The sequence below is a fragment of the Conger conger genome, chromosome 8 (genome assembly GCF_963514075.1).
Source record: "Conger conger chromosome 8, fConCon1.1, whole genome shotgun sequence".
NCBI classification, from domain to species: domain Eukaryota; kingdom Metazoa; phylum Chordata; class Actinopteri; order Anguilliformes; family Congridae; genus Conger; species Conger conger.
Genome location: NC_083767.1, coordinates 7,639,886 through 7,711,974, shown reverse-complemented (window position 1 = coordinate 7,711,974; position 72,089 = coordinate 7,639,886). Strand labels below are relative to the sequence as shown.

The 72,089-nt window shown below is 45.1% G+C and overlaps 2 protein-coding genes across 2 annotated transcripts; both read right to left on the bottom strand.

The window, feature by feature from the left end:
• Nucleotides 1-56,746: 56,746 nt before the first annotated feature.
• Nucleotides 56,747-61,001, bottom strand: LOC133135386 (probable G protein-coupled receptor 85). Its single transcript, XM_061252348.1, has 2 exons — nt 60,886-61,001; nt 56,747-59,588 (listed from the first exon to the last, which is right to left on the bottom strand). Exon 2 carries the CDS (start codon nt 59,434-59,436, stop codon nt 58,300-58,302), a length of 1,137 nt encoding a protein of 378 aa, XP_061108332.1. The 5' UTR covers nt 59,437-59,588; nt 60,886-61,001; the 3' UTR covers nt 56,747-58,299.
• A 2,137-nt stretch (nt 61,002-63,138) lies between these two features.
• Nucleotides 63,139-63,886, bottom strand: LOC133135763 (small integral membrane protein 30-like). The gene has a single exon (XM_061253025.1). The coding sequence runs from the start codon at nt 63,848-63,850 to the stop codon at nt 63,662-63,664; it is 189 nt and encodes a 62-aa protein (XP_061109009.1). The 5' UTR covers nt 63,851-63,886; the 3' UTR covers nt 63,139-63,661.
• Between the last annotated feature and the right edge of the window lie 8,203 nt (nt 63,887-72,089).

The following is a 72,089-nucleotide window of genomic DNA, read 5'->3' as shown; positions in this document are numbered from 1 at the left end:
GTAATGCACACGCGTGTTGTAAGTAGCATGGTCAGCGGGGTCTAATCGAGCTACTGACAGGCATCTGATGAATGCTAGGTCATAATGTACGCTTCTCACTTTCTCTCCATATAACACTGACGTGGTAAAACTGTGAAGGAAAAGAGAAAGCTAAGAGCTTCTCTCCAGAGCCATCAAACTGTCTGGCATTTTGGAATCAAAGATCTAAAACTCAAGCAATCATCTCATCGTTCTCCTTCTCAGAAAATATAATTTCTTCAGGTAAAAAAAAAATGTTTTTACTCAAAGTAAGTCAATCTTCTGAGAACATACAGTACCTCAACCAGAGACACAACGTCGATACCAACAGTGATTAATTCATCAAGAGCCAGGAAAGGGTTAAAAACTGCTACCCACGCTGAGGGCGAATTTCTCCCCACTTGACAACTAAATCTTTAGTGCAGAAAGGCAGAGGCTCAACCTGCAATGCAAAGTGAACACCACATTCTCTCTACACTGCACTGAACAGCACAGTCTAACCAATACTGTAATGAACAGCACCGTCTATCACATTGCATTGAACAACACAGTCTCTCTTGTACTGCAATGAACAGCAAAGTCTATCGCACTGAATGCAACAACACAGTTAATCACACACTGCACTGGACAGCACAGTCTACAGTGAACAGCACAGTTGATCACACACTGCACTGAACAGCACAATATATACACACTGCACTGAACAGCACAGTCTATGCACACTGCACTGAACAGCACAGTCTACAGTGAACAGCACAATCTATCACACTGCACTGAACAGCACAGTTGATCACACACTGCACTGAACAGCACAGTCTATGCACACTGCACTGAACAGCACAGTCTACAGTGAACAGCACAATCTATCACACTGCACTGAACAGCACAGTTGATCACACACTGCACTGAACAGCACAGTCTCTGCACACTGCACTGAACAGCAGTTTCTCTCATACTGTAATGAACAGCACAATTTATCACACTGCGCTGAACAGCACAGTCTATACACACTGCACTGAACAGCACAGTTTATGCACACCGCACTGAGCAGCAGTTTCTCTCATACTGTAATGAACAGCACAGTCTATCACACTGCACTGAACAGCACAGTCTATGCACACCGCACTGAGTAGCAGTTTCTCTCATACTGTAATGAACAGCACAGCCTATCACACTGCACTGAACAGCACAGTCTCTGCACACTGCACTGCACAGCACAGTCTATCACACTGCACTGAACAGCACAGACTATCACACTGCACTGAACAGCACAGTCTATCACATTGCACTGAACAGCACAGTCTATCACACTGCACTGAACAGCACAGTCTATCACACTGCACTGAACAGCACAGTCTCTGCGCACTGCACTGAACAGCACAGTGTCTCTGGCTCATATCCAGGGCTCGCTGCACGGTGCAGCACACAGGAATGACTCCCTGCAAAGTGAATCACCCCCCCAGGCCATTTCCCGCCGTTACAGACGGGGCTTCACTTCCATAACAATCACGCGAAGCGAGGAAGGATGCGGAATGATGATATAAAGGTTCATTTACAGTTACTCAGCAACCATCTTCCCTGGCCATCCATAATCCCAGGGCCCAGAATGCAGACACGCTGATACAAATGAAGGACGGTATGGCGGCGTGTTTGTCTTGTCGTCTGCATGTTGTTTTTAATGCCCATCATATAACACTTCAGCACACCAGCCTTCCCGCCATTAAGCAATTTGTCATCAGGTGCAGCTAATGCAAACAAGCCCGAAACACTCATCCCGTTCCCCTCGCATGCTTTCAAACCCGGGCATCTATCTTACTTTTGAGTGGCGTGGAAAAGCGCCGGCCTGATAATTAAGCCGAGGAACCTTTTTAACTTCGCTGAACGACTCTCTCAGCTCTGCATTCTATTTTTCTAGTTTTCTAGTTTCTAGTTTTCAGAGGAAGAAAAAAAAAAAATCCCACCGTGCTTTTAATGAACATCTCAAGGACGCTAGTGACCACAGCAATAATGAACATCTCAAGGACGCCGGTGACCACTGCAATCATAGCGGCATTGTCTGTGTGCCACACACTCTTTGGCAGCGTCACGGAACAAAAGGGCCGGATACACAGCGGAAGGAGCGCGCTGGAACTTTCTTCATTAGCCGCGGTTCTTCCGTGACCGCGCGCGGTGAAAAGGTGACCTCATTGGAGGGGGCCCGTTCAGGCTCGGCTAACCGCACAAGATGGCGGTAATGAAGAGGAGGAGGAGACGTCTCGGGCAGACGGAGTTAAAAATAAAGCGCTCAGTCCTGGAGGGCTGACTCTCCCCCTGCCTGCTCTGGTGCTGCAGTGTTCTCGCCCACAGGGACACTCATCCTCTCCAGTCATCTCACAGGAGATCTACACGCGAGCATCCTGCGTTTGATAACCTCCCTGAGGTTACACACACACACACACATACACACATACACACACACACACACACACATACACACACACACACATACACACACACATACACACACACACACATGCACTCACATTGTGCATTTAATAACCTCCTTTAGGTTAAACAAATAACTGAAATACACATACACACACATACACACGCATACACAAACACACACACATACACACACATACACACACACACACACACATACACATACACACACACACACACACACACATACATACACACACACACACACATACACACACACACACACGCATACACACACACACACACACACACACACACTCACATTGTGCATTTAATAACCTCCTTTCGGTTAAACAAATAACTGAAATACAGATACACACGCATACACAAACACACACACACACACACACACACACACTCACTTTGTGCATTTGATAACCTCCCTTATGTTAAACACATACAGATACACACATATACACACACTCACATTCTGAGTTTGATAACCTCCTTTAGGTTAAACACATAACTGAAATACAGATACACACACACACACATACACACGCACTCACATTTTGCATTTGACAACCTCCATTTGGTTAAACACAAAAATTAAATACAGATACATATACACACACACACACACACACACACACACATGCATACACACACATGCACTCATATTGTGTGTTTGATTACCCAGCTCAGTGTGGGTAATATACACCCACAGAGCACTTTTTTAGGAACACCTACTTATTCATGCGATTGTCTAATCAACCAATCGTGTGGCAGCAGTGCAATGCATATAATCATGTAGATACGGGTCAGGAGGTTAAGTTACTGTAATGTTCACATCAACCATCACAGGAAATGTCATCTAACTGACTTTAACCATGAGATGATTTTTGGTACCAGACAGGGTGGTTCGATTATCTCAGAAAAAGTCTATAAAATAAGTCCAATAAATACCTAATAAAGTGCTCACATGGTGTATACCCTGCATGTTTTTATTTATCTAGAATAAAGAACACTAGTTCTAGAGTTACTGCCACCGCTGCTATTTGAAGGCTTTCGGGAATCATACTCTATTATGACGATTCTCACACCGCTGCAAATTTTAGTGCAGTCATAAAATGCATTCTTCTTTTGGACGCACAATCAAATCAGGAGATGGCAGCTTCTTTGTTTAATTTACCACATATGACCCTGGAGAAGATGGAGGACAGTCAGGCACAAATTCATTCTCCATTTAAGAAAATGATTCAAAGGGAGAAATTGTGCACTCAGACTCGAAAATGCATTTTTTTTCCATTTGAGATGGGTTTCTTTTCAATCAAATGGACTTAGGAAAATTTCCATACCATTATCGGCCTGAACTGCCAAGAAAATATTATGTATTGCATTTCCAAGGACATCAGTTGTTTTGTTAGAACAATAAGGCACAAAACACTCACCCTGTCAAATCAACTCCACCAGAGTGCATTACACACCGAGTACATTTTTATCAATTTTGGATTCATATACTCGATCCATCGACCCATATTTAATTCTCTGAGACACACTGGGTTTACAGTTTACAGAGAAATCACCAAAAACACATATGATATTTACAAAACCCAAAATGAAAAGAATCAAGAGAAAAATCATGATGAGGAGGGCAGTGCAGCATTCATGAAAACATTTAGATCAGACGTCATGAGATGCATCAGAATCCTGAAAAGACCAATAGGTATGAAAGCATTGAGTTTTGGTGCCTGTTGCTGTTTATTCCAGGATCACAGTATCTAAAGCCAAGGGGCCCAGAATTCCCAGAAACACTCCTGACCAGCACACGGAACCTCCAATTACCACATCTCCAGGTTACCCCAAAACGCATGTCCCCACAGGGACGCGGGGAGAACATGCAACAGAACTCCACGCAGAAATCCCCCTCGGCCGGTATTTGAACCCAGAACCGTCCAGCAGTGAGACAGTGCTATCCACCGCACCACCATGCCACTGCGTTGTCCACTGTGCCTTTAAAGATAACGCAGGGTGTTCATTTCTCTCCCGAAGCCTGGTCTCTGTGGCTAATTACGCCCGTAATCAGCCCTCTCGCAGGTCGCTGAGGAACGCTCACTCCCCTGTCCGCCCAGCGCCCACAAACCCACCCCCGTGAACCCGCCTCTCAGCGCCATCATCTGACTAACGGCGCCAACACCGCGGCTCTCAGGCCGGGCCTTTCTGCGCCCACACCGCTACGCTTTCGTCCAAGGATATCCGCAGCCCTGATTGCTCAAGCAGCAGCGAGCTACTCCACTCCCACGCCGACGGGCGACTCAGCCCGGGAGCGTTCATCCCCCGAGTGTCTTCAGTGCCGCCGTACAGAGTCCTTCAGCGGCAAACTAAATATATAATTAACCCGTCTGACCCATTTTAAACATTCCATAGAAGAGGATTGATACTTTTGAGTGATGAGTTTCATAAGCAGAGAGCGTTGATTTGGTTCTTGTTTTGTGTTTCTAGTTGTTGTTCAATATAATATTTGTTTCTGCCTTTCATACGATCTGCATTTGTTTTTTTTGCCTATATGGCTTTTTTATATGAGATGAAGAAAAAAAAATTGAGAATGTCAGTTCAAACCAATAAATATCAATAATCTACTGCATCAAAACCTTGTTTCATTATAATTTTTCACAGATAAACATGATTTATTCCCCCCATGCCTTCATTATAGTGGATTTACATAAATCACATCTTTATCACCAAAAATGAATGACAGTTTTCACTGTTAAATGTGATCTAGCTGAGGCAAATGCATTAAATTAAATCCATTAATCATGAACTGTATATCGTTTACAGTATATTACTTGGAACTGAGATATGTGGATGCTTATGAACGAGTTATATAGCTCTTAAGAAAAGGCCATTCATACATAGTGTTGCCAGAAACGCTCACTTACATGTACTTTTAAATGGTAGTTGAGGACAATGTTGGTTGAATCTGGGCCAGCGTGTGTTTTTGAGTTTATTCTGTGCTTGTGCTTGTGCTTTCATGTGCAGGAGGCTCGCAGACAGACGTTCGGAGCTGCTGAGAGCATTCTAACAGCCCCAGGACTGTGTTTCTTTACGCGGCCGTTCACTCATTGGGGACCTCGCTACGTATCATTTCCTGTCTGCCGCCTGAAACCGAAAGTTCCCCTCACGCAGGTCTATTAATACACCGTAGTATCTTCACTCAATTGGCATGAAATTAAAGCAGATGATAACAATGATTATTAGGTTGAGTATTATTACCTCTTCACAGCCTATGGAGTGGCGGGGGAAGGGAACCCCTCCATTTTGTACAACACGAAATGTGTTACGTTATTTTTTTGAATTTTAAGTTTCATGTTCAGAAACTCGTGTTACTTTGCTGGTAAGTAGCTCTTCTTAAACAGAGATTACTGTCGAGCGATTCCGAATGTTCTCCTGAAATTTGACATCCAGCACAGGGCTCCGTCTCTCGGGCTTATCCTTAGCTACTCCGGAAATGGCTTAGGCGTATTTGTTTTCCATTCTGGGTGCTCATAAGAAATCAAACAGACGTCTTAAAAGATTGTCAGGAACGCTAGCGTACTGTCATCGCTGAGCCTTGCCTTTTCCTTGGCGTTCCGTGGAGAGAGCTTTGGGAAGTACGTACTTTCTAGGAAAAAGGTGTTTGGGAATTGTAAAAGTATGATGCAGGTGCGCCTTGTGTTTATTTGTGAGAGAGGAGGGCTTTGCAGCAAGCCCAGGTTATTACTGACCTGAAAAAAACATTCAAAAAGAAACAATGTAACAGATGAGTCACGCTGACAGAACATCAGATCGAAGCACAGAGGCCTCGATTCAAGCAACGTTCGCCCTTGGTTTCCACTCGAATATAAGTAAGATCCTTGTGATTCACTCTTTTTGCAATGAAAATGTGATGAGTGATGCATGAAGTGCGCAGAGCACTCAACCAATCACAAACACACCTCACTACCTGTCCTTATACTCAACCAATCACAAACACACCTCACTACCTGTCCTTATACTCAACCAATCACAAACACACCTCACTACTTGTCCTTATACTCAACCAATCACAAACACGCCTCACTACATGTTCCCATACTCAACCAATCACAAACACACCTCCCTACCTGTCCTTATACTCAACCAATCACAAACACACCTCACTACTTGTCCTTATACTCAACCAATCACAAACACACCTCACTACCTGTCCTTATACTCAACCAATCACAAACACACCTCACTACTTGTCCTTATACTCAACCAATCACAAACACACCTCACTACATGTTCCCATACTCAACCAATCACATTACACACATCACTACATATTCCCATACTCAACTAATCACACATATGCATCACTAACAGGGTTCTTCAGTCAGCCAGTTCTCTCCATCCTGCTCTTTGGATGCTTTGGTTGCTGCAGCTCACAGAATCGTGCTCACCCTCCACCACCCCAGCATCCAGCTGTTGTTTGGATCTGCTTCAAGGTACTGGGGGTTTGCGCATTTCTCCTGTTCAGTATGGGAGATGTGTAGTGTGCTCCCTGTTCAATAGGTACCTAAAGCTTAAGTACCTAAAGCAGATCCATTCAACGCCAAACCGAAACAATTACATTGCATATTCATTAATATGTTTAATCTAAATACTTTTCTTTAAGATAGAGAATAAGGAGTGCCTGAATTGAATTGAGATTCAGCGTTGATGCGCGAGGTCTCGATGAAATCCCAGCGGAGGGATAGACACGGCGCTGTCATGTCGCGTAGCTGTCCCCGCTAACACATTAGCCACACCGCGGCTCACCGTGACCTTTTCACGCTTTTTCATTAGCCTTTATTTGTCCACTCGCATCAGTGCGATCCCCTGTCAAGTGCATCACACATTAGCACAGAAATGCCCCCAGCCAGATTACAGTACAGAGGGTAATTAGACAAGACTGGGGCAACACAGAAACTAACGTGGTTACTGGTCACCATGACAACCTACACGCGCGCAATCGCCTGTTAGGTCCCCGCGTGATTAAGCGTGTCGTTACTCGTTTATGCTTTGTCAGGAGAAATTATGTCACTCACGACGTACATGAAGAGACGCTGCATTAAGCGATGCTGTATGAGGAGCACTGTGCTGTGCGTGAGGAGGTGCTGTATGAGGAGCTCTGTGCTGTGTGTGAGGAGGTGCTGCATGAGGAGCACTGTGCTTTGTGTGAGGAGGTGCTGTATGAGGAGCTCTGTGCTGTGTGTGAGGAGGTGCTGTATGAGGAGCTCTGTACTGTGTGTGAGGAGGTGCTGTATGAGGAGCTCTGTGCCGTGTGTGAGGAGGTGCTGTATGAGGAGCACTGTGCTGTGTGTGAGGAGGTGCTGTATGAGGAGCTCTGTGCTGTGTGTGAGGAGGTGCTGTATGAGGAGCACTGTGCTGTGTGTGAGGAGGTGCTGCATGAGGAGCTCTGTGCTGTGTGTGAGGAGGTGCTGCATGAGGAGCTCTGTGCTGTGTGTGAGGAGGTGCTGCATGAGGAGCTCTATGCTGTGTGTGAGGAGGTGCTGCATGAGGAGCTCTGTGCTGTGTGTGAGGAGGTGCTGTATGAGGAGCTCTGTGCTGTGTGTGAGGAGGTGCTGTATGAGGAGCTCTGTGCTGTGTGAGGTGATGTTGTATGTGGTGATGTTGTGTGAGGTGATGTTGTGTGAGGTGATGTTGTATGAGGTGATTTTGTATGAGGTGATGCTGTATGAGGTGATGTTGTGTGAGGAGCTCTGTGCTGTATGAGGTGATGTTGTATGAGGTGATGTTGTGTGAGGAGCTCTGTGTTGTATGAGGTGATGTTGTATGAGGAGCTCTGTGCTGTATGAGGTGATGTTGTATGAGGAGATGTTGTATGAGGTGATGTTGTATGTGGTGATGTTGTATGTGGTGATGTTGTATGAGGTGATGCTGTATGAGGTGATGTTGTATAAGGTGATGTTGTATGTGGTGATGTTGTATGAGGTGATGCTGTATGAGGTGATGTTGTATAAGGTGATGTTGTATGTGGTGATGTTGTATGAGGTGATGCTGTACGAGGTGATGTTGTATGAGGTGATGTTGTATGTGGTGATGTTGTATGAGGTGATGCTGTACGAGGTGATGCTGTATGAGGTGATGTTGTATGAGGTGATGTTGTATGAGGTGATGTTGTATGTGGTGATGTTGTATGAGGTGATGCTGTACGAGGTGATGCTGTATGAGGTGATGTTGTATGAGGTGATGTTGTATGAGGTGATGTTGTATGAGGAGCTCTGTGCTGTATGAGGAGATGTTGTATGAGGTGATGTTGTATGTGGTGATGTTGTATGAGGTGATGTTGTATGAGGTGATGCTGTATGAGGTGATGTTGTATGTGGTGATGTTGTATGAGGTGATGTTGTATGTGGTGATGTTGTATGAGGTGATGCTGTACGAGGTGATGTTGTATGAGGTGATGTTGTATGTGGTGATGCTGTATGAGGTGATGTTGTATGTGGTGATGCTGTATGAGGTGATGTTGTATGTGGTTATGCTGTATGAGGTGATGCTGTACGAGGTGATGTTGTATGAGGTGATGTTGTATGTGGTGATGCTGTATGAGGTGATGTTGTATGAGGTGATGCTGTACGAGGTGATGTTGTATGAGGTGATGTTGTATGAGGTGATGTTGTATGTGGTGATGCTGTATGAGGTGATGTTGTATGAGGTGATGCTGCACTATGGAGGGGTCGTGCAGAGCTGCCAGGCCTCTCCAGGTGACGGTGAGAATTCACAGGATTGCCTCGCTAACAAACCTGCCAATGGGTACTGTAGGTGACATGCAGTTGCATGAGATCTACTGTACTGCTAAAGGGCTAACCACTCTACAGCCCTTATGCGATCCAAACGCAAGGCTGCAGAATGTGATGATCATATTGTTTTTGTTTCTCAGTAAGAAGAAAAAATTAATTATGGAATTCTATTAACATTTGAATCGATACCATTAACCTTACAATGAGGGTTAATAAAACACCTGGCAAAATGGCTCATCTGCTTCAAAAACAAAAATATTATAAGACACATGCATGCGCGCACATACACACACACATACACACACACACATACACTCACAGACTTGCACATAGGCACACATGCACACACACACACACACACGCATACACACTCACACACACACACATGCACACACATATGCATGCACACATACACAAACACACACACATACACACATACACTCACAGACTTGCACATAGGCACACCTGCACACACACACACACACACACATTCACACACTCACACACACACACATGCACACACATATGCATGCACACATACACAAACACACACACACACACACACACACACACACACAGCCTGCTGTAATCCCTTCCAGAGAGCCTGGGGGAGCAGTGTGTTTGATATGCCATCCTTGTCTGGAGTGTTTAGTCTGTTTAGTGTGTGGAGTCTCTACAAAACACAAGCAATGAGTCACGTTCACCAGGAAGCAGACATCTATTTTTTCACCCCATCTCCAGTAAAACAACAACCCCTGGACCTCCACAACATGCTCACACTTTGGTGGTATTTGTTGCTCCTGTTGTCATTTTGCATTGAATTATTCTATAGATTTAGCTTGCAGAAAAAGACATATTTAAAGGGGACAAATTCATATCACTTTATCTTTATGCTAACTCAATAAAAATTAAATACAGGCACTGATCATGATCCAGACATCCGCTGTGGGAAAATGCAAGAGTACCCATTCTCCTCTCATAGTGTCCTCTCTCATCCTCTGGTGGGCCCTCCCAGCAGGATTACTGTTCATGTACTTGAGAACATGTGTGTACTGGAATGACACGACCCCGACACAGGCTCATCCCTGGCGGAAGAGCTATCATGTCGAGTATTACCCGGTTGTCGACGGCGATTAAAGGAAGCTTCCAGAATGACGGGAGAGCAGATGGAATGATCACCGCTGTCTTATGGGCCTCGCTTAAGCCCAGACAGAGTGTGTCATTCAGGGAGACACAAAAGAAACTCCTGCTACGACACACATATCAAACTCCGACCCGCCCTATTTTTCCCCTCAAGTCAAGGGAACTCACCCAGCACCATAAACAACCGAATCAATACGCGTCTCGGGCACAAATCTGAGCATAAATCACGGGCAAAGCTCCCGCTCTTTATTTGCCACAATGGAGACTTTTTTTTGATTGATTTTTTGTCTCTACCCCAACACTGTACCCAGGAGGGGAGTGCGCGATCTCTGAGCAGAGAATTAGACGGTTCTATCCGTGTTTTGAGATATCAAGCTTCAAAGGTTCCAAAGTGAATGGGCCCCCAGCGAATACAACCCTTTAAATTTTTCCTTTTTTCATACTTTTAAATAGCATTTTTGCATAAAACTTCGCACATATATTTAGTGTCCCATAAACAACATGAAACTCATTTTTACTACTTACTATTGGTATTTGCTCACTCACCGTGCATCTGTATGAGCAGTAGTTTATTTCAGTTTTTGGTATGCCATGCATATTTTGTAAACTCAATTTGCCCCCATTAAAGTTATTATCATTATTTTGTCTTGCATAATGAACCATCATATGACAGACACTACTTGCCACTCTTGAATACTGTGTTGAGATTCTGCTTTGGGCTCAGCTAATGACTCGGGTACAGAATGAAAGAATATTGCTCTGTTCAGAAATCTGAAAGACACATGAAATGTGATCAATGAGCCAAGCGCATGCCAGAAGTGCACGGTCGTACAGAGGAAACAGTCGGTTTCAGCAAAGTGGGGCAAAATAACACATGGATAACACAAAATAACACATGGATAACACAAAATAACACATGGATAACACAAAATAACACATGGATAACACAAAATAACTCATGGATAACACAAAATAACACATGGATAACACAAAATAACACATGGATAACACAAAATAACACATGGGAAACACAAAACAACACATGGATAACACAAAATAACACATGGGAAACACAAAATAACACATGGATAACACAAAATAACACATGGATAACACAAAATAACACATGGGAAACACAAAATAACACATGGATAACACGAAATAACACATGGATAACACAAAACAACACATGGATAACACAAAATAACACATGGGAAACACAAAATAACACATGGATAACACAAAACAACACATGGGAAACACAAAATAACACATGGATAACACAAAATAACACATGGGAAACAAAATAACACATGGATAACACAAAATAACACATGGATAACACAAAATAACACATGGGAAACACAAAATAACACATGGATAACACAAAATAACACATGGATAACACAAAATAACACATGGGAAACACAAAATAACACATGGGAAACACAAAATAACACATGGATAACACAAAATAACACATGGATAACACAAAATAACACATGGATAACACAAAATAACACATGGATAACACAAAATAACAAATGGGAAACACAAAATAACACATGGATAACACAAAATAACACAAAATAACACATGGGAAACACAAAATAACACAAAATAACCCAAAATAACACCAGGGCTCGTTAGACATACTGTACTCATTTGACTGTGTAAAGACAAAAGAACTCATGGTGCACAGAATGCAGTCATGTTTGTCAGGAATTCTCCGTAAAGGGTTTACATTATTTTGAAATGTGGATGATTTACATAAAGCTACATCTGCTGTCTTTGTAAATAATTCAATGTGCTCCCAATGAATGCCTTCGCAATAAGACTAAGGCAATAGACAACAACACATGCAAATGCTTTCCTGGTAACCCAATTTCAACCTGCGGGAGGGGCGGAAAAGGTTCAGCATGCCAACAGCTGATTACAGCCGCGGGAGAACATGCTTGTAGCGGTGTTACACACATCAAAATAAAATGAAAATTCCCAGCACACCAAGGGGAAATATGTTAAATGCAAGCAGGCCTGGTGCAGTATCGCATCGGCGCCGTAAAACATACACGTAAACGATCCGCACTGGCAGCGTAATAGCTCGCACAAACGGCTTAGATAAGAATGCGTCCCGTTAATCACCGTTCTCTCTTTCCGGAAGCTTCTGCGGCTCCCTTCGGGGCCAAAGGGGAGGTGAGACGTGGGTAAAGAGCAGCCTGAAGGGCGGCACCTCAGCGGGCGTGGGCCGGGACAAAAGCACACGTCACTCCGTCAGCTGCCTGTGGAGCGAGATAAGCTCGACAGCGTGTGTGTGTGAGGGGGGGGCTCTGTAGACCAGTGTGTGTGTGTGTGTGTGTGTGTGAGGGGGGGGCTCTGTAGACCAGTGTGTGTGTGTGTGTGTGTGTGTGTGAGGGGGGGGCTCTGTAGACCAGTGTGTGTGTGTGTGTGTGTGTGTGAGGGGGGGGGCTCTGTAGACCAGTGTGTGTGTGTGTGTGTGTGAGGGGGGGGGCTCTGTAGACCAGTGTGTGTGTGTGTGTGTGTGTGTGTGTGTGAGGGGGGGGCTCTGTAGACCAGTGTGTGTGTGTGTGTGTGTGAGGGGGGGGCTCTGTAGACCAGTGTGTGTGTGTGTGTGTGTGTGTGAGGGGGGGGGGCTCTGTAGACCAGTGTGTGTGTGTGTGTGTGTGTGTGAGGGGGGGGCTCTGTAGACCAGTGTGTGTGTGTGTGTGTGTGTGTGTGAGGGGGGGGCTCTGTAGACCAGTGTGTGTGTGTGTGTGTGTGAGGGGGGGCTCTGTAGACCAGTGTGTGTGTGTGTCTGTGTGTGTGAGGGGGGGGCTCTGTAGACCTGTGTGTGTGTGTGTGTGTGTGAGGAGGGGGGCTCTGTAGACCAGTGTGTGTGTGTGTCTGTGTGTGTGAGGGGGGGGCTCTGTAGACCAGTGTGTGTGTGTGTCTGTGTGTGTGAGGGGGGGGCTCTGTAGACCTGTGTGTGTGTGTGTGTGTGTGAGGAGGGGGGCTCTGTAGACCAGTGTGAGAGGAGGACTCTGGCACTAGAGAGAGCGGAAGAAAGGCGGAGGACCATAGATAAAGCCATTGGCTCAGGCTACCTTTAATTTATCGTCACGATTGTATGTTTATTTTGTTATCCTACTTTTGTTTCGGGCTCTTTTTTGGCCTGTTGGGATGGAAGTGGAGTTATGGGCCCGTCTCAGTTCCAACAGGAAGACAGGCCCGGTGAAATTGATTCCCCTCCACGGCGCGTTCTGCACCTGTGTCTGGGGCTACTGCATTAGTCACAGGTGATCCTTTTTCCCTGGAAAGGAGAGCAGGACACTCTGCCCTCCTTTCATCTGATACGGTTTACTGAGACAGGTGAACGTGTCTTCAGGTGTGTCCTCAGACTGCTGGGGTCTGAAGTCACGTCTCTTCAGACAGTGTGCTCACCGCCTCTTCACACTACTCCTCTGCAGAAGTACCCCAAATACAGTATCACTCATGCATCACTTGTGTCTTGATCCTCTGGAGTTTTCATGTTGTATTTTTGTCTCCGTTTTGCACTTGTATATCCATCTTGAGCTCTGCCCCTCGTCTCACCAGCTGGCCTATTTTTGATGGACGACAGAACCAATGTAAACACACACTACTGAAATTTCATCTCATTCATTTGTGGAGAGGACTGAGAAACACCCTTATCCCATACCGCCATGGTGCTTCGTCCAAAAATTTTGCCACGCTTTGTCAAGCCATCCAAAACTTCAAATGAGCTTCAGACAAAAAATTAAGACTGTAAGTGTCATTGTAAGACTAGAAAATACTTGTTTTAAAAGCTGGCAGAAAGACCATCACTGCATTTTACTCCATTGCGAATAAGAAAGCATAACCACAGCCAAAAAAGATGATGTTTGTACATACTACTGGCTAAGGTACATGACTGGGACCCAGGAAGGTTGAGGGTTCAAGCCCTGGTGTAGCCATGATAAGATCCGCACAGCTGTTGGGCCGTTGAGCAAGGCCCTTAACCGCATATTGCTCCAGGAGGAATTGTTTCCAGCTTAGTCTAATGTACTGTAAGTCGCTTTGGATTAAAGTATCAGCTAAATAACAAATTAATTACATTGAAAAAATATTGAAATTGTTCAGATGATTCATGGAGTGTCTTGCGGGGTTAAATGCCTCCCTGCCTTCTCCTCCCCTCATAACATAATTTCACAACTCACATTACAAAAAAGGAAACTAATAAACGGAAACTGACATGATTCAGACATACCGTAGGAGCTCCTCGGCCGATTTGTCATCGTCTGAGAACTCGTTACCCTCACGTTCCGTTTGTTTGGCAAGGCACACTGGCGTGGACAGGGCTGCTGAATTTTAAATTAAATAAAATTAGGCAGATAAGGTGCTGGAGACACACCAGAGCAGTGCACGCCAAAGAGGCGTTCCGTTTCATTTCTGCTCCACTCATTACGGAGCGGGTGCCGGGAGCCCGGACCGAGCGACCGCACAGACCGAGCGACCGCACAGACCGAGCGACCGCACAGACCGAGTGACCGCACAGACTGAGCTGAATCAGACCGAGCTGAAAGCACAGACCGAGCTGAAAGCACAGACCGAGTGACCGCACAGACTGAGCTGAATCAGACCGAGCTGAAAGCACAGACCGAGCTGAAAGCACAGACCGAGCGACCGCACAGACCGAGCGACCGCACAGACCGAGCTGAAAGCACAGACCGAGCGACCGCACAGACCGAGCTGAAAGCACAGACCGAGCGACCGCACAGACCGAGCGACCGCACAGACCGAGCTGAAAGCACAGACCGAGCGACCGCACAGACCGAGCTGAAAGCACAGACCGAGCGACCGCACAGACCGAGCTGAAAGCACAGACCGAGCGACCGCACAGACCGAGCTGAAAGCACAGACCGAGCGACCGCACAGACCGAGCTGAATCAGACCGAGCTGAAAGCACAGACCGAGCTGAAAGCACAGACCGAGCGACCGCACAGACCGAGCTGAAAGCACAGACCGAGCGACCGCACAGACCGAGCTGAATCAGACCGAGCTGAAAGCACAGACCGAGCTGAAAGCACAGACCGAGCATAGACCGAGCTGAATCAGACCGAGCTGAAAGCACAGACCGAGCTGAAAGCACAGACCGAGCATAGACCAAGCTGAATCAGACCGAGCTGAATCAGACCTGGCACAGACCGAGCTGAATCAGACCGAGCTGAAAGCACAGACCGAGCTGAAAGCACAGACTGAGCTGAATCAGACCTGGCACAGACCGAGCTGAATCAGACCGAGCTGAAAGCACAGACCGAGCTGGAAGCACAGACAGAGCACAGACCGAGCCGAATCAGACCGAGCTGAATCAGACCTGGCAGAGACCGAGCTGAATCAGACCGAGCTGAAAGCACAGATCGAGCACAGACCGAGCTGAAAGCACAGATCGAGCACAGACCGAGCTGAAAGCACAGATCGAGCACAGACCGAGCCGAATCAGACCGAGCTGAATCAGACCTGGCACAGACCGAGCCGAATCAGACCGAGCTGAAAGCACAGACCGAGCTGAATCAGCCCAAGCTGAATCAGACCTGGCACAGACCGAGCTGAATCAGACCGAGCTGTACAGTGAATACAGTCATGGCTACCAGGGATTGCTGGCCCTTCACTTCATGCCAAACAACTCCCCCCAACTCCAGCCATGCCTGTATTCATCATACTGCATCCCCCTGTAGCCATGCCTGTATTCATAACACCGCAGGGCCTCCAGCACCGCATTGCTGAAGTGTGCTTCTCAATGAACCTAGTGAAGCTAAGCTTGGTTAGTACCACAGACCCCCACGCCCCTGCACAGTGATGGGGACACTGTGCTGATGGAGTTGGAACCCAAGGTCCTGACACACTGCGCTCATTAAAAATCCCTCCTGGTGAAATTCCAAAAGAAGCAGGCTGTACATCTGTACCCCTAAAAACCACCTGCTCTGTCCCCTGCATCTGAGTAGAGTTATGTTTCATAATTGTGGTGCGTCCTGATATCTCCTCCTGAGCTGGAGCCGGCACGTTCAGCCTGGGACAAAAGGAGCGGGCAGATACCTCCGCCTCTTACGTGACCATTCTGAGCAATTTTACCTTCATAATAAACCTCTATTTTTACTTTTTTGGATTTCTTCCATGTTCCTGCTAGCATGGGGGTCTACTGTTTTATTTTATGATGTCCCAGATTTGGTTTTTAATGCAATTTACCAACAAAAGTATGAACCACCCTGCCCTCAGTACACCACAGAAATCAATTCAATCGGTAAAACATTTTTTATATCGGTTATTGAACCAATGCAAAAATGTGTGGAGAGTAATGTCTTGTACCTTCCACAAGGTGATTTCCATTTCATTATTACAACCAAATATAAAGCATGTAATTGATTGAGCAATATGTAATTGGCAGAGATGTGATAGATATGACTCACTCGCTTATAAACGGCATTGAGCTGTCAGCTCGTCACCAAGACAATTTTACGCACTCCCTCTTTCTTCAGCAGTTAATGTTTAATGAAGAAGAAAATGTACAGACAGCTACGGATTGTGATCATCGTGTTAGATATGTTATTTCATGAACCTGCTCGATTGTGACAGCTTTTCAACAGGGAGAGAAATTACAGGATCACGCCTGATTGGACTGGATTGCTTGAATTCCTGCTGATTTAAATTGCATTTGAATTAGGTATAAATTATATATTGCAACCATAAAATGACGTGTAATCACACCATGAGAAATCGATGTGTGCAATTTTCGGTTCTGTGTGCTGTCCCTGTGTACTACAGGATTATGGGTGAAATGTATTTTTTGTATCCTTCTGAAAGGTTAAACCGCAGTCGCTCATCAGAAGTTTGATTCATATGCTAATTAGTACGCTCACCCTTTTTGCTCGTCTAATTGATTTTTCTAAGGATCTCATCCTAAAATACCTGCAAGCAATTGATACCATATCATTATCCAGAAACAGAATGTTTTCCGTGATGATAGCTCAAACAGTAAAAGTACTTGAACCCAAAATAAGGAGCGTTAAAAAAGAAAAATATACCCATTCATCCTCACGGTTTCTCTGAAGCTATTTCAGCTGGCTCTAGCGTGAAAGGAGTATCATTCGATGGGATGTTTGGCTTGACCAATTGGAACATAAACTCAGTAGTCGAGCAAATTCACCCGGTATAAAACCATAGAATGGCCTGGGCATTTTTCTCTCTTGCTTGACTGGAGACTACCATAGAAGACACAGAGGGAGATAGATTGGCCATAATGCTTGAGGCAGGCCGACTGGTGCTGACATGAGGAGGAGGAAGATTTGGCTCATAGATTTATAGGGGGAAGAAATCTCCAGTAACCAGATACAACTCCGGTGGATACCGGCTGTTCATAATGAGTCCCGCCGTCTTTCGGAACATTCCAGAATGTTCGCATTCACAAAAAAGGGAGAGGAAACGGACTCTCTGTCTCTCTGGCGAATAAAAAGTCATTTTCACGCAGGTGAGATCCCAGGGCACAGAAGGCTAAATGTTATCTCGCTCACAGCCGCACAACAGTGCAGTGATCGTCACAGAGGGACCCACCACCCCGTCCCTCCTGAAACGGCTCTCTAAGATTCTGGCCGTGTCCTGTTCCATCGCATCTCTGAATTGTGCATGAAGACACTTGAGTGGTTGCCAGCTTGGCACTCAGTGGCTTTCAGCCTGTTTCATGCTACACTGGAAACAGAAATCTGGCAACCTTCCAGGCCTGCGTTACTTCCAGCGAACAAGCAAATTCTGGTCAGCTAAATATAACATTCCCTTTCATGCACAGCAACAAATGCACGCAAACACACGCATGCATGCATGTACACATACACGCGCAGACACACTCACACACATACACTCACACACGCACACAAACACATTAATGGATTGCTAGCCCCACAGAGCTGTGTTTACTCCCCTAAGTATAAAAAAATGTGCTATCAGTTCATTATGTGCACATTGTACATTGTTTAGACAAACCACTTTCTCACTCTTACCTGTTAGTTTAATTATGATTTGTTTTGTTGTTAACAAGAAGCTTTTGCTAAAGATTTCTTTCTCACATCATGGACACGTAGGTGGCCAGGTGGATGAAAACAGCCCGTTGGGTTGCACACAGGCCCGAACGATCTCCTGCACGCCCACAGATTTCACATTCACTAACGACATATTGCACTCCAATTAGACCATTACATAAACACAAAATAATTGTCTAGAAAAGTCTAAAAATAGTCTGCTATCATATAGCCTATACGTATCTTTCTTCTCTGAACATGTTTTATTTTCTCTTCTGGAACAGTGCAGAGTGATAGTAATCCCACTGGAGAGATATGAATTTTACAGCACATTTGTGCTGTGATACTGAAGCCAAGACCACAGGAACATGCGTATCAGTTCCCTTTAGCCAGGGCGCCGAGCAGCAGACGTGGTGCAACACAGGACAGGGCCAGAGTGTAAACATGATGCAGTTATGGTAATATTGTGATCCTTTAATATCAACATGACCAGAAATGACGAAGCTTAAAAAAAGATAAGACTAGTTTGAGAACATTGTAAGTTTGTACTTTACGTTTATTTACCAGACGCTTTTATATAAATGACGTACAATAAGTGCATACAGACAAACAACTACAGAGCAGGATGGATAAGGTGCAATTCACATAAAGTATCAGTTGTCTACAGCTATGAACATTATGACTAGTTCACATGGTAAATATACTAGGCCAAGTCAATAAGTATGGCATGTACAGCAGATATGGTAAACAACAACATCACCAAGATGGATAAAAAAATTAAAAAAGAGTTAAAGTTTTGTTAATACTTGTCAAGGTACATGTACTTTAACAAGAATACGAGACTACACGCAGCCAACATAAGATAAGGCTTCTTTAAGAACAGTGCACAGAAAACATGACGTGAAACGTGAAGTTATTATGATTTTTTCATTCTTCTCCCAAGCAAAAAACAAAAGCACCTCTGCATGGCACGTACCAGGACCATCACTAGCGGGGTGAAAGATGGGGATGACTCCAGGGGCCCACAACTGGAGAGGACCCGCAAACAAAATCCAACAGGAGGCTCTGAGCAATATCGTTTCAGGGGGCCAGCACTCGTAGCTGCGCCCATGAGAATGATCACGACCTAATGCAAGCTAAGAGGCTGGATTCGGCCTGTAAGAGAAAGGTTTTCAGCCAGCTCCACTAGGCCTGGTTCGTTTGAAGAAGGAAACGAAAGGCTGATAACAGAGACGGGGCGGAGCTGAGGGCTAGGGTGGGCTGGTCACTCGGAGTGGGAATGAGGAGCTCTGGCCAGTGGACTCTCCAAGGGGGACTGGTGTAAAGAGAAAAGGACGTCTCTCCAACTGGATGAAAAGCAGTGGAGGCAGAAAGTGATACTGTAGCATTTAGTTTTTGGAAAACTAAGCAGTAGATACACTTTAGTGGTTGGAAAGGGTGAACATTTCTGGGCTGATTGGCCCTTTCTCTCGTCATTCTGTTATGTTATGTTATGTAAATATTGAAGGTTTATTCCAACACCAGCAGTGACAAAGTGTAGGACAAAAACAACACTTAGGATTCAGAGCAGTGTCAGACAGAACCACAAAACATTCACAGTGGCTATTTCTTACTCCTTTTCCAAGCCTCGACCGGGAATCATCAACGTACATAACACGAAGGATGTCGTCAAGTTTGTGACACCTATCAATTAGGCCGTAGTGGACTCTCAGTCCCTGTCGCCATTTTACCATTCCACCGACAGTATTGTAATAACGGTGAGATGGTTTGGACCCTCCCGGGGCAGAGGGTAGCCCCTAACAGACCGAGTGTTTGAAAGAAGGCCACATGCCCTCGAACCCGGTCTCTCCCCACAGCCTGCCAGGAGCGGCGTGTTATTTCCGAGCTGAGAGAGACAATCTTGTCACCGCACCGCACTTATAAACAAACAGAAAAACAACACAACATCCCCCCGGGACCCATGACAATACTGAATATAAAGCTTTCAACACTTCCCTGAAACCAAAAAAACCAGAGAATGCTGCTTTCCTCGCCCCCCCCCCCACCCACGCTAAGTGAGCTTGCAGAGACGAGCAAACAAACGCCCGAGTTCTGCTTAAACTGTAGCGCTGCCAAATACGCCCTATGAAGTGTTCAGATCGGAAAACAAAATATTTAATGCATAAACAGCAGGATATGTACGGAAAAAAATGAATTCTTTTGTTGGCACTTTGTCTGTGCTGAGTAAATTGAGGTGTTTCTGGTCTGGTAATATTAGCAGAATATTCATTACAGCACGTACAGTTTGGCAAATTCCCACAGTGTTGGCAGGTGTTTGCTCCAGTCGTGCACTACACCACCACATTTCACTAATGACCTTACTTCCTGAACCAAGGAGGTCAAATAATGTGTGACATCCGGTGGTGTGGTACATGGTTAGAGCAAACACCGGCACACCTGGAGTTCAGCAGACCGGTGGGTGAGCCCTATTTAGCGCATAGGTTTGGGCAGAGGGTCGGAAACCCTGGGCCAGGAGAGTCACACGCTTAAAACCTTAAAAGCATTCAATTCAGACCCAGGTAACCAGGTGAAGCGAGTTACCTGTGCTAGCAAACGTTTTAATTTATTAATTAAGTGCAGAGTAACAATGAAAGCCAGCAGATCCTGTGGCTCTCCAGGCGTCTGTATCTCAAGGCAGAATTACAGACTTAACTGCGCTGAGTAAAACCCAGAACAGGTCTTTTTATGGCAGTCCATGTTCCAGACTTGGGAGGGCTCTAGGTTTTATCACAGTTTAACACAGTAATCCTGCTTCATGATACAGGCCCCTGGGCCAGGGTTATAGACCCCTGTTGTCAAGTGTAGCTTTAGATGTGGTCAAGGCTAGGTGAGGATACGCATATCAAATGCTCAAAGGTCATCATGACTGAAGCCAAGATGTAACAGTGATTAAATGCTAAGGACAAATGTTTGAATCCAAGCTAAAGCAACCCCCATGAAATCCCCTTCTGAAAAAAATATATATTTCAAATTTCACATTCATAGTTTGTAAAAAAAGAAAAGAAAAGCTGGTCTCTCTGCTTCTACAATATGTGGAGGGGGGGGGGGGGGGGAGTAGTTGGGAATGGAACAAGCTCAGAAGCAAACATTATCCGGAAAACCCTTCAGTTTCGCACGGCTGTCCCATAATGCAATCAGTGCTGACATGCTGTGTAGAACAGCGCAGAAGCCTTTCGCTGGCCCCCCTCGCCCCTCGCCCCCCCCATGTAAATTGGCCAGCGCTCACGAACACTTCCTCGCCCCCCTCCCCCTCCCCCCGCTCCTGTGAGCCGAGGCGATTGATTCGACGTGACTGCGGCCCTGCAGGGGGGCGGCGCCTCCAGCTAAAGGTTTGGCCGCGTTCGCTATCGTATGGCAGGAACACGGAGGCCCCCTCTCGCTCGGACATAATTGTGATAATTTGAAAAGCTTGGCAGGAAGTGAACAGGAGAGTGTCCTTCTCTTAGTAGGAAGTCCACAGGAGACTGGCCTTCTCTTAGCAGGAAATGAATGGGAGCGTGTCCTTCTCTTAGCAGGAAGTGAATGGGAGAGTGGCCTTCTCTTAGCAGGAAGTGAACAGGAGAGTGTCCTTCTCTTAGCAGGAAGTGAACAGGAGAGTGGCCTTCTCTTAGCAGGAAGTGAACGGGAGACTGGCCTTCTCTTAGCAGGAAATGAATTGGAGAGTGTCCTTCTCTTAGCAGGAAGTGAACGGGAGACTGGCCTTCTCTTAGCAGGAAGTGAACAGGAGAGTGGCCTTCTCTTAGCAGGAAGTGAACGGGAGAGTGGCCTTCTCTTAGCAGGAAGTGAACAGGAGAGTGTCCTTCTCTTAGCAGGAAGTGAACGGGAGAGTGGCCTTCTCTTAGCAGGAAGTGAACGGGAGAGTGGCCTTCTCTTAGCAGGAAGTGAACGGGAGAGTGGCCTTCAGGGACACAGTGGGAAAGGAGTGCTGTGGTCTCGTTGGGGGATGGGACTCACTCTGCCCACCTCAGGCGGTAAATAAGCTCACTGAGGAGCAGGGGACAGTTTCCCCGAGGATTTCAAGAACAGAGCTTTGAATATGTTATGTAACTGTAACAAATATCATTCAGGCACATCACACATGCAGTGAGGGACGAAACTAGTTTGATTTCCATTGCATTGTAATAAATATAATCAGCAGACATCGTATGTCAATAATGAGTGTTTAAAAACAAGCTGTCACAAACAAGGATACATGGGTACAGTTATATTGGTGCAATAATGCATCCATTTACATATGATGGGATTTATTAAACATTACCTGACAGTGGCTCTCAGTCTGCTGTAGCAGGTCACGTTCAGGTTTGTCCTTGCAGAGGTGGGGTGGGTTCGGGTCATCCCAGGAGCCCCAGGCTGGCACTGCATTAGTGCTCCCAATAACGCACCACCTCCCCCTTTCATCAGCGTCAAGCACTGCCCATGTCCTTGGATAACCACTCCGTTTGGACAGGTTGTGCAGGGCAACACGCACTGCCGTAATTATCCGCTCACAAGCTCTTCAAAATGCATTTCATTTATAAAATAAAGTTCAGCTGCCTTTGGATAATTAATCGTTTATAATGAGTCATTAATTAGTTTAAAGAAGAAAGAATGCATTTCATTAGCAATGCAACAACATAAATATGATCAACTTTATTGAACTTTAATAAATACTTAATGATATTTCTGCACTGTTGTTTTGTTTACCCTTGAGGCATTTTTAAAGAAGTGCCAACCTTGTTTCACCTCCTTGATTTTATTGCAGGGCAATTCCAAATATCATGATATTCATGCACAGTCTATGGGTGAGTTCAAGAAGAACAATATTTTACACAATATCTTAATTATAACTGATACACTGCCCACCTAGTAGCCTGTGGAGCACAGTCCACATGCCTATTGTGAGCTGAAACATCAGCGCTGTGAATAAGGACACGCTACCTTTGATGCGTGTCTCTCTTTCGTTCCCTGTTCTTCCTGTCTCTTTGCACTGAGCTGTCAAATCCATCCATTCATCCATTATCCATCCATCCATTATCCATCCATCAATCATCTTAACCCACTTATCCTGAACAGGGTCACAGGGGGGATGGAGCCTATCCCAGCATACATTGGGCGAAAGACAGGAATACACCCTGGACAGGTCGCCAGTCCATCGCAGGGCACACACACCATTCACTCACACACTCATACCCACGGGCAATTTAGACTCTCCAATCAGCCTAACCTGCATGTCTTTGGACTGTGGGAGGAAACCAGAGTACCCGGAGGAAACCCACGCAAACATGGGGAGAACATGCAAACTCCGCACAGAGAGGCCCCGGCCGATGGGGATTCGAACCCAGGACCTCCTTGCTGTGAGGCAGTGCTACCCACTGCACCATCCGTGCCGCCCACATGCAGACAGGCCTATTCTTTCTCTTTGCAATATGTATCTGATAAAGCTGTAAACAATATAAACTGCATATATTAAACAAACATATAAACCCAATCTGATGTTGGGTGAGTAAGACAGGGAGCAGACATGTTTGCTTCTCTTTGGCCGATGACAGGTTCCTGGGAGAAGTTCAGGACCAGGGACAGCGACATCCCACTCTGCCGGCACACATAACCCCTCTTGGGTGGTAATCAGGCCAACCCTGCCGAGAACTCCTGCTAAGACCACCTGGGATTCTAAGTTTAAGATGGACACTCCTCACTGGTCACAGCTGGTCTGTGGCTGGTCAAAGCTGATCTCCAGCTGGGCCGAACTGGTCAAAGCTGGTCACGCTGGTAGAGTAAGCTTGTGGTCCAGCTCATTATATGGATCGTAGAATAATGTATTATTATATTCATACATTATTCTTTTGTCCTGAGCAACATAAACATTATTATATTTCACATACCATCCATTTACACAGTTGGATGTTTACTGTAGCAATTCAGGTTAAGTTACCACGGCAATGCCCCACCAGGGAAACGAAACCTGCAACCTTGGAGTTAGAAGTCCAGTTACCTAACCACTATACTGCACAGTTGCTACAGTTGATATTATTTACACCCCTGGACTTCATTTCCCATAAGCACCTCTTAGAAGCCCTGCAAAATTAAAATGCTGCTGTGGAATGGAAAAATTAGCATTGTATCAGTTAAAGAAAAACACACACACACACACACACACACACACAGGAAGCTAATTAGGAACTGTGTGGCTGCTGAGAATGTCATACTCAGCACTAAAGAAATGTGTTTACATTTCCATTTCTACATTTTTCAAGTCCTAAATAGAATAGATACAGTAGTCATTATTATAAAAACGCAGCTCATTTTGGAGTAAGGTATTCCAGTTCTGCCTCCCCCCCCCCACCCCTACAGTTGTCATCAGGGCTCCCCAAAGAACCCTCCTCCAGTCAACCTCAGAGGTACCTTGTTTGTTGTAAGCCCCAGGTGTGCACAGCGTATTTCTCAGTGTTGTAAACCCCAGGTGTACAATGGTATGTTTCAGTGTTGTAAACCCCAGGTGCACAATGGTATGTTTCAGTGTTGTAAACCCCAGGTGTACACGGGTATGTCTCAGTGTTGTAAACCCCAGCCCTTAGGTTCAGTTTATTAAGCTCACCTCTGCATCTTCCTCTTGGCCAAGCTCCTCAGTGTTGGGGTCCTTTCAGCAGATGATGCAGATTTTAACTACCCCTCCTCCCAAAAGGGCTGATAGTTCAGAACACCTTCTATGGGGCAGAGATCCAAATACAGACCTCTCACAAAAGTCAGGACTCTGTGTCCTTGCTCTGGCTGCTGCCCTACATTCTGACTGTATCTTCCCGCTGTTGGAAACCAGGATAATAACAAAAAATAGAACTCATCGATAATCTATACCATCAAACTCCTCCCAGTCGAATCACCTGGAATGTTTTCCCTATACATTCTAATTCAGTGTTCTAGAACTCCTTTCAATTGCTTTCAATTGCCAACAGTGATTGTTACATCATCAATAGAATGTTCAGTTCAGAACCTTCTAATCACATATTTCTGATCTAAATGGCTTATGTCAACATTTATGACTCTCAAAGTATTCTCAAATTCAGATGACGAATGTGTTTATTTTTTTCTACAAATACAGGCAGAATTTATTTGGCAGGTTTTATTTGTGAAGAAAATAACATTTGTATTCCACTACATTTTTAGAGTTCAAATTATAGGCCAAAAAGGATGAATCTTGGCTTCTGTCTAGACTGTAAATCTAAATATCAGACACAAATGTATACAAGAGGGAAATGGTCATGATGTGACTAGAATAATGTAACATAAATAATACCCAGCAAGCCAATACTGTTCAATGCTCAGGTTTCAGAAACTATAAAGAACTGGGAAACCAAATCATCAAAGAGTGAACACGAACAAGCCTTTAGTTAAGCTGTAAAATATTGCTATTGCATTCCTGTCAATCAAGTAAGGGAATCTCCTCTGAAATTTGTATAACACAAAGTATAACAAAGTGAAAGAACATGGATGTTGGATAGTGATTCTGGACATTTTTAAAATAGAAAGAAACAGTGACACACCCTTGGGAGTACAGACGACCTGGACACAGGGAGATTCGGTGGTTTTCACCAGCGTTTATTATACCAGAGTTTGATTTCCCACAGGGAGCGGGAGAGAGAGAGAAAGAGAGAGAGAGAGCACACAACTGATAAACAAACAAAAAGACTTCTCCCTTCACCCTCCTGGGATCCAGGTAAAAATAAGAAGCAAAAATAACAAAGGCAAAGTAAATAAAAACCTGAACGACCTCTTTTCAGCTTACTCTTTGACTGGCATGAAAGTGTTCTCTTACCTCTCTCATGCGTGACAGGTTCCCCAATATCAGCCTTCCGTGGCGTGAAGCACACTTTAAACTCCCGGGCTGATTGGTACAGCCGCCCAGGTGTGAGTATAGTTAACCAGTAGGCGCGGCCCTCAGATTGCCCTTCTTCCATCCCACACACCAAGCCCCGCCGCCACAAGTGTTCACCATTCAAAAGACATCATAATAGTTTTATGATAATAGCAGGTTTGCAAATCTTTCAAATTGTTTTTTGATTTTATTTAATCATATCGTATATCATTATCATTTATTTTTTTCCTAGAAATATTCTCTGTTCTGTGAAAAGAAGAGCTTGTTTATCCTTCAACGGGGGGGGATAAGGGTGGTGGTTGGGAGGTGTTCACCCAGGGGGGTTGTGTGTCAATCCCTCTGGCTCCAACAGCGCATTTCTGAAGAGTAAGAGTCAGACTATCGTTGCCCCCAGTGCAACATGGGAAGGTTTACCGATCATGAAGTTCCTCCTGGGAGGATTATGCACACACTGATCTGCACGGGTTCCACACAAAGCCTTTTTTGGATTTGGAGGGGGCGTCTTCAGATTGAAGGGAAACAGCACATATGGTCATATCTGTCATCATTCTCCTTTGAGCAAGAAGGATTAAGATTGCATCAGCACTCCCTAAGCCCTGCCACCTCTCCACAAAAAGACACCTCTTAAAGACTCCGGCTTCAGAAAAGTCCACATTTTACAGCAAGAAATGGGCAGTCTGGTAACATATGCTAACCGCTGACATATATATCTTGTTGTTGAGTGCCAGTGAAGGCCCCAAATGACGCTTCAAAGCGCGTTACTTCCACAGATCTGTGGCCTGAACGCGACGCTCACTCAAGGCCCGTTTTCACATCCACAGGTCCAGGGGACTCGCCGACCGTGTTGCGCTAACGAGCCCGTTCCCCGCTGCTTAGAGGGAAGGCCTTTCATTCTGGCAGAAGAGAACCGGTCTTCATTAGCCACACCATGCAGGAAAACGAACTGATGAGCATTGGTACTGAAAATGAAATTTAATTGGAAAATTATAATTATAAAAACCTGAGTTTTTTTTATTGTGTGTGTGTGTGGTTTAATTGATATTCTCATTGTACCGTAATGAACAATTATCACACTACGAGCTACCGCACTACACAGTCTGACTGCGAAAAAATGGAATATGGAAAAATAAAATGTGGTATGTTTTTGCTGGGGTCCAGAGGAGGGGGAGGCTCCTGGAGATCTAAGCCCATTTCCCTCACACAGGGCTGGGGGAAGCAGCTTGTTTACGGGGTGCAGGCTTTGATTTATTCATGGCCATCCCCAGCGGTGTCTCTCTAAATCTTACTCCGTCGCAAGCCTCTTCCTCTCCCAGAAACATGGGTCTTTATTATCTCTGTCCCTCCTGTGGATCCAGGCAGGGCGTGTCTCTGTGGATGCAGGCAGGGCGTGTCTCTGTGGATCCGGGCAGGGCGTGTCTCTGTGGATGCGGGCAGGGCGTGTCCCTCCTGTGGATGCAGGCAGGGCGTGTCTCTGTGGATCAGGGCAGGGCGTGTCTCTGTGGATGCGGGCAGGGCGTGTCTCTGTGGATGCGGGCAGGGCGTGTCCCTCCTGTGGATGCAGGCAGGGCGTGTCTCTGTGGATCAGGGCAGGGCGTGTCTCTGTGGATGCGGGCAGGGCGTGTCTCTGTGGATGCGGGCAGGGCGTGTCCCTCCTGTGGATGCAGGCAGGGCGTGTCTCTGTGGATGCGGGCAGGGCGTGTCTCTGTGGATGCGGGCAGGGCGTGTCCCTCCTGTGGATGCAGGCAGGGCGTGTCTCTGTGGATGCGGGCAGGGCGTGTCTCTGTGGATGCGGGCAGGGCGTGTCTCTGTGGATCAGGGCAGGGCGTGTCTCTGTGGATGCGGGCAGGGCGTGTCCCTCCTGTGGATGCAGGCAGGGCGTGTCCCTCCTGTGGATGCGGGCAGGGCGTGTCCCTCCTGTGGATGCAGGCAGGGCGTGTCTCTGTGGATGCGGGCAGGGCGTGTCCCTGTGGATGCGGGCAGGGCGTGTCCCTCCTGTGGATGCAGGCAGGGCGTGTCTCTGTGGATGCAGGCAGGGCGTGTCTCTGTGGATGCAGGCAGGGCGTGTCTCTGTGGATGCGGGCAGGGCGTGTCCCTGTGGATGCAGGCAGGGTGTGTCCCTCCTGTGGATGCAGGCAGGGCGTGTCTCTGTGGATGCGGGCAGGGCGTGTCCCTGTGGATGCAGGCAGGGTGTGTCTCTGTGGATGCAGGCAGGGTGTGTCCCTCCTGTGGATGCAGGCAGGGCGTGTCTCTGTGGATCCAGGCAGGGCGTGTCCCTGTGGATGCAGGCAGGGCGTGTCTCTGTGGATGCAGGCAGGGCGTGTCCCTGTGGATGCGGGCAGGGCGTGTCCCTGTGGATGCAGGCAGGGCGTGTCTCTGTGGATGCGGGCAGGGCGTGTCCCTGTGGATGCAGGCAGGGTGTGTCCCTCCTGTGGATGCAGGCAGGGCGTGTCTCTGTGGATCCAGGCAGGGCGTGTCTCTGTGGATGCAGGCAGGGCGTGTCTCTGTGGATGCAGGCGGGGTGTGTCTCTGTGGATGCAGGCAGGGCGTGTCTCTGTGGATGCAGGCAGGGCGTGTCTCTGTGGATGCAGGCAGGGCGTGTCTCTGTGGATGCGGGCAGGGCGTGTCCCTCCTGTGGATGCAGGCAGGGCGTGTCTCTGTGGATGCAGGCAGGGCGTGTCTCTGTGGCCCGGCGATGGCCCGTGGGTAGGCCGCGATGGCGCTTCCAGGCCCGTAGGGGGCGCTGTCTAAGCTACTAAAGAAGTAAAGAAGTATTTCACTGGAAAAATATCCATATACAGTACACGCAGTGACCACTTTATTAGGGAGACATGTACACCAGCATGTTAATGCAAATATTTAATCAGCCAAGCATGTGGCAGCAACTAAATGCATAAAAGCATGCAGACATGGTCAAGAGGTTCAGCTGTTTGTCAGACCAAATGTCATCATGCAAAATCTAGACTAACTAGGGGCAGCATGTAGCCTAGTGACTGTAATGCTTATGAATGTGTTATGCAGTGCTTATGAAGGAGGTATATAGCTCTTATGTAGGAGACTTCAGATCAAGTGTTACCTAACATATAGTGTATTTCATGGGAGGGGAAGTAATACTCTGTTTGCTCAGCACAGTGGAATAAATGACAGTCCTACACTAGGCAGTTTTAACAAGCTGTTTGCATCATTAAGCATTATTACAATCTTATGACAGATATAATCTTACTGTCATCCCTAAGACGACATTCTCCCCACCGCTGCTGCCGCTGCGGGTGTCTAGACACAGATTCAGTTCCTCAAACACACGGAGATTACGCTGCGCAGATCTCATCTAATTTCCTGCGGAACGAAGACCCGTTCGGAGGAACGGGGAGTGGAGCTGGCACGGGGGTGGGATTACTTTCTTACTCCGGAACGTACTTCAGGTTTTAAATATGAAGCCGCTTTTAATTGCTGTAGCTGGTGAGGACGACGCAGGCACCTAATCCGTTGTCCGGAGGGCAGTTTGACGGAGCGGGAATGAAATGATAGGCCTAAGACAAAAGACGTGATTTAATAATACACGGGCTGGGGTGGCAAAAATATAATGAAAGGCTTTAGAAAAGAAATAAGTTTTCTCATGCCGCCTGATGCTCCCAAAAGCACTTAATGAATGATATACATAATATTTAGACCGTGGATGTCTGGTCTGGTTTCCACTTGCATAATGGGAGATGGGCAGACTTAAGTGACAGGCTGGTCATAAAGACTCAACTTAACAGGAAGGAGAGAAAACAGAGGATCGGCTTTGTATTGTTTCAGCGTGAATTCTGCCACTTGCAACAAAAAAAAAAGAAAAATTAAATTAATTCAAATCTCTTTGCTTTAATTGCTTCTTCCATGTCAAACGGCTTTCTCTAAACTGGGTTTTAAAGCACAACAAGTGAAAAGTAGAGAAAGCTATTTTTTTATTTCACGGCGCTCTCTTACTTGTCCACATTAAAGATGTAATTCACTTTGAAAGCGAGTGCATAGTGTTAACTGTTAACAGCCTGCCACGGCTAAGAATGAAAGCCAGCATTCTCCAAATGCACACTCTCAGAAAAATGGTTCTTATAGCAACCCTGTGACTGCATAAAAGACCCCTATCTAGTTAACAGGTTCTTTGTCCAGGAACCTTCACATTTCACACCTTTTTTCTAAGAGTGTACCTCACACAGACGTCCGTGGAGCCAACCACCTCACGTCCAAATATAACACTAGGATTTATCATCAAACAGCCCGCAACATAAAGCAAGGCTATCAATGCACCAGCTGTATAAAAAACACAAGGCAAGCACACAGTGGCCGCTGGCAGCCGGTGTGAGCCATAAAAACCTGCATGGTAAACAAGAGCGCTTGCTATTACAAAGAACAAAGACCCCGTGTTTACTGTTACCACCCTGCAGGGCTGGAGCAGGGCTTCCGTCGAGAGCGCACACCGATGCCTGTTTCTCAAACTAATTACACGGAGCTTGAACGCAATATAAACACGTAAATTAAAAGTGGATCGTTGCGCTAAATGTACATGACATTTGTGTCCCCACCTCGGCAAAATGATCACCCAAAACAACCATTGTTTATCAATTCATTTGCATATTCATAATATCTCAAAGCACATTTATTCATTCCAGAATAATTACTTGTATTCAGTATAGTATCCTGTGCATGGTAAAATATTATGAAACACATCCCTTAAGAATCATGTTGTGCAATGAGCTTTTTACTTGGTTAGTTACTGCTTATCCATTTAGGATAGCTACTGTTAAAGAACCCTGTACTTCATAAAATCCAAAGAGATCTTCATCACTGTTCTGCTTTGGCAGCCTGGGGGCAGCCGGTGGGCTAGTGGCTGAGGCGGGGAACCCGGCCCTTAACCCCACATTGCTCCAGGGGGGATTTTCCCCTGCTTAGACTAATCAACTGTGAGTTACTTTGGATAAAAGCTAAATTATTATTACTATACTTATCATTTTCAGTCTCACTGAGTTTATGTTATATTAATAGAAAAAGCTTCCAAGGTCAAGTAAAGTATTCTGTCGTAGGAGGAGCCGATAACTGCAGCGGGGCAGAAATAGCTGGCGTTATATCGGCAAGGAGAGCAGATCGTAACTAACCCCACTGTCCCGTAATTAGTTTTACTGCACCAGGCCACCGCGCTGGATCTCGGGTTTTCAATAAAGCGATCCTGGCTTCTGTTAACATCCGCTGTCAAAGCAGAGGGATCGATAAAATAATGACGAGGTCACACCTGACAGTGTGGAGAAAAAATGGCTGACAGCTCGTTTTGTGTGTGCAGAATCTTCTGAGCCATTTCCTTACTTCTGCAGACCAGCACTTCTGGGCACATAAGTGGCACAGATACAATATGTTACTGCACTGAGCTGATAGGCTTACCCGTATCCAAAGCGACCTGACACAGCTTGCAGGTATCCTAACCCTCTTGTTATTTAGAAATAATTGGGGTGCTCTGTTGCGGGGGTCGTCGATCTTCTAGTGCAGAATTATCCTCCTAAAACCTGGCAGTTCATTTGTGTCTCCTGTAGGGGACCCATCTCTGGGTCTTCATCTCGGGAACTGTGTATTATACCATGAGGAGACTTACACTCCATGAGACATTCAGTAAATAATGTTTTTTGAGACGAGTTTGTGAGCAAATGTGTGTGTGCCCTAGGGTGTTTTCCTACCTCTCACCCCCCCCCCTTCTCAACACTGACCAGGAATAAGAGGGTTAACGAATGACACTGACCAGGAATAAGAGGGTTAAAGAATGACACTGACCAGGAATAAGAGGGTTAAAGAATGACACTGACCAGGAATAAGAGGGTTAAAGAATGACACTGACCAGGAATAAGAGGGTTAAAGAATGGATGGATGGAATACCTTTGAGAATATTTTCACAGAAACATTTTTGTCATCCAGGGCACTTGAATTATATTTAAAAAAATAGATAAAATAGTTATTTTCTGCTAGATCTCATGAGATTATAACAGTACTCCTGCTCTCTGCTGTCAGACAATTCGGTCCTCCGGTGCTCCTCTGTGTCTTCGCAGAGGACCCCTCGGACCAGACGACCCCTTGGACCAGAGGAACCCTCTGACCAGAGGAACCCTCAGACCAGAGGAACCCTCAGACCAGTCTCTCGCTGCGCGGCGGGTTCGGGCCTTTCCCAGGCCCGTCGGTCGCGGGCGTCTCCTCCAGCCCGGGGAGTCTTCTACATGGCCGTGCACGTCAGCTCCCATTACCGTAAGCCTCTCTATCCACTGTGCCCGCCACCTCCCCGCGCCCGCCCCCGCCATCTCCCCGCCGAACGGCTGCTCAGGCGACTGCACCTCCTCTTCCTCGCGCTCCTCCTCTTCATCGCGCTCTCCGAGCCGTCCCGCTGGGCCCGAGGAGCAAATTCTATTCCACTCAGCCAACCCCCCGCCCCCATCCGCCATTTTAAAACACATCCTATTCCACTCGCCCCGCCAATGTCCTCAGCCAACCCCCCGCCCCCATCCCCCATTTTAAAACAAATTCTATTCCGCTTGCCCCTGTCACTGTCCTCAGCTAACCCCCCGCCCTTCCGCCATTTTAAAACTCAGTTACAAAAACACAAAAAGGTTGAGCCTTCTCCCCCTCAACCTCCCTCCTGCTAGATCTTTACTGAATTATGCTGAAATACACTTTCACAAAGCCCCGAAACCAAATTTGGTTATGAAGAAAGGATGTTATAACTTTTTTATTTTTTTATTTTTATGAAACAAGAAGACATTGTATGAATGATTATACCAGAACAATTGCATTATCCAGTCGGCATGGCAACATTGATCCGACAGGCTATGTGAGGACAGTCGCGGTGACGTCCGCTCTGCTGGAGGTCAACAGAAGGTGAAATCCCTTCTGATATAACATTGTGAACATCACCATTCCCTCAAACAGGCGTTCAGGCCAGCAGGATGCATTATGCATTATGCAGCTTCGACTGCTTCTCTGAAGGTTTCTTTCAGCCCATTTCACACTCCCTATCAGGCATACTGTCCATGCAACGTTCCCATTAGCATGAAAATATTTTACTTTAAAAAGACTGGCTCCAAATCTTCAGTACAATGGAATCAACTATACAGCACATAATAGATTTTGCTGAATTAAAGTAAAATGATTGACTAATAAAATGCTAGAGGGTGACATTTTGTGAAATACGCATTTTAGGAAATTGAATCGTTCTAACAGAGAACATACCCCCACACTGTATACCTTTGGACAATGATTTAGCTGCCGATGATACAAGCAGAGCTTGCTGAAATCCCACAATACCAAGTGCATCATGTGGAAAAATAAGGAGCTATTTAGAGATGGCCATCTTGATGAAATGAAATGGATTGTTTGAAGCACTCTGAGATAAATTCCTTTCAACACACTAATGAGAAAGCAGCGGGCACATTCTACATCCAGACGGCTGACGACCACAAAGCCCTCCTCGCTACATACAATACACTTTACAGCCTGTTTCCAGCAGTAAACGAGTAAACAAGAAACAGTGAAGTAGGTAAAAGGGTTGAGGGTAAAACCAACACCCATACACAGTACACTAAACATATACTCACGCTATTGTAGCCTTAGATTGAGATGAGTCTCTATCCATCTGGTCACAGGTCTCAGGCCCATTTTTGTAACTTCTACAATCACTGGTGGATGAGGTCAGGACCTCTTCGTTTTTCTTTTATAATCAGTTAAGAAATGTACAGATAGGCACTGGGACATCAAGGCCTTGGGCATGAAGTCACTGGTGACGGTGCAGGGCGATGGGCTGGGCGGGTAGTAATTAGGAGGTACATTCTAATGGGAGTGACCAAGGATTGTCAATAAAGACATCATGAAGTTCGTTTAGAGTTTTCTTGGACTGCCCTTGAGCTCTCCCTGAATACACTGGTGAATAAACTGTCCCTGGCTGGACCTGCTGTGGCTGGCTCATGTCTTGGGGTTCCTGAGTCTGTTCCTGGGGAGTTGATCACCACATTGGTTTCTTGTCTGGGAGTTTTCACACTTCACACCTATGACAGAGGGTTCCCCAAAGCACTAAAGTGGGATCCTTATGGGATTGACTCAAACAACCCTTTCAGAACTAATTTTTTAGAGTGGATTGTGATCGGGTTGTATCGTTGTTCAGAGTATCACTATCATACTGTGATCAGGTTGTATCATTACCTTCCTGCTATTCACCTGTGATTGTAAAATCAGGATGTGGATGAGGATCATTTTGAGACTATTCACCTTCGTTTGTAAAACCAGACTGTGGAGGAGGGTGAGTGTGGGACTATTCACCTTTGTTTGTAAAACCAGGCTGGGGCGGAGGATCAGTTTGGGACTATTCACCTTCTTTTGTAAAACCAGGCTGGGGAAGAAGATCAGTCTGGGACTATTCACCTTCCTGGAGGAGAATCTGTTTGAAGGAGTGAGGAAGTGAAGCTGTTAAAGAGGATCAGTTTGGAACTATTCACCTTCCTGGAGGAGGATCCTTTGGGACTATTCACCTTCCTGGAGGAGGATCCTTTGGGACTATTCACCTTCCTGGATGAGGATCCTTTGGGACTATTCACCTTCCTGGAGGAGGATCCTTTGGGACTATTCACCTTCCTGGAGGAGGATCCTTTGGGACTATTCACCTTCTTTTGTAAAACCAGGCTGTGGAGGAGGATCAGCTTGCGGAGGAGAGAATAATAGCTCCTAGCAGGAAAGAATGTCAAACGCTCTGCCAAATGAGATCACTCACGCCTGCCCCCATAACTGTCACGCCCGTATTCCGGTCCAAAGCAAATAGTGAAAGAACGGGATGATCTAGTGAATTTCGGCCAAATGACTTTACACACCCAGTTTCATAATGCGGTGATGAGCCGGAACTGATCCAACACTTCTTATGTAACGTGCTCTGAAGACGCAGGGTGGGGCGGTGTTAAAAAGCCAGGCTAGCTTCCTCTCTCGGTTGGGTGTTTTCTGTTTGAGGAAAGCCGTGATGTTGCTGATGGTGGGATGCGGAAATAGAATCCATGAATCTCCCTAATTGATGCTCACTACCGTGACCTGGGTGGCATCATTAAGTCTGAATTTATGCGCAGCGCAACACGAATAAATTTAACGAAACTAGATTATTACACTCCGTGAGACTCAGATATTACAATATGTTCTTTTACAGAGTATGCCGTTGGTACAAACTTCATTTTGCCCGGAGGTCTATTCACATGGGGACCACTGCACAATGTCTCCACTGCGCGCATTTGTCAAACACCTTAAGCCTGACATTCAGAAGCTCAGTCAGCAACACTTTGCACAAAGTGGGTCTTAAGTAGCATTCATGGGATCTTAATAAGTACTACATAGTGCATTATAAACACCATTATAACCATTATCATACATGGTTATTAGATCATTGTCATAATGCGTATAACATCATAGCCTTATGTCAGCAGTTGTAAGGGTTATGTATTGTGGTGCAATGTAAGTGTTATGCATGTACCAAACAGGATATAGCACGTAACACTGCATTCATACCTTCACAAAGATTTTACAGCAATGCAGTCTTTTGAACATATAGTATCGTTGCCTCTATCAAATATGAAATGTTTTTAAATATGATATAAATGATTAGTTATAGTATTTAACAACATTCGAAGATGCAGTTATGGCCCAGTACAGGACCGGTTTCAGATTTAGGGGCCCATGAAACAGCTGATGGATGTTGCAATAATAGAAATCGTAGCCTCACAAGAGGCTAAACCTTTTCCCCTCTGCGAGTTTAATTTGAGAATGCAGAGTTCAAAGCGCAGATAATTACGGTAATGTAGGTCAAAGTACTGGGGTGGGAAATCATCCCGTCTCTGTTTCTTTCATCCCAGCAGCTGCCAGAGCCAACCTAACATTTTTACATTTTTTTCGGTTAAAATGTCATTTCGAAAATATGAGATAGCTGCCTGAGAGACAGGGAGTTCGCAATCAAACATGTTTCAAGAGATAAGAGCAGAGAGAGGAAGAGAGAGAGAGAGGGAGAGAGAGAGTGAGAGAGGAAGACAGAGAGAGGGAGAGAGAAGGAGAGAAAGAGAGAGCGAGAGAGAGAGGTTTGAGAGAGGCAGCAGTTTTGTGTGGGAGGAGTGAAGGTCGGCCTTCAAGTGTGGAGTAGGAGGAGCTCCGTGACTTGCCAGGTTTTGCGGTAAATAAAATACATAAATAAATAAATAAATAAATAAATAAATAAAAGACTTCAGAGCGTGGAATCAAGGCTGCGTTGTCATGGCGACGCGCGGAGAGGAATTTAGCACGCCGTCTTGGCTGCCGTTTCCCGCAGGAGGCCGTCTCTGAGGACTCGTTTCGGGGACTGTGCAGCACAGCTCCGCGGACACGCCCAGGGCCGACGGCGCACGGACAGTGAGTTTCAGAACGGAATTTACCTCACAGCACGCGGTGGTGGTAGCAGCGTTAGACCGGCAGTAATCGAAACAGCACTGATGGCCGCAGTGCCAGGAGCACGAGCAGTGAAAGGAGTAGCGACGATAGCGTCGGTGGCAGAGGTGTGGGTGGTGCCCGTAGGAGGAGGTCAGGCGGTGTCATGGTGGTGCAGTGGTCAGCGCTGTTACCTCACAGGAAGGAAGTTCTGGGATTGAGTCCGGCCCGGATCCTCTCTGCGAGGAGTCCTTAGCGTGTTCTCCCCGTGTTTGGGTGGGCTTCCTCTGGGTGCTCCAGTTTCCTCCCACAGCCAAAACATTTAGCCCAGGGACTACAGATGGAAATCAGCCACCCAGGCCAACTGTGGCACACTTACAGAAATATTACCAATGTGCGTTGTCAAATAAACAAAAATGTAATTTGATAGTAGTGGCATGAGCAGTTGCATTACCACGAATAGTAGCAGAAGTAGCAATGATAGCATTGGTGGTAGTGGTGGTCGCAGTGTGTGTGGTGGCAGGTGGAGGTAGGAGTAGTGTTTTCAGTAGCATTGGACGTGATTGTAGAAATAAAAGCTATCGTAACGTTAGCATTAGTGGCACCAGTTAACACCCGACAGCAGCACGGATCCGATTGTGGCTGCACTGGGGCTTGAGCCACCGACCTTCCGGGTCCCAGGCACGTACCTGCGCCACTACGCTACAGGCCGCCCCCTATAACCGTACGGCGCTATTTTATCGAGCCCAAACAAAGTGAGGACTAAACAGGAGATCGGTGAGGGCCGTCCCCTGGTGGACCTACAGGAGGATCAGGCCGAGAGCGGCTCGTTCCACGGAGAGCTCAGGAGCTGGGCCGCTGATTACCGGGGCCCGTCCTCCTAATCTAATTCACTAAGACACGGCCTCATCGATCGCGTTTGCGTGCCGGAGGAAAACGTGCTTCGCCAGGCCGCAGTCGCGCAGACGCTTTGCACGGGGCTCAGAGCAAACACGGGGGATATTTCAGGTCGTAAGGAAAATATGTCACCCGGGTAAAACACCTGGTACAATGAGTCATCATCTCACACTGCGTGTTTATATAACACAGGCACACCTACTCGTGAAGGCTCCGTCACTTAGAAAGATTATATTTAAAACATATACGGCACTACGCATGGGATAAATAAGAGTGGCTCTTCCTGACTGTATATCATGTACATATACACAAAATGTCATACACCCAAAAGTTAGCGAGATGCAGACTCGACCAAAAATGAGAAATCACACTCAAGTTCCTCCCTGCTGTGCTTCATTAACCAGCATTTCGGCAGATGTCTTCATCATGCACAGAAATAGTTGTAATTGAAATTTTCATATGAATGAATTAATGAATATAATTTATTTACATGCCCCTGGTCAGCACACACACACACACACACACACACGCACAAACACACACACATACACACACAAACAGAGTAAAGTGCGTTAGTGCCTGCATAAATAGCCTCGCATGTACAGTCAAAACATTAGATAAGCAAGAGCCAGAGTAAATAACATGCCACTTATGATGAGATTAAATAAATAACTTGATATTGAATATATCCACAAAAAAGCAAAAAAGAAATTTAAAAGACCACACGTAGAGTTATGACATTACTCAAAATACACCAAAAAGCTAAATACAACAAATCTATTACTTGGAAATTACACGGTCAACAATTTGCATTTTCTGCAGATGAACCAATCAGAAGGTCCTTGGCCTGCTATACACCCACAAAACCAAAACACCACAACAGGAGCGCGGGTGGGTAGCAGTCATAAGGACAGGGGAAATGTTCATTCATCATTCCTGGTTCTTTCTTCCCCCTTCCACCTTCTCTGTTTTCTCTGGTCTTATCTGAAACCCCAGTGCTGTCAGCAGGAGTGGGCTGTTTTTTCTTCTGCTTCTTCTTTTGTCTTTATCTCCGGAAGGGCCTGAGCGTTAACAAGGATCCTTCGACCTGCTGGGGGAGATAAGGGGGGACCTTGAGGGCCCTGTGTGTGTGTGTGTGTGTGTGTGTGTGTGTGAGTGTGTGTATGTGTGTATGTGTGTGTGCGTGTGAGAGTGTGTGTGTGCGTGCGTGTGTGTGTGCATGTGAGAGAGTGTGTGTGTGTGTGCATGTGAGAGAGTGTGTGTGTGTGCGTGCGTGTGTGCATGTGAGAGAGTGTGTGTGTGTGTGCATGTGAGAGAGTGTGTGTGTGCGTGTGTGTGTGCATGTGAGAGAGTGTGTGTGTGTGCGTGTGTGTGTGCATGTGAGAGAGTGTGTGTGTGTGTGCGTGTGTGTATGTGTGTGTATGTGTGTGTGCGTGTGAGAGTGTGTGTGTGCGTGCGTGTGTGTGTGCATGTGAGAGAGTGTGTGTGTGTGTGCATGTGAGAGAGTGTGTGTGTGTGCGTGTGTGTGTGCATGTGAGAGAGTGTGTGTGTGTGTGTGTGTGTGTGAGAGAGTGTGTGTGTGTGTGCATGTGAGAGAGTGTGTGTGTGTGTGCATGTGAGAGAGTGTGTGTGTGTGCGTGTGTGTGTGCATGTGAGAGAGTGTGTGTGTGTGCGTGTGTGTGTGCATGTGAGAGAGTGTGTGTGTGCGTGTGTGTATGTGTGTGTATGTGTGTGTGCGTGTGAGAGTGTGTGTGTGCGTGTGTGTGTGTGTGCATGTGAGAGAGTGTGTGTGTGTGTGCATGTGAGAGTGTGTGTGTGTGTGCGTGTGTGTGTGCATGTGAGAGAGTGTGTGTGTGTGTGCGTGTGAGAGAGTGTGTGTGTGTGTGTGCATGTGAGAGAGTGTGTGTGTGTGTGCATGTGTGAGAGTGTGTGTGTGTGTGTGCATGTGAGAGAGTGTGTGTGTGTGTGCATGTGAGAGAGTGTGTGTGTGTGCGTGTGTGTGTGCATGTGAGAGAGTGTGTGTGTGTGTGCGTGTGTGTGTGCATGTGAGAGAGTGTGTGTGTGTGCGTGTGTGTGTGCATGTGAGAGAGTGTGTGTGTGTGCGTGTGTGTGTGCATGTGAGAGTGTGTGTGTGTGTGCGTGTGTAGGGCGGGGCCACCGCATCCCTCCCTCAACCTTGCTCTCTCTTTTCTAACATGCAATAGACCTGGGTCAAATATGTCATTGCTTTTGGATTCAAATACTTTTCTGTGCTTGGTTGATCTTGCCTTGTGCAATAGATATATACACATTTCCAATTTCAGAACCTTCCAATATCCACAGTCCACAGTTATATGAGATACACAGGCTCAAATAACTCCCAATCTGTTGTTATGGAAACAGTCGCTCAGTTTGTTTCGCATCATGTTTGATGTGAACTCTGCAGCCTTTTCTCTGTAACATTCACTGATTTTAAAAAAAGATCTGTTTCACCTTGCCTGCTCACACAGATTTTGTTTTCAAGCTTGGCTCATAACTCCCAAACTGAGTAGTTAAGAGTTTGTGAGCATGAGCGTTGTGTTGGAGGTCAGTGATCTCAGACTCCAGTCCAGGAGGGCGGCAGGACTTTGGTGCGTTTCAGCTCTTCGGTGCTCAATTTAAGCTTCTAATTGTCCGAGTTTCCAAGGCCTGAGCTAGCTGTGGGTGAAAAGGGAACCACTAATTCCTGCAGACACTGCCGCCCTCCAGGGCTGGGGCTTGAGATCGCTGTGGAAGGTCAGTGCATTTGGGTTGGCTTGAATTGCTGCCGCGAATGAAGCTTCGCCGATATGAGATCACGATGCACAAGGTGAGCTAACTGACCGTTGGCTCTGTGGGCCAGTAATGTCAGGCTTTGAGTCCGGCATGTCTGAACATCACAATTCACGCACACCGTGCACAATTTTTCTAAATTGATATTCCGCAGTCGCGATGAACAAAAATAAATTGAGGCCGTTGTTCACTTGAGATTAAAACCAGCAGCAATCCCAAACTGCCAGGTTTGCCGACAGCACATACGAAAAACATCAAAAGAAGATGCACCTGTCACAACTTTTTTTCCCACCGCTCCTCTCGCGATTGTACTGACATCGTTAGCTGTCAGTCAACGACACGGCACACCTGCGCGTCGCAAAGCGATGAGGCTTGTCTTAAGCGCGTTGGCTGAGAGTGTCAAAATAAAAGAACAAAGTTGTAAAAGACAGAAGAGCGCGGTCGGGGAGGGCGGGGGATTGAGGCTGGCAGGTCTGCTCAGAGGAAGCGGAGTTTCAGATGAAAGAAAATAAAAACACTGAAACAAGACTGATTCAGTCAGACGAGGTCACCGTGGGTGACGGTGTGCTGGCTACCGGAATAACCCCGGAGCACAGCCGGTGCATCTCTGAGATAAAGCAGTCTTTCCTTTTTCACGTCTGCACTGCTGTGAAGGGGGCAGAAATCCCATTAAGGAAAACGGTCTGGCCTACAGACCCATTACCGGAACATTTTAATGATTTTCATTTTGATTTAAAACTTTAGATGCTCTGTATTTCCCCACACAAAGCACTTTGCAATTAATGCCTCTCGTTCACCGATTCACACCACACACTCACACACCAGTGGCTAAAGATTGTCATACAGTGCACCAACCAGGTCATCGGAAGCAATTTGGGGTTAGCTGTCTTGCTCTGGGACACTTCAACACACCCAGCACAGGGGATTGAACCGACAGCTCTCCAACTGCCAGACAACTGCTCTTACAGTACCTCCTGAGCTAATGTCACCCCGGAAAACAAAGGGGTTTGCCAAAGCAGCTCGTTTTGAGGGTGCGTTTCTTTGTGAGGGAACCAATAGGAAAACCATGGAAGAAACGGATCAACAGCAGATTCCGCACTTTCGCTGTGAATCCCAAAGCCTGCCCACCCCAGACACATCCCCGTTCCGTACACAATGCTAATCCTGAGGGCATGACTGGGGTGAACTATCTCCCCCACAATGAGGCTACAATATGCATTTCTGTCCTCTGAGATAATGCCTTAAGACTCACAGTGAGTAGGGTTCCAGATAAGCTTACCCCCCTCCCCCCACCAATCCTCCCCCCACCAATCCCCCCCTGACCTTGTAGCTCTGATAATGCTACCCTCTCTTTCACCCCTGCAATGTGCAGACCGCCAGCCCCAAAGCACATCCAGTCCAATAAACAACCCACATATCCACACAGATTACTGCTCATTGTTACTGGTAATACCTGCTTACTTCCATCCGCTAAAGCATCCATGTAAGGTAATATACCATTATGTGTGCGTGTGTGTCTGCTTGTTTGTGAGTATGTGTGTCCATATGATTATGTGTGTGTGTGTGTGTGTCTGTATGTAAGTATGTGTGTGTGTTTGTGTGTGTGTATGTGTGTGCTTTTCTGTGTAGCAACTGCATTCACATTTTCTCTATTGCATTTGGAATCACTATTCAGGCCTTCTCTGCAGCTTTCTCCAGTCAGAAAGTTCTGATTTCCCCACAGAACGGTGCTGTGGGAGAACGAGCTCTAGACGGAAGAGAGCTGACTCTCACTCAAGGCAACTGGTAACCAAGGGGTGCCTTCAAGAAGCTAATAGTACTGTATGTGTTTAAACAAGACTTTTGTGTGTTGTGGTTTTCAGGACAGCAGCAGGTTTCTTCAACTTGTTCTATAGTGCTCTTCCTGATGTGAAGTCATGGATTAGTCCATCTCAAAGTATAACATCACAGAATGGCCATGTTGATATAGCATCACACATTAGGCCTCCTGGTATGACATCATCGTTTGGTCTTCTTCTGATGAGGTCACAGATGGGTCCTCCTCTGATGACATCACAGATTGGCCCTCGTGCTTTCACAGCTGTGCTGTGGTTCGGTGTTTCTCTGCCGGCTCAGCATCATTCAGCAGATGTATAATCTGGAACCGGCTCTGTCCCAAACCCCAGGCGCACTGGGTTTCCAGCCAGTAACGTCTGCACAGATTGGCTCTTTCTCACAGCTACGGCACAGAAACGATAGTGTTAACCAATCAGAGAGCAGGAGCCAGGAACGAACGCAGAATGAAGAACAGTCCCTCCCAGCTGCTCTGTATGCTGCGTATGTAAACACCAAAAGAACTGCAGCCATTAGGCAATTAATCAGTCGTATCCCTCCCTTACAGAAACACACACATACACACACACACACACACAGACTCACATCCTCACACACACACACACACACACAAGCACAGACTCACATCCTCACACACATGCGCACATGCACACAACACAAACACATACACAGGCGCACATACACATGCACAAACACTCCCACACTCCCACACGCACGATGCAAACACATACACACGCGCACACACACAAACCCTCACACATGCACAATGCAAAACACACACACGCACAAAGCAAACACACACAAATGCAGACACACACACACCCATGCACAGGCCCCATTAAATTAAACCGTGGCGCACATATCAATTAGCTTCATTTAAACCTTTTCATTTAGACAATTATTCATTTCTTTTTAAGACCCAGCGCTGAATTAAACCCCCAGAAGGAGATGAGGTGGCTGGCTATGAGAGAACGTTATTGGCTGTTATGGGAGATGGCATGATTTTTATGAGGTCTTCACTCAGGAAGTTTATCAGGTTAGCGCAATGTGTCTGCGCGCTACCCAAGGGTGTCGGTGACTGGGCAAGGCCATAACCACAGACAATTAGCATCTTAGCACTGACCTTCTTTTTTACCTGCCAACAATATCTCTGCCCCGCTGTCCAATCCAAGACACGCTACAGCTGAAGTAAGGTAATAATTCCATTATTTAATAAGTGCGACCCTCCCTTATGGCAGAATCTTAAATCACCACAAATAACTTTAAATGTTTAAAAGCAAAAAAAGGCATTCACTAAATATTATAAAAGCCAAACCCTGTTGCTTGCTATAGTGCTATAGTCTATCTAGTGCTCTCTCCCTCTCTCTCTCTCTCTCTGCCACTCACCCTAATCTCTCTGTAGTCTACCACTGATGTAATGTCTTCTGATTTCTTGTCTCCCAGCTTTCCTTTGATACATTAAAGCAACTAGATACACAATTAACTCACCTTGTCCTTTTTCTTCGGGTCTTTTTTACATTTTTAGTCGATGCTGCGACCTCTGTGCATGCTACATATGCCTCCTTCCTCCTTATATTTTATTATTGCATTGTATTTTTAGTATTGTCAGCCCAGTGGGTCAAAAATAGTCACCGGTTCTCCTGTAGTACTGTGTGTTCGCCTGTAGGGTGTAAAATAGTCTCTGCAGTACTGTGTGCAGCATGTAGGATCTAAAATGGTCGCTGGCTCTCCTGTAGTACTGTGTGCGGCATGCAGCATGTAAAATAGTCTCTAGCTGTCCTGTAGTACTGTGTGGCTATGTATCCTTTATAAACACTAATTAGCTGTCAGAAGTGTACTTATTATATGGAAACCTTCAGGTAGGGGTATTTATTTCAATAATTTCTGCTTATTTGTACCCATAAAACAAATCAGTTGTAAAGGCAGGTATTCAACAAAATTGATTAGGAATAATTAGTTGTTCAATAGACCCTTGCACAATTAATCGAGTAGCTAATGGAGCTTAATAATGGCGGCTGCACCAAATTTGTCCAAGGGGCACATATTCATCAAAATAAGCTGAACTGACACTTTTTTTCTTAATGTTTTCACTAGCCTGTATACACCAAAAACACCCTTTAAAGAACCTGCCAAACACAATCTGAATCATATGGTCTGAAGATAATTAACAATTCAGAAGCACTGGGAAATGCTGGGTATAGACATGCAGAGTTTCATGCCGTTCACAGTGAATTATCCACTTCCAATTCTACAAATATCAAGTATGTTATCATTAAAAGTGCAGATAATGGTGAACTGAGCTTATATGATTATTATTTAAAAACTGTTATCCAATGAACAAAATAAAATAAAAGTTTGTGTAACACGTTCATTGACAAAGTAAGAATGCCTATTCCGTTACGTCATCACCTAGCTCCGCAATCTTTCAAGGAATTGTCACTTGGTACGAGTCTAGGCTGTTCTGTGCTTTATTTTTAGAACCACCTGTCTGACGGGCGTTTGAGAAATTTTAGCATCCGTACGGTGACGTGCAGTCTTAGTTCGGGAATTTAGCAGTGCTCAGTGTTTTTTATTTTATTTTTTAATATTTCATTTAACCTTTATTTATTCAAAAGCTCCCATGAGGTTTTTTATGTCCAGGTAGACCTGGATACAAACCTGAGGTTACATATAAGACCTGTTCATAAAATACTGTGATATCTTGACCTGGGGAAGCAATTCTCCTATAGCAACTTGAACTTGAAATACAAAAACAAAGAGAATTACAGTAAGTGAGAGGAAAATAACATTTCTTAATACTGAAAATAAGAATATAACTTCTTACATACATAAATAGTTTTAATCATGACAATAAGCCAATCAGCTAATCTAGGCTTGTCCTCTTTCCAACAGCCGAAAGTACTTTGTACCAAATATAGTCTTGGAAGCGTTTTAATGGCACTTCCAGCTCTGATTGACACGCCAGTGATTGCCTGAAAGTTGTTTCTATCTCTCTCTTGTTGATATTGCCTGTGGACCAGCTGCACCAAAGCGGTCATAACTTATGAAGTAACTAATGGAGATGAATGAATACGCTGTCCGTGCTGGTCTTGTCAGTGCTTTTAAAGCCAATATTTACCTTGGCGATATTCGGATAGTCTTTGTGTTGCCTGCGGTTATGAATGCAGAAAATTATTGCAGCCATTTCAGAATGAACCCTTTTCTGTGAGGGACACAGCTCTCTTGGTTGAGTGTTTTGTCCAGTGGCTGCGGCATCGTCTCATAAACCATGGTGCGCCGTGTTGATCACCATAGGGACTGTTAACGCCCCCGTTTGAGGAATCGCTCTCTTAGGTCAGTCCATTAAAGTTGCAATATAGTAATTCTCGTGTACAGCATGCATGCCTCTGCATAATTCATTTCATGCACTTCCTCCACGGGTTTGGGTTCCTCAGTGCATGCCACTGTGCATACGGTGGCCAATTCCACAGCGCTATCTGCCTGGCTAATTCCGACATATTCAGAGAGACACATTATATTTTTCCACAGTGTAATTTCCAGCAATAATATTTCCAGAGGAGAAATCTTTATTTGTGACTGCTCACATACTCTGCTTGTTTTTCATTATGAAGCCCTACAGCATAAATGCCGTGAATATATGACTGCAGTAATAGAAGATTTCTTGGGAGTAAATATGTAATCTGTACACCAAGCACTTTTCCCTGCAAGTTATACTGTTTGGCAGCATTTAGAGCAGAGCGCATTGTGTGGGTTTCCATTTCATTGTATGTGACTTTCTTTCCCATCTGAAAAACGTCTGCATGCTTCATTATACACACCTGAAGCAGGGGACTAAGACATTGTATGTGGAGCACTGTTTTCTGTTCCTGCAGGTAATTGGAGGAGTGTTTACTTTCCTCGGTAGCTGGATCGGGGGGGAAGCCATGACTCATCTGTAAACCAATCTGCCATCGCTGCTTCAGCCTCCTTTGGTAACTGTTGCAGCGATGGGTCACTGCTCTGGTCCATCGCATCAGAGCCCCTGTTCACTCCCTGGGCAGGCACCATGGTAATGTATCACCACTGTCAGACATCACCATGGTAAAGTATCACCAAGGTAACACATCACTACTGGAAGGCATCACCACAGTAACCAATCACCACGGTAACGCATCACCACTGTAAGACATCACCATGGTAAAGTATCACCAAGGTAACACATCAGCACTGTATAACATCACCACAGTTACCAATCACCACGGTAACATATCACCACAGTGATGCATCACTGCATGAATGCATCACCAGGGTAACGTGTAATGAGAGTGATACTCTGCTTAGTTTGCTGTTTGATTACAGATGTACAAAGTATGCAGAATACTGAAAGAAGGAAGAAACAAATATTTCGTAGTGCTGTCCAACTTGGCAGCGGGCTACTCTCCAAGGTGCTGTTCAAGCAAAAAGGAGCGAAAAGAGGATTCACAGGAGTCTTAATGCTACGACCACGTCCAAGAGCTTCCAGAGAAACCATGCAGGGTGACAGCGAGGTTTACCACACCCACAGCCCGGGCCCCACAGCCCAGATATCACCACTGTTTCTCTCTGTTACAGAGTCAGCTGGATAACGGCACAGAACCTGGGACAGCTCGTTTCACTTCAGTCCATGTTCAGGGTTTTACTCAGTAATCCTGCTTTGTCAAACAGGCCCCAGGTGAGGTAAGTGATGTACTATGTATATTGAGGTGCTCACTAATAACAACCCATATCCCTGTGGAAATATAGAATATAAGACTTTGATTTGTACAGTACTTCAAGAGGTCATGATTAAATATACATGCAGTATATGCAGCTATTGCGCTGTGTAATTAGACAGAGATGTGGACAAAAAGATATATGGATAAAAAAACAACAACAACATAGCCTTTTGCATAATATTTCTTCTTCAGACAGTAAGACATTCCTCATTAATGGTCTTCAGTACAGTGCAGAAGATGTTTGATTAGTTCCAGCAGGTTATCTCTATCATTAGTAACAACATTAGTCTTATCCGTACACAGTGATGAATGAAAAGTAATTCCCATTCATTCTCAGTTAAATTATATCTTCCAAAAAGGAAGAAAAGGTAGAATCAGCGGAAAAAGGGAAAGATCGATGATGAATGAATGGATGGATTTTACCACTCTAAATGCTGCTTATAGCGCAGCTGAATATTTTTCAAAAGGCAGAAAATCACATGCACGGGTTATTAATATGTAACATTTGTAAAGCAATTGAAAAGAGCTTCTTGTTTTGTGCCATCGCATTGTTGTTGCTGTTGTTTTTGCTGTTGTCAGGGTTTCCAATTTTAAATTCCACGCTACACACACTTTCAGACAACTAATCTCATTCCTTGGTCGCAGTGCCATTTTGGGGAGAGATTCTTGCAGGCTTTGTGAAAACTACGAGGCTTATAAATGTTTGCCCATCCCTAAAATCAAAACAACAACAACAGTGCTTTGTGCAATAGCACACACTGGCATGATGTGAAATCTAACAACTCAAACTGTTATTCTCAGATCATAATGGAATAACAATCACCGCCGAATTATAATGAAAGACCATGTCATTTTGAAATCACGAGGAAAGAATCATAGCAAACGCAGAACTATATGATGTAATCTGGTGCTAATTAATGCGTCTCTGTTGAAGAGCATAGCGACTACCCTTTTCTTCACTGCGAAACCAAAGATGGCGACGTGCTAGCAGAATGGTGCCAGGCATTCGCGCAGAACTTGAGCAGTTCTGACTCAGTGGAATGGCATGACTCCAAGAGCCAAGAAAAACAGCTAACACACAAAATAACAATGCTCAGACAGATTAATCCCCCTTCTTTAAAGACATATTTTGACAACAGCATCAATAACAAATAATAAACTAATAACATCAGCTCGCATTAAGACAAAAATGAAAGAAAAAAAATTGCTGAATAAGAAAACAAATTTTAAATTCTCGATAGCATCAATATGTCAAGACCTAGAGCAAGCTTCTTATATTATGTACAGCATGCTTGCAGTGTATGGAGGGTAATGCAGGCCTGAAATAGTGAAAGAACTGCTATGGGTTGTAAAGCCCAGCTATGCCAGCTTGAAAATTGAGCTGGTCAAGATGGTCATAGGCTGGCCTAGCTGGGTATGAGCCGGTCAAACAGGTAGTACTGGTAGCTTGTCTGAGCTGGTAGCTGGTCAATCAGCTACCAGCTGCTCCAAATCATAGCCTAAGCTGGTCAAACCTTGTCAAGCTGGGAGCTGGTCTGAACTGGTCAACCAGCTAAACCATGTCAAGCTGGGAGCTGGTCTGAACTGATCAACCAGCTAAACCATGTCAAGCTGGGAGCTGGTCTGAACTGGTCAACCAGCTAAACCATGTCGAGCTGGGAGCTGGTCTGTACTGATCAACCAGCTAAACCATGTCGAGCTGGGAGCTGGTCTGAACTGGTCAACCAGCTAAACCATGTTGAGCTGGGAGCTGGTCTGAACTGCTCAACCAGCTAAACCATGTTGAGCTGGGAGCTGGTCTGAACTGGTCAACCAGCTAAACCATGTCGAGCTGGGAGCTGGTCTGAACTGCTCAACCAGCAAAACCATGTTTCAGCAGGGTGTTCTGCCTGGGATGATATCCTGTTACAACAGCACCTAAAAAGCTGCATGATTGGCTCGATGATGCAAAACACAAAATTACCCACAATGCCCGCTGAATATAAAGTAAGAGCTTACTTCCCATTTCTCTCTGAAAATGTTTTTAGAACACGATCAGCTTCTTCCACCTCACTAATGACTTCGAGATAATGTCAGCCACAAATTCCACCAAGTATCAGCAATGAGATGGCTGGATCAACAAAACTTTCTAAAATTATTCCAAATGTCAATGCTATTCACATTAATATTTGAATACACACAGTACAGGATTTTCAGTATCAGGTTAATGTTCAAAGAATGCCAAATTCTCTCTGGCTTTACAAAAGAATGCAAAGGAAATGTTTGACAATACATATACATGTATTTACTTTTACAATTTTTTGATGACCTTTTTCTGCAGGTTTGAACAAAAATATTTTCCTTTGATCCTTGGTCAAAGTAGTAAAATTTCTATTATCAAAATGACTGAAACTTCTTGCAGTATTTTTTATATTCCCATTGGCCAGAACTGCCAGAGCATTGGCCATAAGTCTGGAAGAATTTAGTAATCCATAATCACGATCTTATTCAAATTTTGCGTGACCTAAATATTCCATTACATTTCTGCTGACTGGATGTTTTCAGATCTCCATTTCACAGATAGGAGCCAGACTGATTGAATGAACTCTCTCTCTCTCTGCGATTGGGATCTTCTCATGAACACAGATAGGACCACTCACTCCATATCCGCTCAGCCCTGAACATGCTTTCATCTGCATCGCTGTCATCCATTGTACACTCCACAGATTTATATCATACTTTCCCTTTCGGTTCCCCGGGATAGCGCGAGGCTAGCCGTATCTCTCACTCCGTCCCGCCTGTCATGACGACGGCGTTATGGGGAGAGAGTGTGAGGATCCAGAGGAGCCCGTGGAGGAGAGCAGGAGCGTCGCTGGAAGCTCAGAGAGGAGAGAGCACACCCATAGGCCCTCCTCCCGGCCTGAGGGAGACCTGCACAGACAGATATTTATCTACCTTATTCCCCACGCCCTGCAGATGCACACACACACATATATACACACACGTGTACACACACACACACGCACAAATAAACACACACATACTCACACACAAGCACACACACATATATACACACACACACACACACACACACACACATATATACACACACACACATACACACATGCACACACACACACACACACACGTACACACACACACACACACACATATATACACACACATACTCACACACACACGCACACACATACACACACACACACACACACACATACACACATGCACATGCACCCTGGCAGATACTTCTCTCTCTTCCTCCCCTCCCCCTGCAGATGCACACACACACACACACAGGGAGATATTTCTCTCTTCCACCTCTTGGTCAGCTTTATGGCTCTCAATACGGATTGATAATGAGGTAAGTTAAAATTGGTGGGGACGACACGCACACACACATACACACACACACACACACAGACACATGCACACACAAACACACACACATGCACACGCCTGCACATGCAGAAAGACATACACACATATGCACGATTACATACATACACACACACACACACACACACACGCTGGGGACATGTCTTTGTTTCAAGCAGCATGTCATTGCTGATATCCCTGCCTAATCCCCAGGGTACTACTGAATCTCCTATGTGAACCACATGACAAAAGACAAACCAATAACAAAAACAGATATTCTTTGTCTGTAGGTTACCCAGGAGATGAAGTGTTGGCAGAGCAAGGGAGACAGCGCCCCCTGTGGCCATTAGCATAAATGCATTTTACCATTTCATAGACAAGACCGTACACTATTTTCCATGTTGAATATTTCAATGCTAGAAATAATTATTAATAATATTCAATCAAAGGGTGATAAAATTGCACTTAAACGATTGTTTGTCATCACAGGAGCCTCTTCTGTTCACATTAGAACATTTCTGGATATCATGTTCAACATAATCTGCACTGGAAGCTCCAACTAGTTCAGAAGAGGCAATGGCCAAACCCGAGATAAGCAAGTATATCATCTATTGCAGACAGCAAGGGACTGATCTTTATCATATTTCTATCTTCCTGCTGCTGGCTGCATGGTTTTTACATACGGTAGCATAGCTTTTTGGAGGCAAAACTCATTTGAATTCACTACAGACATAATTCATAACACAAGAAAGGGCAGATCAGCCTGGCATCCAATCAGAAGACGTCTGACGGCTTGATTAAGAATGCTCTTGAAAAGACTGACATGGCAGAGTATCGGAAGGTAGCAATTATGTAAAAATTCAAGATGAATGGATATCTTACATGCAAATGTGCGTATGTAAAAAGGCGATTGTTCCTAGTCCCAACCTCTGGTGTAAAATCTTTACATGACGAATACAAACTCTGGCTTTGGAACAAGTAACATATGCCGTACATAGACCGTATGTTAATAATAATTGAGCAGATACAGCTCTTTAATCCAATCTGTTTCCATCCACACACAAAACAGAAAAGATAACACCACTTCCCCGAGCTGCATTCATGCCTTTCCCAGTCACCAAAGCAAAAGCTAGCATCCAAAGCGAAAGAAACATCAGCACTCCAGTTAAAGGCATATTATGCAGGATTTTTACCTTGGAAGTATTATAAAATAACCAATGCAAAGGCATATGTATAATGCAATGACAATCTCTGTATTTGTGTGCCAGATTCACGGCACTTTACCTGTATTTGTTATCATACTGTGTGTGCTTGGGATGGTTCTGGGCGTGGAGGGCTGGACATGGCTACAGAGCCGGTGGGCTGGGTCTCAGTGGAGTGTGGAGGGGTGTGGAGGGGTGAATATGGGCCGGTGGGCTGGGTCTCAGTCGAGTGTTTCTGGGTGTGGAGGGGTGAATATGGACCGGTGGGCTGGGTCTCAGTGGAGTGTGGAGGGGTGTGGAGGGGTGAATATGGACCGGTGGGCTGGGTCTCAGTCGAGTGTTTCTGGGTGTGGAGGGGTGAATATGGGCCGGTGGGCTGGGTCTCAGTGGAGTGTGGAGGGGTGTGGAGGGGTGAATATGGGCCGGTGGGCTGGGTCTCAGTGGAGTGTGGAGGGGTGTGGAGGGGTGAATATGGACCGGTGGGCTGGGTCTCAGTGGAGTGTGGAGGGGTGTGGAGGGGTGAATATGGGCCGGTGGGCTGGGTCTCAGTGGAGTGTGGAGGGGTGTGGAGGGGTGAATATGGGCCGGTGGGCTGGGTCTCAGTGGAGTGTGGAGGGGTGTGGAGGGGTGAATATGGGCCTGTGGGCTGGGTCTCAGTGGAGTGTGGAGGGGTGTGGAGGGGTGAATATGGACCGGTGGGCTGGGTCTCAGTGGAGTGTCAGACGCTATCGAAAGACAGATATAAAGATGAAAATGAACAAATGGATTTGAAATATAAAAACTGAGATGAGTGGGCGGGGTTGAGTGGGAAGTAGACTTTGATTGTAAACGCAGGCAAGGCAAGGCTGAAAACTGCATAGTATGCCTTTAAGAACACAGATTTATATTGGCTCATTCATTGCTCTCGCTAAATCGTATTACATATGTTTGATGATTACAACTAACATAAGTTCAATCAAGGAAATGTTTCAGTAACTTCTGACCTTCATCTGATCACGGAGTATGAACACATTTATGGTCAAAACTGAAAAGATTTAACAGAATGACCACATTTAAATAAATGTTAACACAAAAACAATTTTCCTTCTTTGCCCATGGCAGAGGTGCCCACAGCCAGTCCCAGAGAACCACCTGTTTCTACTGCCTTTCCTTTCAAACTCAACATCTGCAACTGATTTAGGCCAGAGAAACCGGGTATGAACCAGGTGAGATGAGTCAACTGTCTAATCAACATCAATAATTGATCAATTAAGCAGCAATGCCAACCAGCTGATTCTGTGACCCTCCTTTGTCTGGTCTGGCCACCTCTACTCCATGGCACACGACAAACAGCACCTGTGCTACACATTGTGCTAAATATTTGGTACAATCAAGCTTTACATTGTTCCACTCCCCTGGGTATTGACTGATTGATCGGACGGTATTGATCGCGCATTAGTAATTTAAGATGCCTCCCAGCAAGAACATACAACCCCCCTCCCACTTAATCTAACATGTTAGGCCTAAACGAGCGGGAACAGCTCGATACACGCGGCATATTTCATCAAACGAGGCTAATCTGGGAGCTGAGAGGGCCAGGCACAAAGCGCAAATACTGTCAGGAACGGTTGTCCGATCAGGACACAGCACGGTTAACAAGAGGGTTTATATCAAGCATGTGGCAATATCTGCGGATAAATTGGATCCTTGGCAGGAGTGGAGCATTTCTATCTGGAATAGACTGTTCCAGCCTGAAGGGCCCACTTGTTTTTTAGTGTTTTGTGGGGGGTTTTTTTCTTGTTGTTGTTGTTTTTGGCACTTCTTCGTTCCTGTGAGCTTACAGGCTAAAACCGCCCATAGCGTCTCCTTACAGAGGGTCCAGGTCTGTGGGCGCAAAAACCGTCCCTAAAATGATCATGGAAAAGAAATTGGCTCATTTCATGCAAAAAAAAAAAAAAAAAAAAACATTAACAAAAATAACATTTGTTTTTCAAGGCCATGTTATTTAAATGACAGGGTTAAGCCCTAGCTTTTATCACACACTGGCAATACATCTGTACTGATCCACAAAGAAAACATCCTGATCTCATGTCCACAAAGACAACGCTATGCCATCATTAAACAGAAAATTACACAGATACAAAAATAGGACTGTGTCCCACAGGAGGTATTATTTAGATCAGTGGTAACCAACCCCATTCCTGGAGATCTACAGTACCATCTTGTGGGTTTTCACTTCAACCCTAATAAAACGCACCTCATTCAGCAGCTAGAGATCTCGTTGAGCTGCTAATAAGTTGAGTCAGGTGTGCCAAATGAAGGTTGAAAAGAAAGCTGACAGGATGGTAGATCTCCAGGAGCAGGGTTGGTTAGCCCTGCTTTAGCTGATGTTGATGGTGTATATCAATTCAGAAATTACTTCCCACGGAAAGATGAAAGGGTTAAAACACTGCTTCACAACTGAGAAATCACCTTCAGTGGGCCATCGATTCATCAAAGTGACAATCAGCCATCAAACCATCATACTTCAGCATAACTGGGACATGTACATCAAACTCAAGGTATGTAAAAAACAAAAAACTATTAAAATATGAAATATACACATCACTGATCATAATCAAATGTATTGTTACAACCCCAGAGAGTGATATTTTATTTATTTTAAAGGAGAGTGGCTCATATTCTACTATTTTATACTATGATTTTTTTTCGATTTAGTTTTTTATTTATTTAGCCAGAGGAAAGCAGAGAGGTTTACTGATCGAGGTGGGACCGCAGCGCAGAAAGTGCTATCACAGGGAATCAAATCTCTGGCCACATTCATGAATGGGGGAATTCATGAATGGGTTTCCTGTTTGCGTTGACAGCTTCCTGTCGTACAGATTGCAGTACACCGCATGGCCTCCCTTACAGGATGTCAACAACATCCATTTAAGAATAGAGGCCAATGAGGTTTTTTTCATGTGTTTTGAACATTAAGCAATGGCCTGTTAGCTTGTTTCACTGATAAGGTGGGTCATATCAGCAACTAATGCCAAGCTGAGCATTAACTCAGAGCTGTTTGTAACATTCACTTTGAGTGAAAACTTATTTTGAATCACTTGAGAGAACATCCACTCTAATGTGGATGCAAGACGAGTTGAGTCTTTCTTAAAAAAAACATTTAGCTTCCCTGGTCCAGGTATGACCAGCTGTTTCAAAACATAGCTTGAGCTGGTCCAACCACGTTGAGTACCGAGCTGGTCTGAACTGGCCAACCAGCTACCAACTTTTCAAGACCTAGCTTGTTTTGAGCTGGGGGGTTTTTTCAGCAGGGTATCGGCTTCATCATCAACAAAAACATGGTCATTCAAGCACACTCCAATTCACAGAACTCCGGACACCAACCCATCGTTATACAGGCCACCATTTTATTGTTTTGCTTCAAAGCCCTTGTCAGGAAAAGAAAAAGAGGAAAAACCCATGAAATGTACATGTCCACAGAGTAAACTTCAGCCTCCCGCCGCTCTGGAAAACCCGCGCCCCGCGAACGGTCAGGCGCGATCCGTTCCTGACCGCTGTGCGTTAGACACAAAATTTTACATTACAAGGCCTCCCCATCCCCGCGCCCACCCCAGGGGAGGACGGCGGAAATGTAAATAGCTACAAGACGGGCACGGAGCAGGACAGAGACCTTTTCACGAAAGCATTAACGACAGCGTTCCACACAAAGGGCGGGCGCTCGCCTCGCAGAGAGGCGACCTTTCGAGATTTTTGGGTCAGCGACAGCTCTGTGTAAACAAGCTTCCATGTCCCAGTGTCACATTAGACTTGGGTAGCGCACGGGAGAGGTGACGTTTTGCATAATTGTCGTCTGTGCTTGATAGCACAAAACAAAGGGGAAAAAGATTATCACAAAGCCATCATGACTGGAGAGAAAAACAAATATGGATGAATTTACTCCACAGTGATTTCGAGAGAGCGCACACACACACTTCTAGGGCACAGTAGAGACAAAGAGGTTGGCATGGTAGCGTGCATAATCAGAACAGTCTGAAATTGGGGAATACATTACTGTGTACCAGTCTGTGCCAATGAGGAGTATATCACGCCTACCATTTTAAAACATACACACCTACTGTTTCATTACAAAAAAAAATTCTTCCCAGACATACAAGTCATATACACTCAGTGAGCACTTTATTAGGTAGACCTGTACACCAGCTTGTTCATGCACATATTTAATCATCCAATCATGTGGCAGCAACTAAATGCCTAAAAGCATGCACAGGTTCAGCTGTTTTTCAGACCAAATTTCAGAATGGGGAAGAAATGTGATCTAAGTGACTTTCACTGTGGAATGATTGTTGGTGCCAGACTGGGTGTTTTGAGTATGTCCAGAAACTGTTGATCTCCTGGGATTTTCACGCACAACAGTCCCTAGGGTTTGCAGAGAATGGTGCGAAAAACTAAAAACATCCAGTGAGCAGCTGTTCTGCGGGCAGAAATGCCTTGTTAATGAGAGAGGTCTGAGGATAATGGCCAAACTGCTCAAAGCTGACAGGAAGGTGACACTAAAGCAAATAACAACACAACAGTGGTATGCAGAAGAGCATCTCTGAACACACAACGCATCAAACCTCTAAGTGGATAGGCTACAGCAGCAGAAGCCTAAATAAGTCTAAAATATAAGTCTAATAAAAACCCAATAAAGTGCTCACTGAGTGTATATATTATTGTTCAGAAGACGGAGTGACATTGTTCGAACTAAATAACAGAAACAGAAACATCGAATCACCAGCTTTGTGATAAAACGCAAACAAAACAAAACAAAAGAAAACAAAGGGAAGAAAGGAGGAAAGTGCAAGGCTTCTGTCGATGGGTGCCGGAGCTCCGCGTCTCGCCAGCAGAGCGAAACACAAGGCAGTTGTGTGTGAGAAACAGTCACTCCGATGACTGACACAGCTCACTGGGCGCAGGAGGAATGAGTGGCAGATAAACAGGGTGATTTGTAACTCAGGCAGGAAGGTAATGCAGGGAAATTAATCCAAATCAGGCCTAGACATTTCCACGCTCAATGACGTCGTTCTTTGACACACTCGACAAAACATATCGCAGTAGTCTGCGCTGAAGTATTTTTTTAAAGCACATTATGAATAAAAAAATTTAAAATAATAAAAAAAAAATAAACAGATTTTCAAAATGTAAAATTTTATTTCCAAAATGTAAGCAACAGATCACACAGGTAACTTTTGGCAAATGCAATCCTAAACTGAAATTGTACCTACGTCCCACCCTTCAAAATGAAAGACTCACACACTAATATTCCACCTACCTCTAAAATACAAAAGAAATCATAAATATTAAAATGGCCACAAGAGACAAAGGAAGTAATTAAAAACAATCAAGAGGAAAAAGTACAGAAAGTGTGCCTTAAATACAATACTTTTTCTTTTTCTTTTTTTTTTTTACAAATTGTGCAACATTTCATACTAAGGCTCTGGTCTTGATGCGACTGCTTGGACGCACAGGAACACGCACAAGCCTCCTGTGTTCTGAGCGTACTGGTACGTACAGCAAACCCTCAAATAAAAACAGGCCACTGTTGCAGTGTAGGGTCTCTAACGGGGTTCCACGAGAGGAATTTGGAAAAGCATTTCAATGATCATGCACTTCAAACTGATGTGAAACAGTTTCTTTTAATGCCTAAAGCTTTCTCCATCGCAAAACATCTACATTTAACCATTAAGGCAGGAGTACCTGGTGTGGCATCTGAAGGGCTGTATCTACACGTACTGAGTCAGCGTTCTGTGTCCTGAAATGGTGGTCTGTGACACAATTTCTTTGCTGTTCATTTGGGATGTTTGTTTTTTTTTTTTTCAAAAGAACGGTTTTACCCAAAACATTGTCATTTCAACTTCAATAATTTAAAAAAAATGCAGAGAAAGAAAACTGTCAGTCAATAGGGAAATATGAATAATAAAACTACAATAAATAAGTTCTAATTAAGTTGCAACTTCAATAGCACATAACATTACCCCTTCTGCACACCCTCCTTCCCCCTCTCCACCCCCAGCCCCTCCCTCAGGAATGAAAAATAACACTTACATCAAAATCAATTTTTATCCTCTTCAGATGGTGTATTCCAACCATATTGGTTACCCGGGAGACCTTTGCTTTATGTACAGCAATTCAGAAGTCTGTAATTAAAGCATTCATTGTTTAATCTGAAGGAGGGGGAAATGTCTTTGCAATGCAACTGTAGAGAAATAAAACTGCATCTCTGTGTCTTCTCTTTAGTGCAAGTTTTAAAAGTAAAACAACTGTAATGATTCCTCAGAGGTAATGTTTATTTTTTCTTCTTCTTTTAAAAGAAAAAACTCAACATGAAATATAACAAATATCCAATGCGACGGCCCTTTTTTGTTTCAGTATTTTTTTGTTTGTTTTGTTTTTAATTCTTTTTTAATTTTTTTGCTTTTGTAGCTTCCAACAGCCTTCCACAGCGGATGGTTTATTAGAACATAAACTCAGGAGGTCTCACCCTTTTCCTGTGAGGTTCATACATCTTCAGTGTTTCTTCACCTTTTACTATTGTGGTGTTTCTCTTTTCTCATAACCATATTCTGAAAAAAAAAAAGGTGATCGACAGTCCAACTTCTGCCAGCTTTTGAGGAGGAGTAAGACAAAAGACAAAGGACTGTACAGTAGGGGCCAAAACCGGAGACCGATCACAGAACCGTGTCTTCATATAACACAGTAGGGTTCCCTTGGTAACCGGGACTTCCTGCAGTAAAGCAGGGTGGTGCTGAAACACCTCCTCAGCTCCCTGTTGGAGAAGATGCAGATGAAGGGGTTGACGCCCGCCTGGGCGAAACTCATCCACACGGCCGCGGTCAGGTACCCGGCGGGCACCACGGGGCCCCTGGCGAACACCCTCCAGTAGCAGGCCACCAGGTAGGGGCCCCACAGGGCCAGGAAGAAGAAGGTGACGGCGTAGAACATCCTGCTTATCCGCTTCTCCGTCTTGAACTCGTCCAGCACCAGCAGCCGCCTCCGCCCGGCCGCGTTGGTGTTCTGCCGGATCCCCAGCAGGGTGGGCGGGGTGGGGCCCCTCCCGAACCCCGCCAGCCAGTTGGCGGCCGCCTGGCCGCTGGCCCCGGGGCCGTGGAAGGTCCAGTTCTGGCTGACGGCCGGCACGAACTGCACGGGCTTCATCTTCCGCCGGTCGTGCACGAAGAAGATGAGCTTGAGGTAGACGAGCTGCGTGGCCAGCAGGATGAGCGCCAGCAGCAGCATGAAGCCCAGCGAGTCGTTGGCGCGGAACGAGCGGTGCTGGAAGGTGCACTGGTCCTCCTCGCGGATGAACGAGTACGTGCCCACGTCCAGCACCGGCGGGAACGCCATGGCCACCGACAGCGTCCACACCATGCAGATGACGGCCAGGCAGGTCCAGAAGGTCAGCCGCTTGGTGTAGAAGCGGTGGTGCGCGATGGCCAGGTAGCGCGTCACGCTGACGCAGAAGAGCATGAACGCCGTGTGGAAGCAGGAGAGCACGCCCAGGAAGGCGATCACCTTGCAGGTGAGCGTGCCGTACGTCCACGCCGAGCCGTTCTTCACGGAGGTGAAGACGAACGGGAAGCAGACGGCGGACCGCAGGATGTCCGAGGCGCACAGGTCCAGCAGGAAGTAGTAGGGCGCCCGGTGCAGGCTCTTGTCTTTGACCAGGAGGATGGAGATCAGGAGGTTGCCCACCACACCCACGCCGATGATGAAGCCCAGGGAGGTCAGTTTAAGGAAGGTGGCCAGTGGCGACAGGCTCTGCAGGAAGCTGTGGTCGGCCGCATGGCTGTAGTTCGCCATAGATGGAGAAGGAGGAATCATGAGATAATATCTTTCAATCACGTCCCATGATCCAGAAGCTCGGGAGGGGGATGGGGTATATCCGCCGCTGTGCTTTAAAGTACAATCCAGGCTCCCGGGCAGCCCCGCTCGTAAGGCATCCTTTATTCTTTTGTCTCATCACACCTAAATCCCTGGGAAAAATGGTATCCAGCGATCAGAACTTCCTCAAAGAGACCAGACCGGTTTCATTACACTCTCTCGACACCGTTAGGTACGAAGCCGCCAGATAGGTGACACGTCTCCTCATTCTTTATCTCCTTCGTTTTCCTTTTCAACGATATGGCAAATTGGATTTAAAACGGTATGCAGTCGCTGCAGAGCAACATGCCCCAGTGTAGCCTATATAATTTCTCTATTTGTCAATTCGGCTCGATAAAACACCGATATTAATCCTTATAACGACGGACAAATTAAGTATCTACCTGCTTAAGATGTTGGCGCACAGTCATAAAACAAAAATTAAAAATGGTTTAAAAAGTCCAACCTTCACTAATTAAAATAAATAAATAAAATGTATTTCAATGTCTATTTCAGTGGCCCTATTCCTTCGAGGGGAACTCGGAATTAAAATGAGGCTACATCGGGTTAGGTTTTATAACGGTTAAAACATTTACAGGCTACAAATGCAGTAAGAATGCCGTTGATCACACCCAGAGACCCTGCAGAATTTACGTTTACCGGGAGCAGCCTCTTCAGAGCTCGCAGTCTTTGTTGAAATTTAATGGAGGATGCATACTGAAATTAAGCATGAATGTTTTCGTCTGTTCAAACTGACTGTGATTATAGCCCGCAACTTAATCAGACATCCCTTAGATAAAGGGACAGTTAAGCAGGTGTATTATTGATCCATTTAAATTCAGGATAAAACAAAGCCCATGACCAAACTGATCAAACCAGCAACTAGCTATGCAAGCCTTCAAAATGATGAATTAGCCTACCTTTTTAGTTGCTTGATTAGGCAGCGTTTTTCGAATTCCGAGCTTCAATGGCAACAAAGTCGAGCCAAAGAATGCACGGAGAATTCACATAGGACATAAACGCGAATGCTACAGAAACACGTACACGAACCCTCAATTATAAAAGGTCGCTGTGCAGTATGTAGCATTTGGATTCAAAATACCTGGATTAGGCTTCTATTTAAATACAGATACGTTCAGATTTTCCTGACAAAACAGCTTCTTCTCACGAAAAAGTGCCGTACACCGTATAATGGCTTTCTTTCGCGTATTTTTTGCAATGCAATGTGCAGAATTCCTCCCCCGTTGCATTACTGTCAAATGTAAAATGTTAGACTGCACATTCACTGTAGCGAAACGTCCATTAAGCAGAACAATTTGTTAGTACTAGCTATGTATTGACTGCTATTTATGCAACAATTCAAGGCCAAGAGAAAGATAACGACAGGTAGTATATTAATTAAAATCATACCTGTTGATCCCCCTCTTTGTTTCCCTGGACGTTATTTATATTGCAGAAGTCACTTTGCTGTAAAAAAAAAAAAAATTCTTGGTTTTGTTGCCCGTTCTCTTTTTTCCACAGTGAATATACAGTAAACGGGGAGGAGAGAGCATGCGCACTGATCCTATTTGTGATCCAAGCCGCGTCTTGTCTCTTGTTGCAGCAGGACGGCTTCTCCCGGCAACATCGGCTCAATAAGGGCAGAATCAGTACCCTCACATTTTCCTCATCAATAACACAGTCAGGCGTCGTGTGCTACCTGCTGTCATCTTCAGCCGAAGCGACGCGAATTGACTCGTTGCGTTCATTTTTCCATCTCGTTGTGCGGGCATTAATAACGTCTAGATATGAGCACTATTAGTAGGCTACCTCCCCCCTGAAGCATTGCATTCACCGCACCGCACACAACTGAGGCTTTGTATTTTTTTTTTATGAAGATATATTCGCCTTCTGCGTTTTCCTATCGACAATTCCATGCAATTCCATTTTGTTCAATGCTGATTACAGCGAATGCTAAGAAAATTCATGGAATTGCTAAACCTGTAGGTTAGTTTAGATAAAAAAAACCAAATGATTATAATCATTATTTTCGGAACAAACAACTTCCTACGCGCGGTAGCCTATGCAGGCTACTGATTCTCAAATTATAAATGTAAATGTCCACATCATAATTGTAGCGCCGTCGCAGTAACCAATGTTATCGTTAGAAAACTTGCCATCAAACAATTGCCAACAAAAGTAGGTGCGTTGTGTAAGATGTGTATTCTAAGAGACGTGAGCTCACAGCCCTGAACTCACTCACCTCGTGCTCTCCTATTCCATCATCCTCCCTCGCCTCTCTCATCGTTCAGCTAATTTCTACCGGCTCTTACCGTAACCATTTCACAGGTGTACGTCACCGTAAGAAAAACTGAACTTGACGTTCTTACTGGACAGCAAAAATGGCTTCCAGGGCTGAGGGAGGATGGCCCGGGTTTCAAATGTTGAATGAACGTTCAGATTAAATCATTTATTGTCCCGAGTCCCAGTGTGGTGTCTGTTTTGCCACGCTGGAGTGACAAGCAACTGTTCATCTTTGAAAGGCTCACAAGGTGAATGACCAATGCACTACGTTTTTAATGTATTTGCATTTCATGACTGGTAGGCTATATTAATTAAGACAAAAACGTGTGTTTGTCAAGTGTTAATGTATGATCAAAATGTATGTATGATTTTACACACACACACACACACACACACACACACACACACACACACACACACACACACACGCACACAAGGTAATGGTAGCTTATAATCGAAAAAATAAAGATTTTCAAGACTAGCTTCATTCAACTGAGCATTTATGTTCTGTGGTGATAAACAATGAGTTTGTAGAATGGGTATACTGGGAAGATTCATTGCATCTGATCTGACAATATTTTTTAGACATTTCACACCATCAGTGGGAAGATGGCAAAGCTGTTGTTTGATTTGTGTGCATTAATTAAATGTATTACAAAAGAGTGATAAAAATGTGTTATAAAAGAGTAAACACAGTGCTAAAGCTCATGTGCTTACACACACCCACCCACACCTACACACAGGCACCCACCCACACACCACCACACTTATACACACACACGCCCATGCACACCACCAGGATTTGGGCCGTCATCTGCATTTTCTGTTTTTCATCCAAGAGGCTACTTCACTAAGCAGGTTTGATGTGTCAGCTAGTTAAGTCACTCCAATGGACTTCACATGACTCAATATACTTCCTGAAGTTCACTGGCGAATGCTTTAATCTCACTTAGATCCCCCAATCTCCACTTCCACCCCCACCCACAAGTCCATCGCACCGATGCTGACGTGGCTAAATTACGGTCCCTCCATAGAAGTCCCTTTGGGGACTTAATTTAAATCATAGTAATTTATATTATTCAACAAACTGGAGTTGCCATTTCCCTCCCTCAACACCAACCAAATATTTGCAATATGTTAGACTACTTTACTTCTTACAAGGCAGTTGTTTAAAAAGATGCATCATATGCATACGCATTACAAACGTAATTTTAACCAAAAAAAAATACAATGCACATCATCAGATTCATTCGATCAAATAAAGGAAATAACAAAACAAAGAATTTGCACCATATAATTGGCACCAAAATCGAAACCTGATATTCATCAGTGTGACAAACAAACCGATCCTTACTGCCGTGGAAAATAAACCCAATGCAAGTAATTTATTTTTTTTATTTTTTTTACTGCAATGGAAACAATTGTATTTGAGTGAAAACATCCCAGTCAGTTCCGAACACACTAATTTCCGCATCATACCGAGGTGCAAAAAAACTCGGCTATTACACTGTCAGAAGGAAGAGGAATACAATGTCTTTTCGACGTGACGAAACCGTTGTTGTGGCTCTCTGTTGACAGTGGTTTCTTGTAAAGCATACATCTTCAGAATTCGCTTAATTGCTCAGCCGACTGCGATGCCCTGCGTTCTTCCTGTTTTGTCTGCTTCCTGGTCTTGTCGGTCTTTTCGTCCCATTCGTGTTAGGCCATATACAAAGTATTTTTAAAGCAGCGCAAAGAGTTTTGTCCCTCCTTTCGTGGAACCTAATCAGCAGTCATTTGTGATTCATTTGGCGTGGATCATTCAGCTATAATGTGCGCTAAAGATCAAGGCGGTCGTAGCAACACGCATCTTTAGTTATGAACTGTGGGCCTGTCGCCGGACAGTTCAGGAAGCATCTCACTGTCACAGTTGTCCGTTTGTCCTTCGTGCGTACCAGCCTAGGCATGCACAGAAACCCACGACCGTGACCGCCATCCCCAGAAGAATAGCGGCAGCATCCCCACCGTCAAATGCCTCAACGGGCAGTATAAATGTACCAAGCAGTAGCCACAGCATCGCGAACACACCGCAGAGCTGGCTGTAGGAAGCCATGTTGTATTTTCCAGAGGCAGATCTTAGTGACGTTGAGTCAGATGATTGGGGAGCGTTTCCTGCTTGGGGGCCAATTATATTGTTGCGTTCGTGTTGCCATGCCAGTGAGGAACTGGCTGTTCTTTTATCTTCTTTGGGTAATTATTCTGGGATTTGTTTGTCTTGCCATAGAGTGACATTGCTTTGTTTGTTTGTTTGCTTGTTTGTTCGTTTGTTTGTTTCTTTCTTGAGGCCTAGATTGCAGCGGATTGAAATGTTATTTTTCAAATAAACAAAGAGGGATATGTAAAGTTGACAAGTAAATAAAAATGAATACTCAAAATTTTTTTTACAGTTGGGCTCGATCGCATACATGAAACATGATGTGATCCATCAACATCATCACGAGTCTCGATTTATTATTTTCAATTAGTCCTACAAGCAATTCTAAAACTTTTTGCATTTGAATACATCTCCATGGGAATTGGGGGGTGGGACTAGATTTGGCTATAAATTATGCTGATACAGTATGGAACACATTTGTTGGCAGGGAAGACATTGGCTGACCGGGAAGATGTTGGCTGACTGGGAAGATTTTGCCTCAGGTGAGAGCAGTCCTCTGGCAGTCTTCGGGTTGCTGGTTTGATCCCGCCCTGGGTGTATCAAAGTGCCTCTGAGCAAGACACCTCACCCCAATTTCTCCTGATGGGCTGGTTGGTACTTTGCATGGCAGCCAATCGCTTTGTGTGTGTGTGTGTGTGTGTGTGTGTGTGTGTGTGTGTGTGTGTGTGTGTGTACCATTAATTGTACAGCACTTTGGATAAAGGTGCTATATGAAATGCAGGCATTTTACCATTTACCATTTAAATGGCTAAAAGTCATCAAGGGTCGATGGTATCAAATGAGCCTCAAACCATCATGCTGCTACCAGATATGCAGCAGACACTACAATATTGAAAAAGTATTCAGGAGAAACAATTATTGTAGTGTCTACTGCATTTCTGGCAGCAGCATGATGGTCTGAAGCTCATTTGATAGCTTGGACCCTTGATGACCTATCAAGTCAATAAATGTGTTCTCACTGACTGCAGTCATACGGCAAACCAAGAAGACGTAACATAATACCGGAGCAAGTTTTTTTTTTAATTGAGCATTGCACCATTCAGATGTGGCCTATTGGCGTATAGGCTAAATAAAATGTGCTGTGTATGAATACATCTTAATCACAAACAATTGAACTTTTCTTAATAACGTAGACATTTGTATGCCTTATAGTGTCGAGATGTCGTACGAAAAAAAACTGGTAAAGAGCCTCTCAGTGTTGACTCGGGTTTCTGTACTGGTTCCGTAGCCACAGTTATAAGACTAGCTGTTTAACAGTGGCCTATCGACCAAGTAATTTAATTTGGCAACCCGCGCAAGCACAGGCCGGAAGAAAACCAGTCACGGTCGAAGCATATTACCTTTAGGTCAGGGGTACTTTATTGACCCCGGACAGTTATATTGTTTTTGTTTACGCTTTGAACCACTTTAGCAATTAAGCTAACCGTCACTGTATAGATAAGCTATGCTTCACAGCGCCGAAAGAAATGCCTATTGCGGTTTTCTCCAATGTCGTCAGAGTCGGAGTTTCCCCCAGCGATTGGAGTAGTCGGTTTCAGACGGAGAACCTTGCACGGCATTGGAACACAACCTTTTATGTGAAATGGCTCTCACAAATTCCCAGGTGGGTCGCTGCCTTGGTACCCTAGAGCAATGTAGGCTACTTAACCTGAATTGCTTCGGTAAAGAACCAATTGTGCAAATGGTCCGAAGCTATAAAGTGTGTGCTGTGCTAAGGCTCTTTACTGTGGTTATCTGCCAAACAAATAAATAACAGTTACGGGGTCAGAAATAAATGGGGTTTTTGTTCTCCCGTGATGCCACTTTCAAATAATGTCTTACTCATTTATAATTCAATGCTAGTACACTGAGGTGGCATACAGACATACTTTTTTGACAGCGTGTAATGTATCGGTTTGATCGAAATGATGTGCACGTTCATTCTGCCCGAAGACAGCTGAATTTCTCATTTAAAAACGTTGTCACTTTGACGAAAGTCAGAATCCTTGAACATCGTCCAATGAATAGACAATGACAGCCATAAAAATATGGGCCTGAGCCCTGGGAAAAAAATAGTTTCTTCTGTCAAACTCTAAAAAGGCAGCTATTGAATGTTTCACACATTTCCTGTGCCTGCTGGTGTCTTTCTCCACAGAAGTTAACTGGTCTACCCTCTTAAGACCCGGGAATTCATTTTGTGCCCCTGTAGGGGACGTGAGTCTGTGGCCTTAATCTCAGCAACCATATATATTTCCCCATGCTGAAATGTAGACTGCAAGGGATAAATATTTGTATTTATTAAAATAAATCAATCAATAAAATTAATCAATCAATAAAAATATAAAAGTAATATTTTTCTAACATGTCCAAAAACAAAATCAAATACAATAATTCAGTTTATTTATTTATTTCTCTGGTGAGCTTACGGAGGATATACAATACAATGGGTCAGTCCCTGAAAGTACTGAATTCTCCAACTCTGGATAAGAGCGTCTGCCAAAATGCCATTAATGAATTCCCATTTCATTCAGAACTCATGTCGTTGAAGTACATCAAGTGGTCTGCATCTCAAATGATATTTATTGAAATAGACAGGCCAGTTAATTAGTTAATTTATTTAGAACAGTCATTCTTATGGAAATATGGCTATCGGGAAGAACTGTTTGAGAAGTATAGTATATGCACAAATCAAGGGACAACAAAAATATTAATTTTTAATTATCAGTAAGCAGGGGCATGTTGATATTCTCAGAGAAAGAATATACTGAGCACAGTGCTTCTTTGTGGTTTGATTCAAAACAAAAAACAACAACATTTATATCACCTGATCTGGTGAAAAAATCTTTTTTTTTTTTGCCGAACTGTGATATTGCTTTCCGTCCTCATAATTACCAATGTGCCATTGTTTTGGGGGCAAAACATATTGAAACCTTTCCAAATCAGCAGGTTTTTTTGCTAATTAACATGCTGTGCTACATTTCACCTTACCCCGCTAATTGACATATGGCGGGGCAGGACTCTCTGAATTTCCCTCTTATCGGAGAATCCGGTCAACGGGGTGATAATTTAATTAGCGCTAGCCAACTGAACTAAAATATTGACCTTGTAAGATCGTCACACCATTATGCCCCCCTCCCCCCCGGCTGCTTGGCCAGTGCTAGTATGCAGGTTTGGGATTAATCGACTGTGCAGGAGCTGTGAATCCGGCCCGTGAAGAAGGCTATTACGATGCCCGGTGCGTACTTGGAGGGGGGGATGTGGGGGGAGATTAATGGTACTGTCCTGACCCGTTAGACAAACACGCTCATTTCTATTTTTGCCCGACCCAGGGCTGATCAATTGCAACTACCCTGCAGACTGGAATAAATGGGGTGCGATCAGGATGTGAGTGTGTAACAGATATGCCCGCCACCCAGTGGTAAAGTAGAGGGTGTGTAGTGGATATGACTGTTGCCCGGTGGTATAGTAGAGGGTGTGTGTAACAGATATGACTTGCCCGGTGGTATAGTAGAGGGTGTGTGTAACAGATATGACTTGCCCAGTGGTATAGTAGAGGGTGTGTGTAACAGATATGACCTGCCCAGTGGAATAGTAGAGGGTGTGTGTAACAGATATGACTTGCCCAGTGGTGTAGTAGAGGGGGTGTGTAACAGATATGACTGTTGCCCAGGGCTGATGTACTGGGGTGTGTAATGTATATGACTGTTGCCCAGGGCTGATGTACTGGGGTGTGTAATGTATATGACTGTTGCCCAGGGCTGATGTACTGGGGTGTGTAATGTATATGACTGTTGCCCAGGGCTGATGTACTGGGGTGTGTAATGTATATGACTGTTGCTCAGGGCTGATGTAGTGGGGTGTGTAATGTATATGACTGTTGCCCTGGGCTGATGTACTGGGGTGTGTAATGTATATGACTGTTGCCCAGGGCTGATGTAGTGGGGTGTGTAATGTATATGACTGTTGCCCAGGGCTGATGTAGTGGGGTGTGTAATGTATATGACTGTTGCCCAGGGCTGATGTACTGGGGTGTGTAATGTATATGACTGTTGCCCAGGGCTGATGTACTGGGGTGTGTAATGGATATGACTCATGTAACAGGGTTCTGTCGTGGATATGACTTAGGTAACAAGGGTGTGTAAAATACAGGTAGCTGCATGCCTTTAAAAAAAAAAAACAGTTTTAAGTCGCACCAGACAGTCTGTTCGGTGAAGTTTATTTGTTTGAGAACAAGAGTAGGTTGCAGAGTTTATCTTAGCCACTTGTACACCTGTCATCCTAATTCTCTTTGCTTGATGGGGAAACAGAAGTAGGCCTGAGCTCTTCAGCTTCCTCTTTACTTGTATTCCCAGTCTAATGGATCGCATGATCAATGACTCACACCAGTACTGTTCCCCTGTGCTCTGTGTTTGTCCGCTGACTGATGTTTTTGTTGCCTCTTTTCCAAAGACCAGTGGGGCAATGTTGCTGTGTATGAATAATGGAGTTGAAGTTGAACTGCAGTCAGTAAGCGAATTGTTCACATTTTAAAACATAAACATTGTAGTGCTGTCATCTAATGTATTGATGTATCGAGGCCTCGGCTCGGCGGTCTGATGAAAACCGAGGCGTGTTAGAATAAAGATTAGTATCTTTTTGTGTGCCTCAGCAGTGCGTTTGGCTGTGCTGTGATTGGGGTCACAAACTGTCCTTTATTCGCTCTGATGTTCTGTGTTTGAACTGAAAATGGTTTGTCCAGTTCGGGAGGCCCTTTGTTCCTCATTTCCCCCGGGTCTGGCAAATTGCACTGCCCATTTGTACCGGTGCCGGGAATTACTGTGACACAAAATGGATGCCAAAGGACATGACTGAAAATCCATTTGCCACTCTTGTTGAAAACCCGCCAAATTCGGGGTTGCTGTGAGGTGGTTTCGCGCTGATGTTCTGACAGTTTGACTTACACTCTCTGGATGACCTACGCCATGCTGAGCGAGAAAAAATGCTTTCCCTCCGAATGTACAAGGCAGGATATTATGACTTGGTTTTAACGATGTTATTTAAAAGCGATCTAAAATAGGCCCGCAATCGAGCATTAGAATGCAAGGTGGTTTGCTATAGATGTGAAATTGTGGGATTCGGGTAACCATGGGTGACTGTTTCAGTGGATGCGTACTGTGTTTGGCTGTTTGATTTCAGTCGTTAGAAAGATATGTAATTAGACAAGAGGGCAGGTGCGATAAAAATAAAAACCATTGCTCCCTGATTACCTATGACCCGTTTCATTTCGGGAAATTTAACACGGAGCGGGGGAAGGGAGGGAGCCAGGCGGAGGGAGGGGGGAGAGATGGGGGGGTGTTTCGGTGAATTTAACAGCCGTGCGTGTGTGGGAGTCAGGAATCCGTCAGGCGGAAGGGTTTTTTTTTTTTCTTCCTGTAGCAGTGGAAGGAGACAGATGTTGTAGGGAGCAGCACCCGAGCGTGCAGCGGGCCGGGATCCCCGTGATTCTCTGCACGTCTCCTCACAGCAGAATGCCCAATAGGACAGCAGATGTGTGTCTCTCCTCACACTCCCAGACACCGCTGTAAATCTGCTGAAGTGAGAACCCAACAGAAATAATTTACTTTTCTTTCAGAAAATAAAACTGATTGGCTGTTTAAATTCAGCTAGGCTGCACAAAGAGCTATGGCTATGGCACGGCCCTCAAGTGAGAGATGTTGTTCTCCTCAGGTGAGAGATGTTGTTCTCCTCAGGTGAGAGATGTTGTTCTCCTCAGGTGAGAGATGTTGTTCTCCTCAGGTGAGAGATGTTGTTCTCCTCAGGTTAGAGATGTTGTTCTCCTCAGGTGAGAGATGTTGTTCTCCTCAGGTGAGAGATGTTTTTCTCCGCAGGTGAGAGATGTTGTTCTCCTCAGGTGAGAGATGTTGTTCTCCTCAGGTTAGAGATGTTGTTCTCCTCAGGTGAGAGATGTTGTTCTCCTCAGGTGAGAGATGTTGTTCTCCTCAGGTTAGAGATGTTGTTCTCCTCAGGTTAGAGATGTTGTTCTCCTCAGGTTAAAGTGTACGCCCCCTGCTTCCCTTTACAATTGGATGGTGCACTGGTTGAGCATTGCTTTAGCAAGTATTACTTGTGGCCTGCATAATGCATATTCTGCTGTTTCCATTGAAGAGTTTTAAAGATGACTCATTAAGGAGACTTGTGAAGCAATTCTGATGCCGTTTCCATGGTGACTTTGTGTTTCACCTAATGACCCCCCACCAGAACATGTAGCGTGGCCAGCTGCTTCTGTTCACGCTGCAGTCTACGGCTAACCCTGGGCCACAGGACTGCTAACTGCTCATCGCCCTACGGGGCTACAGTCGGTTTTCAGCTTGTCCGATGTAGTGGAACCTATGAAATACTCTCAACAAGTGCAAACCCCACCTTCTGGTCCTCTTGGTTGGCTCAGTTGCACCAGGCGAGATCAATCGCGCACAGAAAAGTATTTGAATCCAAAAAGTTCACAAAGGCACACGGTGTGTGAGAGTGAAGGAGTTGCAGCACCTGCTCGGAATCACATGTCTGGCCTTGATTCCCCCCCCCCCTCCTGGGGCACAGGGAGGCAGAATGGGGCGAGATTATCGCCCCCAAAGGGAGGCAGGTGGGAGGTATCCTGCCAAAAACACGCATCCTGTTTTGGGGCACCAACACCGGAACTGCACTCATCTTAAAGGAGAACTCCGGCCAAACACATTATCGCAGTGTTTTATGTGCCTTTCCTGAACCAAGATGCAGTGGTAGAGTATCGATTTCACTGACTACATTTGTGAAATATTTGCCTGTGACCATGAAGCAGAATGCATCGGCTCCTCAATACCCCGTTGAATGCATAGCCGGGCCATGGGGTCATATAATCAGGGGTGGCCCTATGCATATACAGTCTCCATGGGTCCCCTTGTAGACCAAAGCTACATTTCTCAGCCTTTTGAGCCCCCTCACCCCCCTCCAACCGTGGGACCCTGGGTAGTCAATTCCACTGCTCAGCCTTCCCAATTCGACACCCCTGCTGATGCAGCTGTACCTTCTAGATCCCAGCATCAGCATGAAAGCTCCTCAGATCGCCTCTACTGTCCAGAGTCCTGTCACTTCAGGGTGGCAGGCGAGATGAGAATCCACTTGGGAAAACGTGGAGAATTTGGCGAATCCTGGCTCTGAAGTAGAGCATTACATTACATTACATTACATTACATTACATTACATTATTGGCATTTGGCAGAAGCTCTTATCCAGAGCGACGTACAGTTGATGAGACTAAGCAGGAGACAATCCTCCCCTGGAGCAATGCAGGGTTAAGGGCCTTGCTCAAGGGCCCAACGGCTGTGCGGATCTTATTGTGGCTACACTGGGATTCGAACCACTCCCAGTCATTTACCTTAACCACTACGCTACAGGCCACCTTCTACAGAGCACACAGTGCGGATCGTGAACATCACACAGGACTGGACTCGCGTGTCCATACAATGCTTCACAGGCCTGTGGTTTGTATTTCAAGATAAATGATCCACTCTGTACCCTGTGTTTGGCTCCTGAGGTACAGGCCCGCCAGCAGTACTTAATTTAAACGTATGAAAATGGTCCTCTTTCAGAATCAAACCTGGGTCATACGGTCGTTTTACAATGAAAATGAGGAAAGTCTCATGAACTCTAATAAGATCTGTGTCTACAGAAATGCAGTGTTTAATTCACATTTAAATGTAAAAAATCCATCTTTTATCCTTTCCTTGACTTATCCGCATGCCCCCAGCTGCCAATTTAATATTAATTTAATCTTTTGAAAAACTGAGTGGTTTCACAGTCAGAGCTGGAGGAAATAATTATGTGAAATACACATAATTCACACTTTAGAAAAATGCTAAAAATGCCCTCAGATTATCATGCAGATCATTTTAAAATAAACAAATATTTAAAATGTACAGGACAAATGTTCTGTAGGGGGTGGGAGTCTCTGGTCCTCAAGTCAAAACTATATTATGGACATTCAATAAAAATAAAGTTAATACTGAGTCAGAAGTAGAGAGTGGTACAGTATGTTCTTGGCTGGATTATGTAGACATCCAGATACTTGTATTCAGGTCTTCACAAAGGCTTTGTACTGTATGCTTAGTGGCTTTTTTATCCAGTAGAGGTGAGTCAGCCAGACTGT

Excerpts from the sequence above, each read along its gene's own strand:
- LOC133135763 (XM_061253025.1), bottom strand. The coding sequence starts at position 63,850 with ATGGCTTCCTACAGCCAGCTCTGCGGTGTGTTCGCGATGCTGTGGCTA.
- LOC133135386 (XM_061252348.1), bottom strand. The coding sequence starts at position 59,436 with ATGATTCCTCCTTCTCCATCTATGGCGAACTACAGCCATGCGGCCGAC.